Consider the following 72,089-nt stretch of genomic DNA (forward strand, 5'->3'; position numbering starts at 1 on the left):
ATCCCTTTGGAAATCTTGGTGAATATTAGTGGAGTAACTTTGCTCCACACTTCTAAACCTTTTTGGATAGCCTCATCCACATCAGCTCGTGCCATATCTGGAGTGTAGTTTATGATTCTTAGAAATTAACAAAAATATATCAATTCGTGGTTATACATGCATGTAAACACATACTATGGAAAGAAAATAATTTCTATGTCATCAATTATATGCGGCAGTAACTTTTGGTACGGTGCTATTGCTACATTTGTACACTACTTTACTATTTAAGTAAGGTACTTTTACGTATGCTATATAATTCAATCTTTCATTTGCCCTATTCATCAGGTCGTATTATCACACTTTAACAAATGAGGCTCAAAGAGGTTAAATGATTTCCCTAAGATCACATCTTAAGTGGGAGATCATTAATCTCATGTATGGGTTTGCTGTGTATATGACTGTATTATAAATATCTTCTAAAAAGAATTGAGATTTATTTTCTCAAACGGCTTGTAGAAATCAGTCTTATGCATGTGTCATATATTAAGAGTCTCACTTGAAAGCCACAAAGAGTTTGTTACTCAAGAAAATATCTCCCTTAATTTATATTCCCTATCTTGATAAACGTATTTTTATCTCAATCCCTAAGGCTCAGTAAGATGAAGGAAGAACTATCAGAAAGACTCTTTAGGGCCAGCCAGGAAGGCTCTAGAGCAGTGGTCAAAGTCACTGACTCTATCTCAGGTCACAGGTGCACTTCATCTTCTTTCTGCCAATAAGCCAGCTCCCTGTCCTTGAGATGTCTGGGGTCCACCTTAGATTTGACAATCTGACTCACACACCTTTGACATGAACTGGTTGTGCTCCAGGGTCTTCCCATTTTCCCTTGAGCATACTTCATTTGTACCTTTAAGCATCTGCAATCAGAAGGCAGATCCTGGTCCTGAGCTTTTATAGAGGTGGCAGAGGCTAGAGATTAGAGCATATCTGCCAGAGCCAGTCTGATGAGAAGAGCTGTGTAAAATGGCCTATGGTAAATAAGCTTTTGTTTCTCTGTGTTTAAGGTGGTAATAGCAGTGATGCCTATGTCACAAATTTCTTAGGAGGATGGAATAAATAAAATCTATCAAGTGCTGTGCACACAGGAAGTGCTCGGTAAAATAAACTATTATTATTTTTGTTCCTTGGAGATTATTTTCATGTTCCTTTAGATTAGGGGCAGTAGCATTACCTGTATGTGAGATTGTATTTCTTCCACCCAGGGAGAGTGTAGCCATACTGACCCACATCAGGCACCCCACACCTGGGTGTCTTCATGATCTCAAGAGTATTTGAGTCCAGTTTTCCAGTCACTGTCAATCCGAAAAATGCTTGCATTTCACGAATTTTGCTGTCTATGACACTTCTGTTCTTGCTTTGAACAAGATGACTCCCTTCTATTTCAAGAGAGTAGAACTGGTTGAGATATGCCTGACCAAAAAGACAAAAAAAGGCACAGACTACAGAAGAGCAGATCTCCATCTCAGGAGAAAACAAAATTTTCTGCAATCCTTTTTGGCAGTAGGAGGGAAAAAGGAAATAAGTAACAAGGGAAAGGAAGGAGTGAGAGAAGAAAGAAGAGAGGAAGAAAACAAAGAAGAAAGCAAAGAGTCACCCTGTGTTTTCAGTTTTCAAGAACTCATTGAGCTATGTGTGACCAGAACTGGCTAAACCCATACAGCCCACGAGACTCCAAACTTCCACAGAAGAGAAGCAAGCTTCTTCTGTGTGTTAAATTATCTTGCGTCTTACATATTGTTGCTGTTACTTTCATTTTGGTGTTTCCTTGAATCAAATTCTAGAGGAGATGTGATTATCCATTTTTCAAATGTAAATAATTTCACCAAATATGGCAAATTGGACTGATTTTTACAGGGAATCTCCAAAACAATGTGTTTTTCATACATACAGGGATAAGTGGCTCCAAAATATAGTTGGGTTCTCCTGGTTGGTCTTCAAATGCTTTTATGGAGACCTCCATTCTTTCAGGGCTGACCCTTTCTACTCTTACTGTCTCTTCACTTGTAACTATTGCTTAAAGTTGTAGCAAATCCTTCCTGTCCTCCACCCCACCCCTACTCTCCACCCCTCAAATTTCCTTGATGTCCTTAGAGCCAAGGAAAGGAAAAGCAGCTCCTCACAAGAAAGTTCAGGACTCTTTGGTAGGAACTAGCTGTCTTTTTAAGTCCCAATACAATCAATAAAGTAAAAGTTTTATTGATAGTCATTAATAACATTTATTGAGACAGTACCTGAGCCAGTTGCATATTTTCTTCATATTCCATCTTTCGGTCTGTGGGAAATGCAGAATAAAATGTTACAAGGACCAAAAATAAAAGAAACCTCTTCATTCTTGTCTCTCTTCAGTTGAAGCCTTGTCCTGTTTGCATAGAATTTAGAAAATAATAGTGAGACGTGGCGTGAGTTGACTTGTATCATCCTTTGATTAAAAACAGAAAAGGACATTTGCCATGGGGTGTGTCATGATATGCTTTTTTTTCCTTAGGGTAACTTGATTTTGCAATCATGATCTACAATTGTTTGGTAAACACAGTCATTGTTCATTATTGAATTCAAAATAATATAAAGTCAGCCTCCAAGTTACTTTTGTCCTTGCAAAGTTGAAGGTTTTCTTATCCATAAATTCTTGAGAGTTTATGAAATAATCTTCCTTTGAATGAAAGCCCAAAATATTTGTATAAAAAGATAATTTTCTTTGTAAAAAAATTTTATCTTTTTTGAAATCACCTGTTATGTTTGCAAAATTGTAATTTGTTGCTTTTTCTGAGAAATACAATTTCATCTGTTGTCTTGCTCTTGATACAGATACTTTCTGCATTCTAATAAACAAGCCATGTCTGTTTCTCAAAAAAAAAAAAAGTATGGTGTCATGAAAAGACAATTGATTCAGGAATCAGAGTATCCTAATTAACTGGGTAAACATCAGATGTTTACCAAGCACTTTCTATTTTCCTGTCACACTAAGATACTGTTCCAATCTTGTTGGAGAATTCAGACATATACAGAGACTAATGCCGGATAAAATGACAAAAGTAGCAAAATGCATGTGAAGATTCTAGAGACTGAGAAGGGTCAAAAGGTAAAGAGATCACTGCAGATGTGTGTGGCCTAAAGGCTTCAAGCAAGTGGAGCTTGCACTGGCTCTTGAAGAATGTGTAGGAGATTTGGTTTTCACAGCCGAAAGGAGAAGGCATATGAGTGGAGGGAGGCCACAGGAAACAGGTACCATGGCGGAAATGAGCTGTAGGAAATCTGTCCTGACTGGAGCAAATATATGTGTAGATAGCCATGGGAAATAGGGATGGAAGGTCTAAGAAAGTGTGCAAGGAAAATGCATGTTTCTAATCTTTTCGTATCTAGAATGCCATTCATTCCATCCTCACACTTGACTGAGAGTGTTTCTGGTTATGGAATATCAGGCTGAAATAAATCTCCCTTAGAATTTTGAAGTTACTGTTCCATTGTTTTCTAGAATCTAGTATTGTTGTTGAAAAGACTTTGATTCTTGATATTTTTCTTTTTTCTTCTGAAAACTTTTGAAAGTCTCTTTAACCAGATATTCTGAAGTTTTATAATGATGTCTCTTAATGTGAGTCTTTTTGCATTAACATTGTTTGTCAGTAAGAGAGCTCTTTCATTATGAAAATTTTAATTCAAGGAAGCTTTCCTCTATTATTTCTTTGATAATTTCTTTCCACCCAGTTTCCTCTTTCTCTTTCTGGAATACATATCTACTGGAACTCTTGGATTAAATCTCTGTGTTTTCAATATATCCTTTACTATTTTCCATCAACTTTATTTCCAGCTCACCTACTGAGTTTCTTATTTCAGTTATATTTTTAATTTCCAAGAGCTCTTTCTAGTTCTCTGAGTATACTTTTTTGTATTTTGTTAATGTTTTTTGGATGTAAAATATGTCTTATTTTTAAAGAATGTTAAGGTTTTTTTTTGTTGTTTATTTTGACATTCTCTTTTGCTCCCAGGACTGTCTCTATTTCTTCAAAGTTTCTTTTTTGGCGTCTGTTTTTGACATTAGAAGCTTTTAAAAAAATGTTTGGATATGTTGTACTCTGCAATCTGTTTAAGATTGAGAGACAGGAAAGCTGACTGGAAACTATGTGTGCACTGACAGGGCTTGCCAGTTAATGGCCTTTACTGCAGGGAGGTGGGGCGGGTTCCAGACACTTCATGTGATGTATTAGCTGGAATGAGATTTGGTCAAAATGTAAGAGAAAAAACCCAAATAATAGATGATTAATAAACATTGATTTCTTCCTCACGTAAGAGAAGGCCAGATGTGGCAGTCCATGGCTTGTATGACAACACCACATCATCAGGGATGTAGGCAACAGACACCTAGCTACACCACTCTCTCAGTGCCAGTGCCTTATGGTCCAGGTGGCTTCTGCAATTGTATCTGCATTACAGGCAGCAGGAAGGAGGAACGTAGAGAAAGTAAGTACCCAGTCTCTTTCCAGAAGCCCACAGAGTATTCTGCTTACACTTTTTGGCAAGAAATTAAACACATGGCCACATCTAGCTGTAAGCAAGGCTACAAAATGTAGTCTCTTAGCTGGATGCATTGCTACCTCAAATGAAATTGGGTTCTTACTGCAGCAAAGGAAGGGGGGAATCATGTTAACATAGGTAACTAGCAGTCTCTGTCCCATTGAGATTTCTATAGTGTTGGTATCTGTAAGTCTTTTTTCTTGGGTGAGTAAGTTTCTCCAAAGATGTCACCTCCAATTTCCCATAATTTTAATATCCCAACAACAAAGTTATAGGAGGTGCCTCTGGTGCCCCGTGTCAGAATCCCCTCAGTGTACCTCTGATTTAAGTTGTATGGTGGTGGACAGGCTTGTGTAACTCACCTTACTCTGACAAAGTCCAACCTTAACCACAGATTGGATGTCTTTCTGCTTTCTACCCAGGGCGTTGAGCTGCCATGGAGCCTACAGGCCAATTCCTTAGAGCTACCCAGTGGGGGAGGGAATTGAAGGATTAATGTTGAAGGAGGGAATTGAAGGAGGGATTGGAGGCTGGATCGGATCCAGCCTCCAATCCACTGGAGATTTGAACAATTGAAAGGTGTTCTGTAAGCTTCTCAGGTGGTCCTGATGGAATTGAGCCCCAGCTGCCCATAGTAGAAACCTCAGTAACACATACTTGTATTGACTTTCCCTCTTTCTGCTTCACTCTGCTTGCTACCTCACTCTTGCTTCCCGGGACCATGTCCTGAATAAAGTAACTGCACCGAAGTTTTGTCTTAGTCTTTGCTTTTTAGGAAACTCAACCTAAGATAAAAGTAATATCATTCTTAAAGTTTTAAGCTTAGAGTCTTAAATCTCTTGTCCTCACATAAAACTTCAATGTAACATCCAAAAAATACCACATGTTGTCAAGAAGAAAACCAAAAAAAGGGCTAATTTTAAAAATTCTTTACTATACTTTGTATTGCTGTTCACTTCCTATGACTGTGAAATATGGTTAAAGAAATAACATGAACTCAGTTCTTATCTTGAAAATGTACGGATGAAGCTTGGGCCAAGAATCTATCATAACTAACTGGCACAACTAGCAGCTGTTCTGAGATGAATCTCCCATCTTCGTGCTTCTAAAAACTGATTTCATAAGAAGTTTTAGAAAATGCCATAGTCTGGAATTGACTCTTAAGGAAATATCCAGTTCTTACAGGTCCTTTTGCCCTTTGACATTGATACAATGAATTGCTTATATGTCTCTCTCACTTTCCCTAGCACAGCATCTGGAACAGGTAGGTGATTAATTGTTGAATAAATGAATAAATGAAATTATAGTATATACTAGTTTCTATTTTCTTATCTTGTAAAATAAGTTGAGAATAATGTATTGACATAATTGAGGGAATCTTTGAGGACATAGAATATTGATAAAATATTTCATAAACCTGTGAAGTAATATCTAAAAGTTTAATATCAATGTTGTAATATTTCTGATAAAGGAAAATGGTTGCAAATATATTGAAATTTCCTTTTTATACTTTAGATGAACTATGTGGTAGTATCTTAAGAAATTATAGTAGATCACAAGTTGGTCATTTAAAATATTTATTTTGAAATCATTTAATAGATAAATTTTGAACCAGAAAAAAGTATCAAAGTATACTAAATCAATCATCTGTGGGGTTTAAAAACTTTAACAGGAAAAGAAAAAAGGATGTGCTAGTGATAAATATATTTTACAATTCACATATTTTATTGTGTAATAAGCTGCACTGCATTACATTCTAACAACTGCAGATACGACATTATAATGATTTTAATGTCTAGACTAGTCATTTTGATACCACAAATCTTAAAGTTCTTAACGGAAAAGAGCCATTAGCAAATTTATGCATCTAAGCTCAGTTTAACTCAATTAAATGAGATTTATTGAATTTTGTGCCCAACACTATTTTGTTTGTTCAGCAAACCCTGGTTATCTGTAGAGGGTGTCCTCCTGAGGATCCCAGGAATAAGGAACAACAGATTTAACTGGCCCATTTTCTTGAACTCTAGAAGCCAGGAGGCGGGAGAGGAAGTGGTACCCCTCCTTTTTGTTGCTCCCCTGGGAAGATGCCAGTAATCTTTACTGGGGTTGCAAGTCTGTATTTCTGTACCGATTCATTTCCATAAGTTCAGGTGTACTGTATCAGCTTCCTAGAGCTGCCTTAACAAAGTATCGCAAACTTCATAGCTTAAAACAACAGAAATTTTTAAAATCACAATTTGGAAGTTACAAATTCAAAATCAAGGTGTCAGGAGGGCCATGTTCTTCTCTCTGAAGGCTCTAGGGAGGATCCTTCCTTGCCTCTTCCAGTTTCTGGTGGTTGCCAGCAATCCTTGGCATGTAGATGCGTCATTCCAATCCTGTCTCTATCTTTACATGGCCTTCTCCACTGTGTGTCTATGTCTCTCCTCTTATAAGAACATCAGTTTTTAGGCATACTCTGACCCAGTATAACCTCATGTTAACTAATTACATCCTCAAAGATGCTAGTTCCAAATTAGGTACATCTGTAGGTACCTGGAGTCAGGGCTTCAACATACTTTTCTGGGGGGACACAATTCAATCCACAACAAGTATCAACAACATTTCTTTCCAAGAGTGGAAAATAGCATCACATTTTTGGCAAAAGGCAATGTGTACTATTTATGTTGTTCATAATCCTTACCTATAACCAAAACCAGTGCTAAATTACAGGTAGCAGTTACACTTAAGACATATTTAAAAGACTTAAGAATAAATGGGCATTTTAGAAGTCAAACAAGTCAAATAGCAAGTGATGAAATAATGAATATTGAGGTGGCAAAGAAGGCTTAATTTCCTTCTCCTTGTGATGGATTCACTAACCTGAGATGGAACATAGGACAAAATCAGCCTCTGCAAACAGTGGAATACTCCAAACGTATTTTCAGTGAGGATCAGTCCAATGAATACAGTGAGACCAAACAATATTACTTATTGTTGAGAAAAGTATAAATAGGACACAATGTAATAGATATGCAGATTAGATCTCCCTTCCATATTCAGAAAATGGACACAAACACACTTGATTTTGCTTCGGCTTTATCTACAGTTAAGCCATCTATTGCTTCTTTCAACTCTAGTAATCCTACGAGCACTAAGATCAAATGCATAATATCTTGGTCCACTGAAGAAAAGGAAGAAGGCTATAAGAAAAAGAAAAAAGATATAATGTATTGAATTAGCTTGTAGCAGATCTTGGATGTTTTCAATTAAAAAGACCCCACTCCTGTCCTAATATAACTTTGCAATGCAAATGAGCTACTTAAATTTTTTTTTAATTTATTAGGTTATTTTTTTTTCTACTTACAATTCTTCTGGAAAACGGCATCAACTCTACTTTCTATTCCTTGAAAGCTACTTGCTATGCTTTTGGGATAACCTGGTTCCATGGATTGACTTTGGTCATCATATCTGATGAGAAAAAAATAATTGTCCCACATTTAAGACCAATACAGTGTACAGTGATTAATAGTTTTATTTAAATTGTATGTACTTTACATAATGCCTTCACACATATTTTCTCATTTGTTCTTCACAATGTCCTATTTACTGGGAAACTAACAGTGGTTAACTTCTCTACCTAAGGGTACATACATATTTATAAAATATATGGGTATCACTAATATGAAAACAGGCTTCTGATTGTTGGGGCAGTGTTATTTTAAAAAAGGAGAGCTTATATGTTCTAAGGCTTTTACTTAATTAGTTCATAGTCTCTCTATCTGAATAAATATAAATAATAATTTCAAGTTGGGAATCAAGTTCTGTATAACATTTGCTTGAGTGTAGTAGAATTTAACTCTTAGAATTTAATGAATAAATGAGAATTAGCCTAACTCTTTCTTTGCATCCCATTTTAGTGTTTTATTAAAGTTTGCTCTGTTTCAGGATATAGAATCCTCAATACCATTGTGCAGGAATCTTAACTTTGTAAAATTTTCAAAAGCCAGAGCGACATCAATCATCTTGTGAAAAAGAATGCCTATCAGAGACCACCTAGATATTTTTAACCTTCAGTTGCCTAATCAATGATGGTTTGTAAAGAGGGTAAAGAAACACAAATTTCAATTTCTAATGGAAAAAATAGTTTATCTTACCTCCAGAATTGGTTGTTTACAAAGAAGTATGTCTTTCCCCTGTAGGAAACAGCTGCATCTATTGCTTGGACACTGCTTGGGAAGCCATAGTTTGCTATATTCTTGGGATAACCTTGCTGAATATCATAGCCACTTACAGCCCAGTACTGATTGCCTGCCAATGATTCAGGTTATATATTAGATAAAGTTTTTCCATTCCTACAAAATGTATACCAATTCTTAATCTTTGCATAAATTCATCATAGAAATGAAAATGGAAAAAATAGTCTTGAAAAGATAGAGGTGGTAAAGTCAAGACCATTGGGCTATGATAACTCTAGTGATTTCCTGGAACCTGTAAAGCATTTCCAACTTCTTAGCCTGATACTCAGGGCCCCACACTTGAACGTCTTATCTCATGTGACTTCTATACAGAGAACTAGAGCCTTGGGGAATCTTAGAAATTTATATCTGGGATGAGGGTGGAGGAAGGCTAAAGGTGGTCTAATAAAGTGTTCTCATTTTGTAGATGAGAAAACTGATGCCTGAAGAAGGTACAACATGCTCAAGTTCATACAGCATTTAGTGGTGGAGATGCGACCCAACCCAGGTCTCGTGACAAAAGCCCAGCTAGCCTAACACTCTCTCCTTGACTCACCTCCTGGAAACTGGAAGGGACCACAAAGAAGTCCTGCCCTTCCCTTCAGGAGGAACTAAAATAAGATGAAAACCTTAGGCAGTTACCTTTGAATATGAAAATTAGGTCCTTGTCAAAATCCTCATAAGCAGCCTGTATACCATTTACCAGGGATGGCCAGAAGAGAGAAATGAAATTGAGTTCGACTCTTCGTAGGTGAGGATGCTTTCTCCAGAAGTACCTAATGGAACACAAGGGAGAAAACCACATACAATAGTCTAAGCAGGCAGCTTCTGTGAGTCTTGGGCTGGTATTGATCCTATAAGATTGCTGGGAGGATATAATATACAGTGAAGGCAATGCTTCCAGCACAGTGACCAGCATATGGCCAGCACTTTATGGTGATACTGTCCATCTGGTGAGTATTTTACAGTTTTCAGATGAGCTGATAGGAGTGACCTTATTTGATTACATTTTACATTGCCCGCCTCCTCACACATTGACAAGTTTTATTTTGTTAGTCTCTTTCATTATTGTTGCTACAATATGAAGAGAATATTTAGAATATTCTAGCAAAAGCAATACAAGTACACTCAGCCTGTGAGTGCACAATCACAGAATTCCAATGGAAAATTGAAAAATTCAGTCAGATGATTTTCCCTGCAGCTTATTAAGTGACAGTTTCCATTCACTTGAATGAATTTGGGTGGAATTGAATGCTATTTTGGTGTTGGGTAAACCCAGCTATAGAGTTCCCATCAGCTAGAGTCCATGTCTGTTTACATCATCACAAACATCTAAATGCTTACAGATGTTTTAGCTTTTATTTTTCTTTTCCTGGATGTTTTGATTTACCCAGAAAGCACTATCAATTCCAACGAGATTCATATGCATAGAATTCAAAGGAAAAGCTGGGTAATGTGTAATATGTGACTTAATTAGAATCCAGTTTTAAGTTATGCCAGTAAAAGAAGTCAAAGGAAGGAATAGTTCATTCTTATACTTGTCTTTAAAGAAAAGTATTTCTCCGCGGAGTGTAGTGATAGCATCAAATGTCAGTCTGGGGTCACAGGCTGTGGGTGTGGTTGGTCCAGTAGGTTGCACAGGGTTGCTCGAAGGTCCTGAAAGTAAAAAGACTTTTTATAAGCATGAGTCCAGGGTGAATTTTGGTGTATTTCAGTTACTTCTCAGGTTGGTGAAGGGTCTTCATATGAAAAGAAATGCTAGCTGACTATCCTATAAGACATTAATCACACATTAGGCCCTCTTAAAAGTTTTATTTTTTAAAATTAAAAAATAAAAGAGGGGGGTAAGATGAATTGGGAGATTGGGATTGACATATATACACTAATATGTATAAAATAGATAACTCATAAGAACCTGAGGTATAGCACAGGTAACTCCACTTCGCTGTACAGTAGAAACTAACACAACATTGCAAAACAACTATTCCCCAATTAAAAAAAAATGAAACAAAAATAAAAGAGTAATGGTAGCATTAGGGAGAGTTCCAAGCTAAGTTGTGAAATAAAGAAATTTGAATTCTTCCCCCTCCCCTCTGGCAGTTTAAAATTAGAATCCCATGCTTCTTTCCCTTCTTGCCTCCTCTTTCTGCATTTTTAGTCACTCAGTATCTACTTTCTCCTTTCTCACTAAAATCCACCTTCTGGAAAGAGGCCCTCACAGCATAAATCTAAATCAAAATGTAGCAATATTTTTTTCTATAAGTATTTAAATTTTAATGTATTTTCCCATTGTAGAATGAAAGGCTGCTAACAGTTCAAATATGGGCGAGTGAGAAAGGGAGGTGTTTTCAGGGGAAAAGGAATTGGGGAGTAGAGGCAGTTAGACTAGGTCTCATCATCCCTGAAAATTCTACTGTCATGAATAAAATTTGTAGTTGTGGGACCCTGTGGGACCCATGCTTCGTTTTGTACTGCTGTCCAACCAGAGAGGGAGAATGTTTTACACAATTCGACTCCACGACACTCCCTTCCAATCAACAAAACATTTTTTAAATTTTTTTATTTTTAGAGAGCTACAAACTTCTTCTCTGGTTTCTTGTTATTACAGCCACTAGGGGGCAGGAGGGCAAGAGGAAAGAGAGAAGCAATGGTCTTATCAGACAATACTTAGACAGAGGCAAAGGCCTCTATATCCCTCCCTGAAAAGTATCAGTACTGTCTTTAAAAGATGTTTCTTTCTCTCCATACTCCATCCCCACTCCCCTCTTTCCCCCACAGAAAACAATCTTGATATGTTCAATATATATGTATACATGTTTGTTAGCATGTTTCTTGAAAATGCCTTGCTTTGTCTATATACATATTTAATTTGTGTAGATTCATGTATTATGTAATTTATACACTGAGTAACATGTATCATTCTCTTTCTTTTCCAGGAAGCACAATGTTTTAAAGACTCATCTATGTACATCTGATTCAGTGCTTCTCAGTGCTGTACATTACTCTATGGCAGGCATTCACCACATTTTACCCATATATTCTCCTCCTGATGGACTCCCAGGTGCCCTCTAACTTCGATCACCATAGCCAAGACTGCAATGAACGTCCCTGACATGGCCAGGTCTCACCAGGTACTGCTGCTCTTCAGATGACCTTACCATAGATGGCCTGAATGCCACTGATGTCATCTTGAGGGAGCGAGTAGGTGCTGGGCTCACTGAAAGCGTAGTTGGGATACATCAAGGCACCAGGGTCAGAGGAATGAGCCAGCCCCAAGGAATGGCCAAATTCATGGGCAGCAACAAGAAACAAGTTGTAATCTGAAATGCAAGCATGTGTGGTGAATGGCTCCAAGTAGACTGAAGGGTGGTGGAAATAGGATCTCAAGGAATGCAGCTTCTGAGCCAAAACTCCCTGGAGAAACAGCCTTTCCCATGCCTGCCTTTTTCCTTTTCTCTTCAGGTACCTGAAGAAATGGAGATTGGAAGGAATCAAGGTAGGGGCTATAGGTTAAGATTAGGTGAGTATGAGGTCCTCACCAAATCTTAGAACCAAGAAAGACTGCTGCTTTTATTCCAGTTCCCACATCTCATGGGCCTGGGGTTCAGGCAAGTGATGGCAGGGCCATCACAGGTCTCATGACTCTCAAAAGCCCTCTCCTCCCATGCACCCACCCCTACCCCTCTCCAGTCTCCCAGGCCCACAGCCCCATGAGGAGAGTCTCAGTCTGCCAGGCAGCAAGAGTGGCCTCAGATGCAGAGCTGACTCACTTTGGCTCCCTGACCACTCAGCACCAGCTCTTCCTTGATTCTGAGCTCTCCAGGAAGCTTCAGGAATTTTCCACCAGAAAGAGACAAACGCTGCTTCTTATTGCTTCCTACCCTTATCTTTTAACTTCCATGAGCATAGTGCCTTTCATAACTGGGAGCTTAAAAACTTTCAAGGCTTGCACTTCCTGTCAAATAAAGCCTGAGCTCCTTTGCCAAGTTCAAGACTACTCCATTTGGCTCCAGCAGACATTTGAGGACTAGATTTCTGATGTGAATCCTTCACTCCAGCTAGTCTATGTGCCATTTCACAAACACACTGTGCATTTTCTTACATGTCTACTTAAAAAACAATCATAGTTGTACAGCACTTTATTATATGCTAGGAATTGTAATAATATTTAATCTTAACAATATTTTTATGAAGAATTGTTAGATTACTTTTACGATAAAGGAACTGAAGCCCAGAGATTTTTGAATACCTTGTTATATTGGCCTTGCAACTAATAAGTGGTAGAGCTGGGGTTGAACCCAGGTATGATGGCAAGACCTGTGTTCTTATCACCATGTTCAACTTCCTGATGATAATTACCCTTGTAATATTCTACTCATGCTCCAAGACTTTCTTTCTTGATCATCACATCCTTCCATTTTGCATTCATAAATGCTATAAAAAACATCTTTGAGTGTCTGGAGTACTGGGCAAGGGGCTCTGGGAGATTTGTGATGATGCATAGACTAAAAGAGGAGATGTGTGCAAACAAACAGAATGCACAGAATAATAAGGAGGGCAGTTAGAGAAGAAAAAATCAAGGCTGTTGTTATTCTGAGAGGAAGGCTTCATTTCCAGCTGAAAGACAGGATGGGGCTGGCATTTGACGTAGCATGGAAAAGAGGGATTTTGAAAGGTGGGGCTTAGGGTGTGGGGAAAGGTGTTTCAGGAAGAGGAAGCAATGTGAGCAAATGTAGGGCAGTTGGAAAGCACATGGTGTGATCTAGAAACAGTGAATGTGCCATGTGACTGCTGTGTGTGAAATATGAAGACAAGCCATGAAAGATGAGTTTGGAAGATCTCCAAGAGCTTTCAGTGTCAAGTGAAGGTATGTGGACATATTTGGCCTGGAAAATGTAAACACTGGGCTTTCCAAATGTAAAGATGGGCTTTCCAAGGACAAAACTTCTTACAGTGCTGGGGAAAATTAGAGGGAGCTGAGATCGGAGGTGAACAGTCCAGGTGGGAATCTGGACCAGTTAATTCAGGTAAGAGGTAATGACCGTCTGAACTAGTGGGGAGGGCAATAAGAATGCAAAGTCGTGGGGAGTGTTTATTATCTTTGGGTACTCACAGCTCCTAGCACAGGGACTTAGGTAGAATAGACACTCAGAACATTTATGTTGAGAAAATGGTGGGAGGAACAGGTCCCAAGCAATGGTAAAATGCTCCTTTCCTATTATTTTCTAAAAAGTGTTCTTTGGCTTCTTGTTACCCTGTAGCCTTGTAAAGTACCATATGGTCTGAATATACCTCTCATTATTCTCAGTTCTTCCCTTCAGGTGGTCTTCTTCTTACTCTGAGTTTTCTCCTGAAAGGGGTAGTTTGCTATATGGAAACGTATCATTGAAAAAGAGCTCCACGAAGATGAAATCACTAGATGAACGAGAATAACTAGATGGCTGCTCTTTCCTAAATAGGTCAGTTTTCTAAATAAACCAATTATTTCTGAATTTCCAAAAATAGGAATCTTTTTCAAACATCATTAAATTTCACAATATTAAAATACATACCCTAAAGCAGTGGTAAGCGAACTTTTTCTATAAGAGTTCAGATAGTAAATATTTTAGATTTTTATGAGCCGTATGGTCTCTGTGTCAACCACTCAGCTTTGTTATTATGGTATGAAAGCGGCCATAGATGATACATAAACAAAAGAGTATGTGGCCCTGTTCCAATAAAACTTTATTTATACAAATAGGACCAGGAAGGACTTAGCCATGATCTGTTGTTTTCTGATTCCTGCCTTAGGAAACAAGGTCAGAATTTAGCTTCAGGATTTTTTCTAAACCTAAATTAACTTAGTATCTTGAGGTAGCAAGAATTTTAAATGATCAGTTTGTGTGAGTGTGAAATGTTACAATAACTTGGCTGTGTGTGTATGTAGGAGGGCAAATTCTAATGTGGAAAAGTTCATTTAGAAGCTGCATGTGGACATAACCTTGGTTAACTTACTTCTGGAGGTTTTGGTCCATGTTTCTTCTGCATCAAAATGAACATCTCCTCCAATACCTGGGCCTGGCTGAAAGGCATGAGCAAGGATCCCATTGGGTCCATCAAATGGAGAATTGTCCCCATGATCTGAAATAAAACGATTTGTATTGGGTATTTGCCAAGTCTCAGTTTAGCCAGGGAAAGCAAAATCGAGCATGACTGCTTTGAGCCTACCTCCTTGGAGAAAGGCAATCTTGATATCTGCTTCTTCCTGTGAGGTCTTGGTGAAGTTCAGGGGTGACACGCGACTCCAGAGTTTAAAGGCTTTCTCAAGAGCTGTTTCCACTTCAGCCTCTGACAAGTCTGGGGTATAGTTAATAATCCTTCAAAATGAGAAGGTGTGTGAAGCATTCATTATTGTTTAGAACAGCAGTCCATCAGTAGATTGAATTGCTCTAGTTTGGAGTTTGTGCATATGTGATGTGCTACCACTGAAGAGGGTGCAAGGAGGGGTGCGGGACTTAGGGTTGAAGACAGACGTAGGTTCTGGACCAGTTACTACATGTCTTTAAACTCAGTTTCCTTATTCATAAAATGAGGATAATAAAATAGTACCCCTCTCATAAGGTTGTTGTGGGATTAAATGTATGTAAAGCATTTAGTTCACTACTTGGCAAATAGTAGTATTCAACAAACATTGGGTATCATTATTATTGTTATTATCATCAAGATGCATGAATGGTGGGGATAGATTCTCTCCAGCAATGATTAAGCCTTTTTTGGGTCCTAAAGTGAATTCTTAGAGAGACAGCCTAACATTGCCATAGTCCTCTTTAGATTGATAGAGAAAGAAGACAAAAATGGCAGGCTTTGGATTGAAAAGAACCCATGGGATCTTTACCCTTTCATTCTCATACTCAGTCACTAGAATCTAAACTCTATAAGAGCAGGGATATTTATTCATTTGTTTGTCTCTAGTGTATTCCGAATCCTAGAACAGTGCCTGACACATCATAAGTGTTCAGTGAACATGGGCTGAATGAGTGAATTCTCAAACTCTAGAAATATTACCTGTAGGTCAGATTAGTTTGTTTCCACTTGGGGTTTCCTGGAGTTATCATAAAATTGCCAGTATCGGGCACTCCACAGCGAGGCTTTCCCATGATCTCCAAGGTTTCCTCATTTGGCTTCCCTGTTATGTTCAGCCCAAAGAATTGCTGCATTTCTTTAAGCTTCTCAACAATCACACTAGCGCTGTTCTTCCTTTCAGACTGATATTTGTACCTTGGTAATTGGTAGAACTTTTCTAGGTAATTCTGGAGAAAGTCAAACATGTAACAGATTTGCTGTGAAATTTCCTTCAGTTCTCTGTGCATTTTGCATTCCTTTTTAAGTTATTGCAGAGGTCAAACCAAAACTAATAACCTGATATTCACAAAGATAAAAGCACAAATTTTCTGGTTGACTTGGAGAGAACATTGCCTACTGGAAAGAACAGTCCATCCATTCAGTGCTACAGTTAATATTTATGCATAAAAATAGGTATTTCATAAGGGATGAGTTCCACATTCTCAAGCAAAATGCTAGTACACAGTCAGGAGACTGCCTTCTTATTTTTAATAAAAAAACGAAAAACAAAACAGCATCAGCATTTATTGACTCCTTGAAGCATTAGTTGCAGCAATGCAGATTCTCTTTTCTAATCCTCTTTTCACTACTGTAGAGACGGTTTAATCATACATATTAAGACATGAAGATGCAGAGAAATAAGGAACTTGCCAAGAAGATAATCAGGTCCCAATTCACCATGTTGCTTCTCAAATGAGAATTAACGTCTTCAAAAGAAGAATTCCAAACATGTTTTGGGGCAACAGCAGCATCACTGTCATTAGCATTTTATCCACCACAGTAACTCTTTGGGAGGGGCCAAAGCTCATTAAGAAGGTTCTGAGGGGTGTTAACAAGCTAATCATGAAACTTCTTTCTCTCACCTTAAGCATCCTTAAGTGGCACTTTGCAAGTGACACAGGACAGAGCAATTTTGTGCTCACACAGGCTTTGAGATCAGATAGATTTGGGTTCAAATCTTAGCTCTGCCACAGATTAATTTTGTGTCCTTGGACACATCACTTAGATGAATTCAGATTCACATTTGTCTCTAAAGTGGAAATAATAATCCGCTGCCCTCATAGGATTGTTGTAGGATGATATGAGACAATGTTTGTGAAATGCTGAGCAGGGGCGCTTTGTACAGAGTAAGCACTTAATCACTTCTATTAGCCCATGGGTTACTGTTATCATTGTAAGAAATATATTTTTTTAAGTGAAAGAAAAATAACAAGAAGAAATGCTTTTCTAAAACTGTAATGCTAAGAAAATTGTGCATGACAAATTTCTGACAGCATTCCCTTGTGTTCCTTTAAAAATTTGGCCTTTCATACTGTGAAACAATGGAGAAAAGTTATCAGTTTTGCTTTTACAGTGCTTTCAAGAGTTTATAAACAGCCCCATAATCTGGTTTTAGGAAATATGATTACACTATGAACTGATTTCTAGTTCCTTAGAGTTTCCCATCCTCGCGCTCTATGTACACCTGAGATTTTTGGCTGCAAAACAAGTCCATGTAGAAAGCACCAGTCATGTAGTAACTGTGTTGCAGATACACCAGAAGGGAAAATCTTAGGTAAGTGAGAAAGAAAATCATTTTATAATTAAAACCATTCCTTCTAAAAGTTTTCTCCAGCTGCAGCAGCTCGGCAGCAGTATTTTCTGAGGGTTTGAAGAGCCCAGCTTGTTTGCATGCCTGGCTTTCAGAGGGCCCAGCTTGGAACTCTCCAAATCATTGAAACCAGACGTTTAACCTCAAACAAATCATTCACATAATTCTTTCAGGCTGCTTTAACTAAAAAGAGAAGAGAACCCAAACAATTTCCTCATCACCAGCAAATCAACTGCCCACCTAATTGATAGTTGAGTTACCTGAACAATTTTTGTAGTTTTCTCTTCTAGGAATTCAGAATGTACTAGAAAGACCTTGGAAAGCTGCACGTGGAGTAACAGCAGAAGTGGAAGCATCTTCAGACTGAACATGGTCTCGTCTTCAAAAACTACCTCTCCTGGCCTTCCTTCTGCCCCTTCTCCTGATGGGTACCCTGAAGTTCAGAGCATCCCATGTCACTCACTGCTTTCATTTGGTCCTTTATAAAGCCCTGTCTTAAACAATTGCCACATCAGGAATGTGAAGCAACACGGGTTAATTACACTCTGACAGTTTTGCAATGTTATAATGTGATCTAGTACCCCCAAATAGGGGAGTCTTTCAATGGAAAAAAAAGTACAATTTGCTGCTCTGTTTTGGGGGTTTTTAGATATTTACTTTTGCAAAATTGTCTGGTCAAGGAAAAGGAATAAGAGACTAATTCTGAAGTTAATGAACAGCAGTTACATTTTCTGGGCATGTCAGATGCTGAGGCTGTATTAATTTATGCAGTAGAATATTGTTTGATTAGTGGTAGGTATCTTGGGGCTAAGGAGCCTAACTAGAGAAGCTCTGCACTTACCCACCCTTGTTGTAGGTGAGGAACATGTGTGCTTGTGTGCGTCGTGACAAAGCTGGATGTATATGGGGGTCCTAAAGCAGTTTCTGGAGGATGTGGTTTTAGCGTCAATGCGTTTTCTGCAAGCTGGATTTTGCATGGGAAAGACAAAGAAACCGATACTGATGGTAATGATAATAATGATCATTTGCTAAATATTTATTATGTCCCAGACTTACATGCTGTATGTATATGACCTCAGTCCATCCTCACAAGACCTTGGGAGGTAGATGCTATTATTATCTGCATTTTGCAGATATAAAGAAAATCCAGAGAAGTGAGATGGCTTATATAAATCACATGCTAACCTTATGGAGGAGCCAGGATTCAATGGTAGGGGGTATGTTTAGAGGCTGAGCTGGCAGCTACCACATCAGGCCCTGTTTTCTAGTCTTCCACTCCAGCACCCGGCTGGCCCACGGTGGAGCAGTAGCTCCAGGGCTGTAACAACTGGGAGGCCTTGGCTTGTGTTCATGGAGAAGACAGGGAGAGTGAGCATGAGATGCCTTGTACACTCCCAAAGGAAAAGACCCTGAGAGGACTTTCAGGCAACATGGCTATGTAGCGGCTGTATTGATCAGAGGCCCTTGGGCTTGCTTTCAAATTGTGTCACCTGGTCTCACTTATTCTGACTCTATGTGCATGTAGATTGTTACCATACACAGTCTTTGTATACATTCATTTACATATATTTATATATACAGTTGACCCTTAACAAGGGGGAGGGTTAGGGGTGCTGACCCTCTGTGCAACTGAAAATTTGCATATAGTTTATAGTCAGCCCTGTGTATACTCAGTTCCTCTGTATCCATGATTCCACATCAGCAGATTCAACAGTGCTGATCATGTAGTATTGTAGTATTTATTATTGAAAAAAAATCCAGGTATAAGTAGACCCATGAAGTTCAAACCTATGTTGTTCAAGGGCCAACTGTATTCTGTAAGGGCAGGTATTCCTGTGCATAAATGTATATGTCAACATGTATGATGTATAACATGTGTTAATATATTATTTGAGATGCTATGGTAGATGGTTCAGTTCCCTCCTGGAGTCTCCTAAGAGCCTTTTAGACAATCCAAAGAAATATGTCTTGGGTTAGAACCTATCCGGATAGCAGACGAATGTTTATGATGTAGATTCTTACATTCACTCAAGAAATATTTCCTGACACCTATTGTATGCCAGGTGCTGTGATGGGTACTAGATTATTGGAGATAAGTTAATAGTGGTTCAGATTAAATACTGTGGGAGTCTGGAGGAAAGTGCAATGATTGAGTTAGGTAGAATCAGGGAATTCTTCATGAAGGATGTAGCATGTGAACTTGTCCTCAAAGAAAAAGTAGAATGTGGATGTGCAGAGATTTGGGGATCTATTCCTTGTCCTCATGTGCTAGTTTTTTCCAATTTGTTCAAGCAGTTCCAAGGTCATGATCATGTTAACCTCCCCTGTGTACACAACTTAGTCATGATGTGGCTTCCTCTGCATTAGATCTTTAGTGAAAAAACCTTTTCTTCCTAAATGAGAATGCCTTAACATTGGTCTACCCTATGTTATTTTGATTCACTACCTTGTTTATAAGGTTTATAAATGTACTTTCTCCTGAACATAATGGGACACAATTTAGACAAGAATCCCAAACTTTGGTAAACTCAGTTTTCTAGTGTTTGTGTAAATGTTGTGTTAAAAACCAGAACACACCTGGTGGAGAAAGCCACACCTGTTTTCAGGGCCTCCGCCTTCTGCTTTCTGAATTCTTTCTCTACACCTGACCTCCCCTCACCTCCACAGTGTCTGCACCTCCCTTCTTCTGGTGCCTGGAACCCAGAGTTCTCTCAGGCTCTCTCTCCTCTGAAAATCTGCTTCTGGGAAAAGACCAGCTATCAGTCATTTCCATTTTAGTGTGCACTTAGGGGCCATTTAAGCCAATTTCTTACTAGAAAAAAAAAAGACAAACGAGCTAACTTTTTTTTTTTAATGAAGTCTTTGTTCACCATAATATGAATTTCAGAGCAAGTAAAAAAGACAGTGGAAATTTAGTTTTGGACAGAGACAATGAATGACAATGGAGGACCATTCTGTCTCCATAATGCCACCCCCTGTAGATAGCAACCTTGTCTGATCACCCGATGTGCTGTTCCATAGCAGAGGTAGCAACTTGTAATTTTACAGCTTAGTTTTGCTTTTTCAGCCCAACAAGAAGGAACTGATTGCATAGATATAGTTTGTTTTCTCTTTAGTTTAAAAGAGAGAAAAAAGGAGAAGAATGTGTCTAGCTAGCTGGAGTGGGCATAGGCAGCAGGGAAAGCTACCTGGAGGTGCTCCTGTGTGCTGAATCTTGAAAGCTGAGTGGGAGTTTGCCAACGGGGAATGTGAGTGGTAGAGGAAACAGCACACACTAAGTACAGAAGTTTACCCAGTGACGCAGGTGGACCTTTGATTCATTCACAGGCAAAATGTCTTCTGCATCAAGCAGTTTTGAACTTGTGATGATCAGGATGGACGTCTCTACCCCCTGATCAAATGAACAGATAATTGTTGGGGTCAGTTGTGGTGAAGGTAAAGAGCATCAGATGTGAAATTACACTAACTGGGTTCGAATTGTAGTTCTGCCACTTCCTACTTATGTAACTTTTAGCAAATCATCTAAGTTCTTCTGAGCCTCGACTTCCACATCTATAAAACTGGGACATTAACATCTCCCTCGTATGGCCTCAGGAGGATTGGATGAGAGAGTGTATGTGGGAGCTCCGTGTAAACCCTCCTGTGCCCTTTTCCCTGTATTGTGAGTGTGATGAAGTTATGGCCATGATCGTTCTTATGTCCATGCTATAAGTAGAGTTAGCAATGTTGAAAAGCTCCTCTTTTCCAGAAAGAGAAGTACTTCAAGGTTAAGCCACTGAGTGATGAAGTAACTTCCATATAGCTTCCTTCAGCATCCAGAGCTCAGGGCAGCCAGGGAACATATGTGTGTAAGTTACACACCCTTCACACAGAGTATAAATGGTTAAGTTAAAAATCACACAAGCCATCATGTACTAAACACTGCACTAAGCTGGCAGTCTTTACTGTCAAGTGAGGGAATGTGTGTGGTGTCTTCACTCTTAGGACTCAGCCTTAGATGTTGGCTATATATTATCTCCCTTTAGGTTCATAATAATGCAAGGAAGAAGGGGTTATTATCCCTATTTTAAAGATAAGGAAAGTGAGGTCTAGAGATCTGATTCCAACATACCTTTTCATTTATCTTTCCTGGTAATCTCTCCTTTGTTCTCTCAGTGAGGAAAAATTCAAAATAAGGCAGTAGTTCTCAGTCAGTACATCAGAGTCTGTATTAAAAATACAGATAAGTGTGGGACTTCCCTGGTAGTCCAGTGGCTAAGACTCTGAGCTCCCAATGCAGGGGTCCTTGGTTCAATCCCTGGTTTGGACACTTGATCCCACATGCATGCTTGCAACTAAATATCCTGCATGTGGTAAGGAATAACCTGTGTGCTGCAACTAAGACTGGGCTTAGCCAAATAAATAAATAAATATAAAAAAAATACAGATAAGTGGGCTCCACTCCAGCCCCCAAGTCCGAATCTCTGGGGTAGGGCACAGGCATACATAATTTTAGGGAGCATCCCAAGTGATTCTGAGAATGAGTTAAGAACCCCTTTGTAAGAGAGTATAGAGAATATACACAAGAACGTGAACATCCACACCTTAAGGGTTCAAGAGAAGGAACAATCACACTCATTGAAGAGATCAGCAGAGACTTCATGGAGGGAGTGGCCTTGAGATAAATTTCAAACAATGGACTGAATTTTGGCATTGATATTCAGGTAATGAGGGTGGAATTAGAAGAAACAAAGAGCAAAGGCAGAGATATGAGAGACTTGGTATTCTGAGATGCAATTTCAATGTGTGTGTGTGTGTGTGTGTGTGTGTGTGTGTGTGTGTGTGTGTGTGTGTTGGAGTGGGGGTGGGGTCACCACAAATCCGACAAGGTATTCTTGGATACCAGCAGGGTTTCTGAGAATTCAACTCAGTCCTGACACTACCTGGAGAGAATATCTGATTCCACAGGTTATGGGTTCAGTTCTACAACACTCTCCCCGACCCCACCACTTAAGACGCCAGTCAGAAGCCCAAGTTATCACCTGTACTTCTGACCAACTGGCGATAAATCAGGAGTTCCCACGGCCTTCTCCTTGGGTTTGATTAATTTTCTAGAACAGCTCACTGAACTCAGCAAAACATTTTAGTTAGTAAACCACTCATTTATTATAAAAGGATATAACTCACAATTAGCCCAATGGAAGAGATGCATAGGGCAAGGTGTGTGGGGAGGGGCACTCATTTCCACATGGCCACCAACCTGGAAGCTCACCAAACTCTGTCCATTTGGGTTTTTATGGAGGCTTCATTGCATAGGCACGATTGATTAAATCATTGGCCATTGGCAGCTTACTCAAGCTCCTCCCCTGCCCAACTCTTACTCAACCTTCTCCCCTGCCCCTCTCCCCAGAGATCAGTGGGTCATGCTGAGAGTTCCAACATTTAATCATATGGTTGTATCTTTCAGTGACCAGCCTCCATTCTTAGGCATTTTCCAAAAGTCACCTCATTAACAAAAGACACCTTTATCATTCTCAACACTTAGGAAATCCCATGGGTTTTGTGAGCTGTGACTCAGAAACTGTGGTTCTGAATGACCAAATATATATTTCTTATAAATCACAATATCACAGAAACCTTGGTTTATATGTGGAGACTAACAAGGTACTGGGGTTGTAAGGATAGAATTTATAAAGGGAAACACGTTGGAAAGGTAGGTTGGAACCAGATGGTGGAATGGCAGGGACTGAACATCAAAAAGGTCAATAAAAAGCAGTCATTTTTGGTTTCTGGGCCTAGTGGTGATCTGAGATGAGTTAATAAAGCTAACATGGTCACAGTGCCTAGGACAGACTAGGATGGGGAGGAGAACAATTGAAGGATGGTATAAAAGTTGTAGTGAAAGGACCTGGCCCTGGGGATGGCCATGGGTCTTCCTACAAGAAGAGGAGAGATATCTCTCTTTGTTCAAAGATGGGTGGTGAATAAATGAGGTTGAGGAAGACAGGCGGGAACCTGGGTCACCACACAACTCATCTCCGGGGCAACCATTCACAACACAGACATACACTGGGGAATCTACACTGGATAATATCTATTGTCTGGATAACATAAGAGCTGTTGTCTTGAGGTTGGCAGGTGGGATCCAGGTCAGGGCTTGAGCCTGAAGGAATTGGAGGTGACTTACAAAAGCTGTGGTAATAAATTCAACTGGCAGCTGAGGCCAGTAAAGCCTGGCTGAGCAGCAGTGATGGCCCAGGCCTATGAGAAGGCTACCGTTGGCAACAAGGATCCAATCCCTACCTTGTTTATTAGCTTCAAACATTTCCATTTACCACCCCCTTCCTTTTCAACTCCCCTCCCAACTGGAAGGTGTTGAGGATAAGACAAAAAGGAGAAAAAAAATGACCCAGCGATAGTCAGTAACTGTACACATACCCGTTTGACAGAGACCCATGAGAACAGACCACGACATGATAGGTATTTCCATTCCAAGCTGCTCTGTTTCTGGTGGGAGGCAACTGCTGACTGAATTTGCCCAAATTCTCTTCCCTCCTCAAGCAGTCCAGCTCTATGGCTGGGATGTCTTGTTTTTCGTTTCTCCTGAGGTGTGTGTTTTCTGAATCTTCTCCACTCCTGGTTATTCAGTCTCATGCCCACCTTGCTATACCAAGAGATACTACCTCCTACCATAGGCAAATTACCTCAGTTTCTGTCACAAAAATCTGATTTCCCTCATCCCAGACTCCTGATAACTGCCCTTCCTGGTGTCCACGGATCTCTCTTTGTATTTCTACACCAGAGCCTGTTCTCTTTAAACCTTCTCCCCACTCTTTTTCTTTTCCCTCATTGACGCCTTCCCCCTCTGTCTGCAAATGCCGTCAGAGCAAAACAAAACAAAACACACCAATGGCCTTCTCATCACCACCGTCCTCGCACCCTCCCCTCACACTCAGATTCTTGGAGGCCTCATCCAGTGCTTCCTCACATTGCACCTCTGCCCTTGTCCCCTCCTGGCCCAGCCTCCCCCTTGCCTGGCACCACTGGAGTCGAGAGCTCATCTGAATAAACTCTGTCTCACATCTTTAGGGACCCCACTTGATACTGTTCTCCCTTGTCTTGATCAATGGTTCTCAACTCTTTAAACCTGGAATATCAGAAAGACACCACATAGGCCTTTTGGTGACTGGCTATCTACATACTGCTGTGTATTAGTTTCCTATGGGTGCTGTAACAAATTACCATAAGTTTAGTGGCTTAAAACAAGGCAGATGTATTCTCTTACAGTTGTATAGTCTGAAGTCTGATATGGGTCTCACTGGGCTAAAATCTAGGTGTCAGCATGGTTTTTTTTCCTTCTGGAGGCTCCAGGGGAGAACTGGATTCCTTGCTGCTTTCAGTCCCTAAAGGCTGCCTGTGTGCCTCAGCTGTGGCCTCCTTCCTCCGTCTTCAAAGCCAGAATGAGTGCTTCTCTTTAACCCTTCTTCTGACATCACATCTTTCCCTGACCACAGCTGGGAAAGGTTCTCTGGTAATTAGATTGGGCCCACATGGATACTCTCCCCAGTTCAAGGTCTTTAACCTTAGTAACACTTGTAAAGTCTCATTTGCCATGTAAATTAGCATATTCACAGATGTCCAGGGATTTGAGTGTGGACATCTTTGGGGCAATAATTTTCAATGGGAAGAGATGGGGGTGGCCAGTAAATGTGTGGCAATAATTTTCAATGGGAAGAGATGGGGGTGGCCAGTAAATGTGTGGAGTGACTGCACAGAGAAGGGCACCTGAGAATCTGTGGGTCTGCATGTGGTTCGAAAGTCCTTTAGGAGATCATGCCCTATAATCCCAGGATGACCTACACCCAACCTGGTACCCATTTGAGTACTTACTAAACACCCATTATAAATCAGGGGCTGTAGTAAGTGCCTTTGCAAGATCACTTTCATGTAAATCTCTTAAGTATGGGTTTTTAAAGCAATACAGAAATCGAGGATCAGAGAGGTTAAGTGAATTACCCAAGGTCACATGGCTAGCAGGTGTGTAATGTAAGTGGATTTGGGAATTCAGTTTTTGTTTCATAACTTCGATCCAAACTCGTTCCATTAAAGCTCAACAAAGTCATACCCTGGAGGTCACCTTTTACCTTAGTAGCTTCTTTAGTTCAAATGTTACACTAAGGTCCCCATAGGAATATTCCGACCCTTCCTTCCTCCAAATTCTTCAAGTGTGGTTGCCTTGCACATGAGGACAGAACTTCAGAGGAGCCTGAGCCGAAGTCCCAGGGCCCTCACAGGCAGCTAGTTTATCTTTTGTATGTGGAGTGGAAGTCTGGAGACCTGGGTTTGACCCCTTTCTACCGTTTACTTGACCATGGACAAGTTCCTTTATCTCTGTGCCTCAATTTCACATCTCTGATTGGCCACTTACAGCTGTGGAACCTTGAACAATTCACTTCACATCCATAAGCCTCAGTTTCCTCCTGTAAAATGGTGGCAATATCAGCTACACAGTATGATTGTCGTGATGATTAAATATAGATTTGCATGGAAAGTGTCTGCACATAGTGCAAAATAATAGATAAGAGTTCTCTGACAACTGATTAGGAAAGTATCTCACAGGATAGCCATGGGTTCTAAAGAGGTAATAGATGAAAAGCAGACTATAAACTACAAAGAGCTATTCAAAAGATTTATTTTATTTTAAAAGTATTCTAGTAATACAGGAATATGCTGTTAAAAAAAAGAAAACAATTTCAAACACGCAGAAGTATGAAAAGTAAATGTGAAGTTCCCCAAACCCCCCACCTCACTCCACTCCCATCCTCTGGAGATGACCACTGTTAGCGTTTTGATATGTCTCCGTCCAGACATTTTTCTATGTCTTAATGCTAAAGATTAAAGATTGTTATTAGATATAGAAGAAGTTTCCAGGACTACAGTGTGTCCCGAGTGTAAAATGTCAGATTCTCCAAGGCTAGGCTGCTGTAGAGTAGTAAACAAGGCCTAAATCAAGTCATGGAAGAGACCTGTCATCCTTAGCCAAGCTAGTGGTGGTCATGCCCATGTAAAACTACTAGAGGGTGCCCAGAGTCCATCTGGGCAGTGAGCTGTTTGATCAGGTCAGTAGTCTGAAACAGAAACGTGAACACAGATGGCCGTTATCTCACTTAGCAAGGGTTTGAACGAGGCAGGTTACTTGGAGAACTGAGCATTGGAGACTCAGCCAAGGCCCATTAAAATGCATAGTTGGCTGCAGGTGAGAAAACAGAATGAGAACTCCACAGAGTGGCCACACACTCCCTAAGCACACAATTTTGTACTCCATTAACAGAAGAAAATCTTAATGTCATGTTGTAGGTAGCAGTTTTAGAAGGTCACTGCTAGGGCCATCTATGGTCACACAGTGGCTGTCATACATGTCACAATTTGCTTTGGACAATTTGCACAATTTGCTGGTAGAAGAAAATATTTTAAGTCTGTCAAATAACGGTTGAAGACTTGATGACTACCTACCATCAACAGAAATGAGGTACAGAAGAACCTGCAAGAAAATTGATATCCGTGCAGAGAAGAGAAGGAAGCATGGAAATGATTTCTTTCATGTTTCTGCTCCACTGCTACCTTGGTCTGAACCACCATCATTTCTTGCCAGGACAATAGGCCTTCTTGTTTCTGTTCTGGCTACTCTACAATGTATGCTCAACACAGCAGTCAGCATACATTACTTTGCTCAAAATGCTGCAAGAGGTCCCAATTTTGATTTTACCCAGAGTGAAAATGAAAGTCCTTCAATGGATTACAAGGGCCTTTCTGATCTGGCCCATCTCTTACCTCAATTCCTATTCTTGGCTTCCCTTGCTCTGCCGGAGCCTCATAAGCTACTTGCTTTTCCTTGACTCCATCATGCATGTTCTATCTTAGGGTCCTTGCCTTGACTATTCCCTCTACTTGAACACTCTTCCTCGGGCTTTCACATGCCTAGGTCCTGCTCTTCTTTAAGTCTGCTCTTAAAGGACAACTTGCCAATAAATCCTAACCTGACTATTCTAATTAATCAGTGACTCAGTTGACACGCCCTCCCCAGCACTCTTCATTCTCCTCTTTCTGTGAACTTTTTCTTATTCCCCCATGACATGTGTCATCTTCCTATATACTTAAATAAATTATATTGACTACTTAGTATCTGTTTTCCTTGAACCCCACGAAAACAGCTCTCATTGTTTTGTTTACTGAGGTATCCAAAATGCCTAAAATAGAGCATCCACATAGTATGTGATCAGTAAGTACTTTTTCAGTTAATACATACATAGGGACTACTTAATATCATGATATTTACTATGTGAAGAATTCAGGCTGTAAAAAAGTAGGCACAATATATTTTCATATTTATAAAGAAAAGCATAAGCATTAAAAATACCAGAAGTTAATAGCCCAAAGTATTAACAGTGCTTATCATTGGGTGGTAAGATTACAGATGATTCATGTTCTATTTTTGGAATATTTAGTATTTTTCAAGTTTTCTTTCCTTTTCCTTTCTCCCATTTCCTTTCCTTCCCTTTCTTTCTCTTCCCTTCTCCTTCCTTTTCCATTTCCCTTCTTTTTTCTTTCTTTTTTTTAACTCAAATTTTGTTACACACAGCCCTCAGTTCATGACACATTATCCTTATTAGTCTATATAGACACCTTTAATATTTTTCTCACCGTTCTTCTCTTTACCATCCACAGCACAAATACCCTCTGCAGCCTCAAAATATTTAATATATTTCCTTCTAGTTTTCCTTCCAAATGTTCATTTAACTCTGCATATATTGCTGAAAAATATATAGTGTTGTTTTGTATGTGGATCTTATTATTTTTTTAAATGGCACTGTTCTTTATATTTCATTCTGTTTCTTACATTTTCAATAAACACTTCATCTTTGAGGTCAGTCCTTGCTGCTCTAAAGTTACTTTAGTGTACTGCTTCTCACTGCTGCATAGTATTCTGATAATACAGATAGATAGATAGATAGATAGATAGATAGATAGATAGATGATAGGTAGATAGATATAGATAGCTCACATCCTATTTGTCAGTCACTAAACAAAGGCCACTCAGGCTGCTACTACCTCCCTGCTGTCAAATAGTTCTTTAATAGTCATCCACCTATAAGTCTCCTATGGACCATGGTCAGAATTTATACCCAGGAGTGGAATTGCTGGGGTTAGGGCTTAGGCATTCTTACAATACTAGCAGATATTGCTTCACAATGGTTGTACCAATGAACACTCATACCAGCTGTAAATGAATGTTTATATTCTCCATCTTTTTCCCAGCAATTAATTTTATCAGAATTTCTAATTTCTGCCATTTTAATGGATATACCTTTGTATCTTGTTTACATCCGTATTTCCATGATTAAAAAGTAGGACTGAGAGATATCTTGGGTCACAAATCAAGCCTTGGTAAATTTAAGAAAATTGAAATTGTATCAAGTATCTTTTCTGACCACAATGCTATGAGACTAGATATCAATTACAGGAAAAAATTTGTAAAAAATACAAACACATGGAGGCTAATCAATACACTACTTAATAACAAAGAGTTCACTGAAGAAATCAAAGAAGAAATAAAAAAATACCTAGACACAAATGACAATGAAAACACAATGACCCAAAACCTATGGGATGCAGCAAAAGCAGTTCTTAGAGGGAAGGTTATAGCAGTACAATCCTCCCTCAAGAAACAGGAAACATCTCAAATAAACAACCTAACCTTACACCTAAAGCAATTAGAGAAAGAAGAACAAAAATACCAGAAAGTCAGCAGAAAGAAAGCAATACATCATAAAGATCAGATCAGAAAAAAAATGAAAAAGAAGTGAAGGAAACAATAGCAAAGACCAATAAAACTAAAAGCTGGTTCTTTGAAAGATAAACAAATTTGATAACCAATAGCCAGACTCATCAAGAAAAAAAGGGAGAAGACTCAAATCAATAGAATTAGAAATGAAAACAGAGAAGTAACAACTGACACTGCAGAAATACAAAGGGTCATGAGAGATTACTACAAACAACTATATGCCAATAAAATGGACAACCTGGAAGAAATGGACAAATTCTTAGAAGAGCACAACCTTCTGAGACTGAACCAGGAAGAAATAGAAAATATAAACAGACCAATCACAAGCACTTAAATTGAGACAGTGATTAAAAATCTTCCAACAAACAAAAGCCCAGGACCAGATGGCTTCATAGGTGAATCCAATCAAACATTTAGAGAAGAGCTAACACCTATCCTTCTCAAACTTTTCCAAAATATAGCAGAGGGAGGAACACTACCAAACTCATTCTATGAGGCCACCATCACCCTGATACCAAAACCAGACTAAGATGTCACAAAGAAAGAAAACTGCAGACCAATATCACTGATGAACATAGATGCAAAAATCGCCAGCAAAATACTAGCAAACAGAATCCAGCAGCCCATTAAAAAGACCATACACCATGATCAAGTGGGGTTTATCCCAGGAATGCAAGGATTCTTCAATACACACATATCAATTAATGTGATACACTATATTAGCAAACTGAAGAATAAAAACCATATGATCATCTCAATAGATGCAAAAAAGCTTTCAACAAAGTACAACACTCATTTATGATAAAAACCCTCCAGAAAGTAGGTATAGAGGGAACTTAACAAAATAAAGGCCACATATGACAAACCCATAGCCAACATCATTTTCAATAGTGAAAAACTGAAACTATTTCCACTAAGATCAGGAACAAGAGAAGGTTATCCACTCTCACCACTACTATTCAGCATAGTTTTGGAAGTTTTAGCCACAGCAATCAGAGAAGAAAAAGAAATAAAAAGAATCCATATCAGAAAAAAAGTAAAATTGTCACTGTTTGCAGATGACATGGTACTATACATAGAGAATCCTAAAGCTGCTACCAGAAAACTACTAGAGCTAATCAATGAATCTGGTAAAGTAGCAGGATACAAAATCAATGCACAGAAATCTGTTGCATCCCTATACACTAAGGAAGAAAAATCTGAAAGAGAAATTAAGGAAATACTCCCATTTACCATTGCAACAAAAACAAAAAAATACCTAGGAATAAATGTACCTAAGGAGACAAAAGACCTGTATGCAGAAAACTATAAGAAACTGATGAAAGAAATTAAAAATGATACAGGAGAGAACGAATTCTGCTCGAGTTTTCTAACAGGCGCCTGACCCCTTACCTCTACGCTTCCAGGTGCGGCTTATTATGTCACAGTGATTGCTGTACTAGGGTCGGAATCACTACCTGAGGCCCGAATATGAGCGCAAGATAGTGCCTAAAAGAATCGAAGGAAGAGGGCCCATTCCCTCACCCTTTCCGTCGCAATGGAAGTCTCCAGTTTTGGTAAATAAAAGGGCTGTGGGAGGAAAACTACGATTTCCAGCATGCATTGCGGATCGAAAGGCCTTGGCCACAGTGTCCCTTGGAAACTGTAGTCTTATGGAGAGGAACTTCCGACACTGGAAGCGGGCACGAGTCTCGCGACAGCCCAGTTGACAAATTGAAGAGCTCCGCCCGCTTATGCACGTCAACAGATATGGATTGGAGTGTTATGTTTTAGTATCTTGAGAGCGGATAATAGGCTAAAGAACCTACAAATCCTAGGAAGACTACAATTCCCATCCATCCCCGCGAGTCTCCGGCAAGTCGTCCTCTAAGCCCCACAGCATGGAACCACAGGTTACTCTAAATGTGACTTTTAAAAATGAAACTCAAAGCTTTCTAGTTTCTGATCCAGAAAATACAACTTGGGCTGATGTGGAAGCTATGGTAAAAGTTTCATTTGATTTGAACACTATTCAAATAAAATACCTGGATGAGGAAAATGAAGAGGTATCCATCAACAGTCAAGGAGAATATGAAGAAGCACTTAAGATGGCAGTTAAGCAGGGAAACCAACTGCAGATGCAAGTCCATGAAGGCTATCGTGTTGTCTACGAAGCCCCACCCCCAGTTGGAGCAGAAAAACGACCAGTTGCAAGGACAGGGAAGAAGCCACTTGCACATTATTCTTCTCTGGTGAGAGTCTTGGGATCAGACATGAAGACCCCGGAGGAGCCTGCAGCACAGCAGTTTCCACCTGCTCCACGTGACGCAGACCAGCCTCAAGACAAGCCCCCAGACTGGTTCACAAGCTACCTAGAGACATTCAGAGAGCAAGTGGTTAAAGAAACGGTTGAGAAGCTTGAACAGAAATTACGTGAGAAGCTTATCCTCCAGAATCCATCCTTGGGTTCCTGTCCTTCAGAAGTCTCAATGCCTATTTCAGAGGAAGCACTGTTTTTGCCAGAAAACCAGTTCAACTGGCATATTGCTTGCAGCAGCTGCCAAAGGAGGATCGTCGGTGTGCGCTACCAGTGCAGCCTCTGCCCATCCTACAATATCTGTGAAGATTGTGAATCGGGGCCATATGCCCATGACTCCAACCATGTCCTGCTGAAGTTGCGGAGACCTGTTGTGGGTTCCTCTGAACCCTTCTCTCACTCGAGGTTCTCTACTCCTCGTCTTCCTGCTGCTCTGGAACAGGCCAGGCTCCAGAAACAGGTTGACAAGAACTTTCTTAAAGCAGAAAAGCAAAGGTTGCGAGCTGAGAAGAAACAGCGTAAAGCAGAGGTCAAGGAACTTAAAAAGCAGCTTAAACTCCACAGGAAGATTCATCTGTGGAATTCGATCCATGGGCTCCAGAGCCCCAAGTCTCCTTTGGGCCGACCCGAGAGCCTGCTGCAGTCTAACACCCCAATGCTCCCTTTGCAGCCCTGTGCCTCAGTTATGCCAACCCTCAGTGCAGCATTTGTGGATGAGAATTTGCCTGATGGGACTCACCTCCAGCCAGGAACCAAGTTTATCAAACACTGGAGGATGAAAAATACAGGAAATGTAAAGTGGAGTACAGACACAAAGCTCAAGTTCATGTGGGGAAATCTGACTTTGGCTTCTACAGAAAAGAAGGATGTTTTGGTTCCCTGCCTAAAGGCCGGCCATGTGGGAGTTGTGTCTGTGGAGTTCATTGCCCCAACCCTGGAGGGAACATACACTTCCCACTGGCGTCTTTCTCACAAAGGCCAGCAGTTTGGGCCTCGGGTCTGGTGCAGTATCATAGTGGATCCTTTCCCCTACACAGAGAGCTCTGATAACATTGAAAAGAGCATGATCAGCTCAAGCAAAGGTGCTGATCTCACCTGCCAGCAAGAGGAAGCTCTTCTTCCGGCTAAAGAAGAAACTCCACCTGGTGAAACAACTGAGCAGGCAGAAGGGACAGGAACCTGCATCCCACAGAAGGCCAAAAATGCTGCCAGCGAGAGGGAGCTCTACATCCCATCTGTGGACCTTCTGACTGCCCAGGACCTGCTGTCCTTTGAGCTGTTGGATATAAATATTGTCCAAGAGTTGGAGAGAGTGCCCCACAACACCCCTGTGGATATGACTCCCTGCATGTCTCCTCTGCCACATGACAGTCCTTTAATAGAGAAGCCAGGCTTGGGGCAGATACAGGAAGAGAGTGAAGGGGCGGGATTTAAAGAACTTCCTGATTCCACAGTGTCAGTAAAGAAGAGGGCTGAGAACATTTCTTCAGTGGAGGAAGCAGAAGATGACCTGAGTGGGACCCAGTTCGTGTGTGAGACTGTAATCCGATCCCTTACCTTGGATGCTGCCCCGGATCACAAACCACCTTGCAGACAGAAGTCCACGCACAGGGCAGAATTTCAGTTGCACACCACAGAGGAGCAGCAGCCGGTTGTGCTGCCTGGATTCTGCAGCAAGGAGTCTTCTTTGAAATTTGCCCCACCCGAAGAGGGACCACTTGGAGACGAGAGGGAAGAGATTGTCCGTATTGTTGAAGAAGAAGCTGTCATGGAGGAGGAGGAGGAGGATGAGCTCAGAGATGAAGTTCAGAGTCAGTCCTCTGCTTCTTCGGAGGATTACATCATCATCCTGCCTGAGTGCTTTGACACCAGCCGCCCCCTGGGGGACTCCATGTACAGCTCTGCCCTCTCACAGCCAGGCCTGGAGCGAGGGGCTGAAGGCGAGCCTGGGGTTGAGGCTGGGCAGGAACCAGTCGAGGCTGGGGAGAGACCCCCTGGAGGGGAGAACCAGCCACAGGGGCACAGCATCAATGATATCCTTATGACCTCACAGACTCTGGACACAGTGCCCCTGACCCCAGAGGTGGTAGGGCCTTCGCCACGGCTGCCCAGGAGTCCTCCGTATGCACAGCATCATGGTTCCCCAGGAGTGGATTTACCAGTTACCGTACCAGAAGTTTTTTCAGTCCCTGATCAGAGCAGAGGAGAGCTCAGAGGCTCATCAGGACTTGTAAACAGCAGACAGAAGAGCTCTGACCACTCAAGGCACCACCACGGGAGCAGCATTGCTGGAGGGCTGGTGAAGGGGGCTTTGTCTGTTGCCGCCTCTGCATACAAGGCCTTGTTTGCTGGACCACCAGTCACTGCACAGCCAATAGTTTCCGAAGATCAGACAGCAGCCCTGATGTCCCATCTCTTTGAAATGGGATTCTGTGACAGGCAGCTAAACCTAAGGCTGCTGAAGAAACACAATTACAACATCCTGCAGGTTGTGACAGAACTCCTTCAGATCAACAACGACGACTGGTACAGCCACCGCTACTGAGGAGTGACCTCGTATTCAATAACTTTGCCTGCTGCTCAGAGACGATCTTTATTCTGTCTTGGGGGTGTGGGGTGGAGGCCCTTGCTTATTTTTTAATCTGATGAATCTACATAGAGCCCATCATTGAACTGTCAAGACAATACCTGCCTTGCGGTATTTTCTGGAGCACATGAAAGGCCGGAACTTAAACCTTCCCTTTAGACGTTAGATGAATTGTAGGAAGAGCATTTTTCACTTGATCTGGATAAAACGCTTCTCCGTTTTAGTGCACTGAAAAGTGCAACTTAAACTCCCTATAGAACCCTTTTTCTTCCTGCTTGTACTGAAGTTGAGTATTTTTCTTTGCTTAATTGTGGATGTTTTCAATGAGGATATCTGTTCATTGTCAGCTTATAAAAGAAATTAACCTTGGACGTTGTTTTCAAGAATTACTCTCATAATTTTTCTAACCTATCCCAAGCTTCATAGCTGTGTGGTGTTAAAATAACACCCAGGGCGCGCACGATAGGAGTTTTGTTCCTCTTCCCTTCTCAAGGAGAAAGTCGTTCCCCTGCAAGTCTTAGTACCGGGCACTGTTGTTTTTCAAAAGACCCCCAGTGATGCGTGTAGAGTACATCCACCTTCCGGTCTCTGCACTTCTGAGAGGAGCGGGGAGTGTGCGCATTAACCCAGCAGCACCTGTTGAGCAGTGTCTGTTGTAGCAATTTTGCATACATTTTATTTTATTTAAGGGAAAGAATTTAGGTAGTGTGAAATATTTTGCTAATGCTACAAAGAAGGAAAGAAACTCTTCTATTAAAGGGAAAAGTAAATTTAACAGTTACCCTTTTTCTTTATGTCGGGGGGCAGGCCTTTACAGTAGAGTGGGCGGGGGTGTATAGGAACATGAGAAAAGTGAAAGGCAGGCTCCTGTGTGAATCATGTCAGTGAAGTTCAGGGGTGGGCAAATGAGTGGGTGTGAGGCTTAGGCCATCCTGATGGCCTCCTGAATGTTTGCAATCTGTTCAGGAGAACCTAGAACAAGAAAAAGAGGCTGGTGTTTTGCAAGACTTGGATGGGAGCAAAGTCACTGAAAAAGTTTTGGTTTAACCCCAGGGTACGCGAGCGGGAAGGAGCTCGCTTACAGGCTCCTGGTCCTCGCTCTGCTTTACAGAAGGGAGTCTTGGGTACAGCTGGTAAAGAGGTGTGACAAAGAACACTACAGATTTTAGTCATAAACATTACTTGCAGAAAAAGAAGACTCTGACCCCCAGCCTGAAGGGGGAAGGATAGTAAAATAGTATTACTTAACCTGGTTTGGTATTATAATGAATGGTGATTTAAATTAGTCATTGGCCATAATGATGTTTATTTACGGTATAACTCTTGAATGCTGTGAAATAAGCCAGGATTCAGACTGCAAGCCAACCAGCCTGTTTATTATTTAAAACGTTTTTGTGGGGGGTGGGGGTGGGGGTGGGCTTCTGGGTAGAGGCTGAGCGGCAGGGTGTGTGTAATTAATTCGGTTGATTTGGGACGGGATCTTGTCTTGACCATGTGAGTTGTATTGTAGGGGTCCAGGAGGGCCCTGGGGTCCAGTCGTCTGTCCCATTGTACTTGTACCTAACCGCTTCAAGAATGGTGAAATAAACTTTGAAACCCCTAAAAAAAAAAAAAAATGATACAAACAGATGGAGAGATATACCATGTTCACAGATTGGAAGAATCAACATTGTGAAAATGATTATACTACCCAAAGCAATCTACAGATTCACTGCAATCCCTATCAAACTACCAATGGCATTTTTCAGAACAAGAACAAAAAATTTCACAATTTGTATGGAAACAAAAAAGACCCTGAATAGCCAAAGCTATCTTGAGAAAGAAAAACGGAGCTAGAGGAATCAGGCTCCCTGATTTCAGACTACACTACAAAGCTACAGTAATCAAGACAGTATGGTACTGGCACAAAAACAGAAATATAGATTAATGGAGCAGGATAGAAAGCCCAGAGATAAACCCACGCACCTATGGTCAACTTATCTTTGATATAGGAGGCAAGAATATACAATGGAGAAAAGACAGCCTCTTCAATAAGTGGTGCTGGGAAAACTGGACAGCTACATGTAAAAGAATGAAATTAGAACACTCCTTCACACCATACACAAAAGTAAACTCGAAATGGATTAAAGACCTAAATTTAAGGCCAGACACTATAAAACTCTTAGAGGAAAACATAGGCAGAACACTCTATGATGTACATCACAGCAAGAGCCTTTGTGACCCACCTCCTAGAGAAATGGAAATAAAAACAAAAATAAACAATGGGACCTAATGAAACTTCAAAGCTTTTGCATAACAAAGGAAACCATAAACAAGATGAAAACACCACCTTCAGAATGGGAGAAAATATTTGCAAATGAAGCAACTGACAAAGGATTACTCTCCAAAATTTATAAGCAACTCATGCAGCTCAATATCAAAAAACAAGCAACCCAGTCCAAAAATGGGCAGAAGATATAAACAGACATTTCTCCAAAGAAGATATACAGATTGCCAACAAACACATAAAGGATGCTCAACATCACTAATCATCAGAGAAATGAAAATCAAAACTACAATGACTTATCACTTCACACCAGTCAGAATGGCCATCATCAAAATATCTACAAACAATAAATGCTGGAGAGGGTGTGGAGAAAAGGGAACCCTCGTGCACTGTTGATGGGAATGTAAATTGATACAGCCACTATGGAGAACAGCATAGAGGTTCCTTAAAAAACTAAAAATAGAACTACCATATGACCCAGCAATCCCACTACTGGTCATATACCCTGGGAAAACAATAATTCAAAAAGAGTCATGTACCAAAATGTTCATTGCAGTTCTATTTACAATAGCCAGGACATGGAAGCAACCTAAGATGAATGGATAAAGAAGATGTGGCACATATACACAATGGAATATTACTCAGCCATAAAAAGAAATGAAATTGAGTTATTTATTGTGAGGAGTATGGGCCTAGAGTCTATCATACAGAGTGAAGTAAGTCAGAAAGGGTAAAATAAATACCATATGCTACCACATATATAGGGAATCCAAAAAAAAAAATGGTTCTGAAAAACCTAGGGCCTGGACAGGAATAAAGATGCAGATGTAGAGAATGGACTTGAGGACATGGGGAGGGGGAAGGGTAAGCTGGGTTGAAGTGAGAGAATGGCATGGACATATATACACTACCAAATGTAAAATAGATAGCTAGTAGGAAGCAGCCACATAGCACAGGACGATCAGCTTGGTGCTTAGTGGCCACCTAGAGGGGTGGGATAGGGAGGGTGGTAAGGAGATGCAAGAGGGAGGAGTAATGGGAATGTATGTATATGTATAACTGATTTACTTTGTTATAAAGCAGAAACTAAAACACCAATGTAAAGCAATTATACTCCAATAAAAATGTTAATATAAAAGAAAAAGAAAAGTTGCATTGAATATCTCTTCAGATGCTCTTGGTTCCCTAAGTTTCTTCTCCTGTTAATTGCTAGCTTATTTTCTTCACTTGTATTTCTATTGAATTACTTATCTTTTTCATGTTGAATTGGAGGAATTTCCTGTATGGACCACATATTAATCCTTCTTTAGTTTCATATGTTGCAAATATCTTCTCTATCTTTCAATTTTTCCTTGCCTTTGTTTTTGATGTCCCTCATTTAATATAATTTTTGAATTTTGATGTAGTCAAACTTATCAATTTACCTCTTATAGTTTATGCTTTTTTTGGTGTTGTTTGAGATATTCTTCTCCATCTTAAGGTAACAAAAATATTCTATTGATTTTTTCACTTATTTTTTATAGTTTTTAACTTTGACATCTTAAATCCATTCAAAGTTTAATTTTGTATGTGGTTTATACCAAAGAGGATAGGTTAAATTATTCTGTGGTTATAAGCTTTGAATTCTTCAATGTTTCTTAAAGCAATAAAAGTTTACTTCTTGCTCATGCTATGCATCCATCCTGGTTGGACAGAGGGGCTCTTCTCATGGTAGTAACCTTGTTTCCCAGATTTCCGGAGGAGCCATAGTTTTGAATTCTATCAGTTGTTACGTTGGATGGAAAAAGACGTCTGAAGGGTTCTGTGCAGGCAATTAAATGTTCCAGCCCAGAGGAGCCGCATGCCACCACCACTCACAATTCACTCTCGAGCTAGTCATATGGCCCCACCCACTGCCAGTAAGCCAGGCAGTGTAATACTTCCATGTGTCCAGTAGGTGGAGAGCTGGAAATATTGTGTTGACCAAAACATTTGGGAAACCTGAATGAACATTTTGGTCAACCCAATACATGGTGAAGAGTATTAATCATGAACACCGAACGGGAGAAAGAATCCACCTTTATTTTTTCCATATAGTATACCAATTTTCTCCAAACATTATTTACTATTTATTCTTTACCTTCTAACTTGTGATGCCTCCTCTATCATGCCAAGGATATGTTTCTTGACTCATATTTGGTTCCATTAGCTTCTATCTGTGCTCCTGTATTAGTTTTATAATGGTTTTGTGAGAACGTCAGTGTCTGGTGAGACTCTTTCTTTCTTTATGCTTTGTCAAAATTCTTAGCTCTTTGTGTGTATTTATTCCTTCATAAAAACTTCACAATCAGTGTTTTTGTTTTCCAAATAATACTGTTTGGATAGAATTGAAGTTTCATTACATTTATAAATTAATTTTGGGAAAAGATCATCTTTAAATTATTTCATCTCTTTAGGTCATTTATTCATGAATATGGTATTCAGTTTTTCTTATATATCTCTAATAGCTCTTAAAATTTTAGTTATTAAGGTTAAGGTCTATTTTTGCTAGATTATTTCCTAGGTAGATTGTAGATTTTACTGTAGCCATTAGTGTTTTATTTTCTATATTTTACCGACTTTTTATTGTGAGTATATAGGAATATAAATGATTATGATATGTTAATGTTATATTTGGAAATATTAAAATTTCTCTTCTGTCTAAAGGGTTTTGATTCTTTTGGGTTTCTCTACGTAAATGACCTAATTATCTGAAAATAATGGTAATTTGGACTCTTCCCTTTTAATCTCTATATCCATTATTATTTTTCTTGTCAATTTTTGACCAGAGTTCCAGGACTATGTTGAACAAATATCAGTGATAGTAGGCATCCTTCCCTTATTCCCAGTATTAATAGGAAAGTGACTAAAGTTTCGCCACATGTGCCATATGGTGATAGTAGAATAAAGAAGTTTTGCTTTCTTATCATTTTTGTGTTCACTGGAGTAGCACTTTTACTCTCCTTCAAGAGCTTTTCTTTTGCATTCACAACTTGGCTAAACTTTTGGCACAAAAGGTCTAGCTTTTGGCCTAACTCAGCTTTTGATATACCTTCGTCACTAAGCTGAATCATTTCTAGCTTTTTATTTGAAGTGAGAGATGTGCAACTTGAACACTTAGAGGCCATTGTAGGGTTATTAACTGGACTAATTTCAATATTGCTGTGTCTAAGGGAATAGAGAGGCCAAAGAAGATGGGGAGATGGGGAACATCTGGTCATTGGAGCAGTCAGAACACACACAACATTTATCAATTAAGCTTGCCATCTTATATGGGTGTGGTTTGTGGTGCTCCAAAACAACTACAATAGTAACACCAGAGATCACGATCACATAACGCATATAATAATACTTTAAAAGTTTGAAATATTATGAGAATTATGTTACACAGTGACACAAAGTTAGCAAATGCTGTTGGGAAAATGGTGGCAATAGACTTGCTTGATGCAGGGTTATAAGAAAACTTCAATTTGTAAAAAACACAATATCTGCAAAGTGCAATAAAATGAGGTATGCCAGTAGTAGAAGGTCATTCACTCTCCTTTCTATGTAATATTCATTTTTATGTAATATTCTATTGTATGAATATATCTCTGTTTCCAGACTTGGGCTATCATGAATAAAGCTGCTATGAACATTCTTGAACAAGGTTTTTGTGTATTATGTGCTCATTGAGCTTGGGAAAATATGTAGAAAAGGTCATAAGTTTAGTACATAATTAACTTTGTGAGCAATTTCCATATTGTATGAGGGCTGTAGATGTTTTGGCTTCTCATCGACATTTGGTGTTGTCAGTCTTACTAATATTAATTATTTTAGTGGTTTATAGTAGTACCTTATGAGAATTTTATTTTCTTGATAACTAATGATGGTAAGTATATTTTTCATGTGTTTATTCATCATTTATATGTCTTTCTTTGTGAAGAATCCAATTTAATACCTCTGTGCATTTTTAACTGGCCTATTTGTCATTTTATTAACAGTTGGTAGGACCTTTTTACATATTCTGGATGAAATGGCATATATATGTATTCCAAGTTCATATTTCTCCTGTGATTTCAAATTTCCATGGGACTGTAGTTTCCCTGGCCTCTTTAGATGAGTTAAAACCTGGATCCTGGCTTGTTCTCTTTGACAGTTTGGGGACTAGGATGGAATTGAAGCATCTCAGGACACGGTGTTTGGTGATAAAGTCTGCACCAAGTTACTCTCACCTCTCACTCTCATCAATGGATCCTCCCATGAGGGACCACACAGAAATTCTCTTTCAGCTTCTAAGCATTCTGGGGGCTGCTGCCATGTTTGTAATTCTCTACTGTCTTGGCTGGGAAGGACAGAAAGAAGAGTCCTTCAGGAGTTGGTCAAGCTGACTATATACTTTGTTTTTGACTTCCCAGCTTTGCTGGCGTCCAGCATCAATTCAGCACACATTTATTAAAATGTTTTATTGAGCACCTACTTAGTTCTTGAGTTATATCAGTGAAACAAACAAACATGCCAAAGCCAAATCAAACAAAACATTTTTTTGTTAACATAACAATGGCCCTTCCTCTTATGGAACTTCCATTATAGCAGGAAAAACAGGCAATAAACAGTAGATATAATAAGTGATTAAGTTATATAGTATGCTAGAAGGTGATAAGAGATATGGAAAATAAAATTGTAGGGCTGTATAGAACTATTGGGAATATGTGTATGTTTGTGTGGAGGGGTGGTGTAGGTTGTAATATTAAAAAGAGTAAACCAGCAAAGGCCTCACTGAGAAGGTTACATTTCAACAGAGTTGAGAAATAAGTGAGGGAGTCATCCATGAAGGTACCTGAGGGAAGAGAATTCCAGTGAAAAGGCACCGAGGTATGGATATACCTCACATGTTAAAAAATAGCAAGGAAGTCCATGCAGCTGGAATGGAGTAAACAAGGGTGAGAATATTAGAGAATGAGGTGAAGGTGTGCATGTAATGGGGAAAGGGCATATAGGACCTTGTAGATCATAGTGGGGACTTGAGCTTTGTCTGTGAATGAAATTGGGTCACTGCCCTGACGTTATCCCCTTGTTACTTGCTTGTCCTGCTGCCTTCCAGGCCTGCCATACAGACACGGGACCTAGAGCAACATGTGAGAAGAAAGGAAACAAGTAGAGTGTGCTTCCCAAAGCCTGTCCCCAGTTGGAGGCATTTCGGCCTCTCCCCTGTAGGATATTTCCTCCCCCATGCTGGTTGGGTCTATCTGCTCACTCACAGTTTTCTCACTGTTTGTGTCTGGCTCTAGTATTTCCTGTACTAGAAGTCCCCTGTACTTCTTGGCTTTGGTTCAGAGGAAGGAGCCACAGTGGGATTGGCAACTTGCTCAAAATTTCTGAGCATGTATTTATTATGTTGGTAAACAAAAAAAAATATTTGAAAATAAACATTGTACAAATAATTTGCTATAAAATTGAGGCACTGTTAATCACAGAGCACCACAGGAAACCTATGGTAAATAATCTGACTGAATGAGAAAAAAGACAATCTGTGTAGTACTGATATTTTTTCAGCAGCAGTAGTTAACTTCTGCAAATTTGCACCTGCAAAATGTAACGTGAAGTGCACTCAGAGTGTCCTGTAAGGAAAACTACCAGGGGAACAAGACCCAACAATAATATTTAGGGATAAGAGCTAACTTTATGAAGATAGCTAGGAGAATAGCTGAGAAATCTAAGCAGTTTACTCATAGTTATGCAGTAAAAGTGAGGGTGCAGAGTTGTGCTGGCATCAATCTCTGACTTTTCTCACTGAGAAATTGGAGATAACTCCCCAAAATGGAACTGAGGGAACACATAAAACTACCTAATCCAGTGCTCCCTCCAGAACCCCTAACCAAAGCTCAATAAATTCCTTCCTTTATTTGACTTAAGGCTTAATTTGAAGTTAAAATAAGTGAGGAGGATCAATAACTAGTCTTCCTTCCCTTATGTTCTGCATATTCCATGAGAAGGGTGAGTGCTTGAATTCTATACATCCTAAATATTTTCCCACACACTTGCATTGTGAGTATGCCTATCCTAGAGACAAAATATTTGAGAATGTGGTTACTAGGAGAAATGTAATTACTGAAAATATCATAGAATATTGGTAAAAAGCTTTTCTCTATGAAAACCTAAAGGTGAACTATGACCTTGACATCCTCAGCACTCACTTAACACTAAATTGTGTAAGTTCATGAAGCAGTACAACATAGTTAACATACAATATGTCCAGACTGAGGTTAAATAAGGTTGTACTTATATGTCTGTGCCTTGTTATTACCTAGAGATTCAAATAAAATACTGAAATACCTGGTTTCTCAGAAAAACATCTTCTTTGGGCTGAGTAGAAATGTTTTCTCCAACTCCTTTGTGAGAGTCAACCATCAGTTATTTCTGCACTTGAACCTGCTGTTAGTATTCGGGAGGCCAAAATTTGCTTAGTTTTAGGATCAGATTTGTAGTGCCCTTTTCCATGAAAGAAATGGAAAAATCCTGGAAATAAAATGAAAGATAATGATCATGTTAGACAAATAGTGGTTTTTCCACATGAACACTTGAAAAAACATACAAGTTTCCATGAATGCAATTTACTTTCATATCTAAGTAACAGCACATATGCTATGTCAATGGTAACAAAATGGAGAAACCTTTACCTTTACCTCTTAGCCTTTACCTCTATCTTGGAAAGCAGCATCAACTTTTTTGCCAATTCCAGGGAAGTCATGAATTATCTCTTTGGGATAACCTGCATCTGTGGACTGCGTGTTTTCATCATACCTGGTTAAAAAAAATTATTGGAATGTGTGATAAATACAATAACAAAAAATAACACTTAGCATTCACAAAGAACTTTTCATGTGCCAGTCACTGTTCTAAGTGCTTTGAGTGTACTGATTCATTTAATCTTCACAACAAATCTGGGAGGTAGGTGCTATCTTTATCTCCACTTTGCTGAAATCCAAAGGCTGCTTAAAACAATTGTGGGTGGATGCATCATTGGTATAAATTAATAGGAACTTTTAACTGGAAAGGGTCCCGTTTCAATAGGGTTATGGGAGACTCAGACAGACTAGACCATCCCTAAAGAGGCATCAGCTCTAAAAGTCTGATTCAAATTTTATCTCAGCCTCCATCCTTTTAAAAAATCTCCTTTTTGAACTCAATCCTACAAGTCCCTTGCCTTCCAAGGACAGGCACTGTGTGATGAAAACAGGCAGGGGACTAAGTGACACTCAGACTGGCTGCATCCATTCACAGAAGGAGGATGGAGTTTCAGCACAATTTGAGAATAATTTTAAAAGGCAACTCTCCTTCCACTAAGGAGGGATCTGATGCCCTAAGAGCTCCAAGTGTCTGTCTTTACCTCCAATACTCACTGGGGACAAAGAAATACGTCTTTGCAGTTTCCTCCTCATGAATGGCAGCGTCGATGTTCTTTACCCTTCCAGGGAAGCCAAAGGAGCTGTAGATGTCCCTGGGGTATCTGGACAGTATCACACCCACATCAGCAACCCAGTATTTATTGCCTGTCAAACAAAAAAATGGCTATGAAACGATTCGCCTGGGACTCTGGAAGACACCAGGTAGGGTTTTCTCCAGATGTTCACTTCTTGAGAAGTGGCTGGGGGCACTTCTCTGGTGGCGCAGTGATTAAGAATCCGCCTGCCAATGCAGGGGACACGGGTTCGAGCCCTGATCTGGGAAGGTCCCACATGCCACGGAGCAACTAAGCCCATGTGCCACAACTACTGAGCCTGCGCTCTAGAGCCCGTGAGCCACAACTACTGAAGGCTGCATGCCTAGAGCCTGTACTCCGCAACCAGAAAGTCCACCGGAATGAGAAGCCCACGCACCGCAATGTAGAGTAACCCCAGCTGGCTGCAACTAAAGAAAGCCCGCGCACAACAACGAAGACCCAATGCAGCCACAAATAAATAAATAAATTTATTTTAAAATAATAAGAAGGGGATGGAGTGTTTTGTTCCAAAGTGAGGTGCACCTGAGTCAGACATTTCTCTCTAGTGTGACTGGCTCACTTCTCCAGCTGCACAGGGAGTGTGGGTGGTCACGAATGGTCCTGCAGGAGTGGGAGGACAATGCACACTTCTACATCTGACTGGAAGACACCTCCGAGCTCTTGCCTAGGCTGGGTCCTGGCAAAGGATTCTGCATTTGTTCATTTAGTTACCCCCAGAATATTAATTTATCTTACATCATGAAGGCAGAGTATCTCTGCACAAATACACATTACAACGTCACAAAAAGGCAGTTTGAAACTTCATATATATAAATCCTTATTTTCATGATACACACTTTAAACCGATCTTTTTCAAGATTCTTTACTTATTTAAACTATTTTAAATTATTCATGTTACTTTGGGTCAAATGTCTCATATTTTGTGTCTATAAAAGCCAAACTCCTGAATATTTTTCAAGAGCTGAATGTTTAGCATAAGGAACACAAAGCCAGTGTTGATTATTGGAATACGATTGGATATGGCAGAATCCAAGCATTTTGTCCATCAATTAACTGTAGCTCATCTATCCATGTGGATAGTGGGTGGGGGAGTCACTCTATACCTCCATTAAAGTGGTGATGTATATTTATGGACTCTCTCAGAATACCAAAAAACAAGTATTTGTGTTCTATTTCTTGTAAATGTGGCATCATATCTATATCTATATAGAGAAATCTGTATATAGATCTATAGATATATATGTGTGTATTGATCCAGGCCAAATTTCCATATATATATGTTCCACTTGTAAATGTGGCCTGAGTTGATACAGATATAGGTATATATAGACATTCATATAGATATGGAAACTTGGCCTGGGTTGGTAGATAGATACAGAAATAGAGGTATTGATACATACATATAGATATACTGACCCACTGACCCAGGCCAAGCATCCATCTAGATATATGTTCTACTTCTTGTAAATGTGTCCTGAGTTGGTATCACTCTCTCACACTCTCTTTTCCTCTTTCTCTCTCACTATATATATAGGCCGTTTACCTACATTATATCCTGTCTCACAGAAGTCCTACATGGAAGTGGATGAGAAATTGAGGTCAGGTTGATTTCAGGAGGCTAGAGGTGGTGTTCAAGGCTAGTAAGAGGCAAAGGCTGCTCAGAATAAGCTCTTTTTTTTTATGATCTTTCAGCTGGGAGTTTTGTTGTGTTCTTTTCACAATCATAGATACTGGAATAAGAGCACAGCAGAGACTTCCACGTGGGCTGATGGAAGTGTTTCCAAAACTACAGAAACCAAATGCAAGCATCATAGCAAGCCAGCCTCAGGCAATAATAAAGGATTCTACAAAGAAGACTGATGCACGGAAAGAGCCATCCTTGTCAGTCTCTGTAGCAGACACCATTGATGTTCAAATCCCTGGACCCACCACCAAAGTTACAGGCAGCTTCAGCAATGGTCCCCATAAATCCCTCTCAGCCTTGAGCTTTCCCCCGCCCCAGGAGCAGGCTGGACCAGTGCAGCACCAGCCAAGGTGCTGACTAGTTGACACTTTCAGGAACATTCTCAAACAGAGAGGGAAAATGTTGGTGAAAACACCTCAGGTCCCTTGCCCTTTGGTGGGACAGTTCTGAAGTATGCCCTGTGAGGACTTCAAAGGTTCTGAAGTGGGACTGGGTCCCTGCTGGCCACAGTGGTAACCCACTCATGGGCACACCCCTGTTGTCTCTGCTCCCTTATCTGTCTCAATTCCTTACGCTTTGACTATGCCTCAGGGATCACCTCCAGACCAACGACGTGCTCCCAAATCTTTGTGTCAGTACCTGCTTCAATCTTCCCCCAAATGGCTAAGGACCTTGTGCAAATCTGTGACCATGTCCAGGTTTCAGTTCCCTCAAGGGTAAATGTCAAGGTCACAGGGAATGTTCTGAGGGGTCCCTTTCATTGCCGTATTCCAACTGTACCTGAACTCTTCCTGCCAAATGGAACTTTTCCTTCACACAATTGTTTAGAGAGGATTTTCATGACAAACGAAGACCTTGCTATTAAAACAGAAGATGAAGGAAGAAAGGAAAGAAGAAAGGAAGGGAGATAGGGAGGAAGGGTGAAAAAAAGGAAGGAGGGAAGATTAACATCTTCCAGTATTGATCCATGCATATCTATATTTACCAATACAAACGAAAATGTATTATAGCAATATCTGTCATTATCCTGCATTTCTTTCTTGTGTAGGTACTGACACACAATAGTAAAAATCATCAAACATTTTATAGGATCAGGGAGACTTGCTGACTCCATTCAAATTCCTAGTAATTTTAATCTTTTGGAGGACCAAAATTATGAGAAAGCATAATTTGCTTCTCAATCCTTCAAGGTATCAGTTTGGTGGGAAGAGGAGGCCAGATCCACAGGTGTGAGGGGGAAGCTCAGCCTTTTTGAGTCCACACACTTCAGAAGGAGTCCCAGGATTTCTGTTCCTCTGGAGGAAAGCATGATATGTGACTGCCCATATCTGCCTGAGGGGGTGTCCTCATGAACTCAGGGGGATTCTCCTTGCAATGGCATCTTCTCTTCTCTGGGGACAGAAGCCTTTAGGATCACAGGCTTTGGGATAGTGATCTTTTCCAGGTTGGAAGGGGAGATACATAAATGGTGTCCTTCCTGTCTGGGCTCCAGGTTACATTGCCCTCAGCATATTGTAGAGAACTGATTTAAGTAGTGTTATTCAGAACAACCTATTTTCTTTTTTACATCGTTATTGGAGTATAATTGCTTTACAGTGGTGTGTTAGTTTCTGCTTTATAACAAAGTGATTCAGTTATACATATATATATGTTCCCATATCTCCTCCCTTTTGCATCTCCCTCCCTCCCACTCTCCCTATCCCACCCCTCTAGGTGGTCACAAAGCACTGAGCTGATTTCCCTGTGCTATGCGGCTGCTTCCCACTAGCTAGCTATTTTACGTTTGGTAGTGTATATATGTCTATGCCACTCTCTCGCTTTGTCACAGCTTACCCTTCCCCCTCGCTATATCCTCAAGTCCATTCTCTAGTAGGTCTGTGTCTTTATTCCTGTCTTACCCCTAGGTTCTTCATGACATTTTTTTTCCTTAAACTCCATATATATGTGTTAGCATACGGTATTTGTCTTTCTCTTAATGACTTACTTCACTCTGTATGACAGACTCTAGGTCCATCCACCTCATTACAAATAGATCAATTTCCTTTCTGTTTATGGCTAATATTCCATTGTATATATGTGCCACATCTTCTTTATCCATTCATCCGATGATGGACACTTAGGTTGTTTCCATCTCTGGGCTATTGTAAATAGAGCTGCAGTGAACATTTTGGTACATGACTCTTTCTGAATTATGGTTTTCTCAGGGTATATGCCCAGTAGTGGGATTGCATGGTCATATGGTAGTTCTGTTTGTAGATTTTTAAGGAACCTCCATACTGTTCTCCATAGTGGCTGTACCAATTCACATTCCCACCAGCAGTGCAAGAGTGTTCCCTTTCCTCCAAACCATCTCCAGCATTTATTTTTTCTAGATTTTTTGATGATGGCCATTCTGACTGGTGTGAGATGATATCTCATTGTAGTTTTGGTTTGCATTTCTCTAATGATTAATGATGTTGAGCAGTCTTTCATGTGTTTGTTGGCAGTCTGTATATCTTCTATGGAGAAATGTCTATTTAGGTCTTCCGCCCATTTTTGGATTGGGTTGTTTGTTTTTTTGTTATTGAGCTTCATGAGCTGCTTAAAATTTTGGAGATTAATCCTTTGTCAGTTGCTTCATTTGCAAGTATTTGCTCCCATTCTGAGGGTTGTCTTTTGGTCTTATTTATGGTTTCCTTTGTGTGCAAAAGCTTTGAAGTTTCATTAGGTCCAAGTTGTTTATTTTTGTTTTTATTTCCATTTCTCTAGGAGGTGGGTCAAAAAGGATCTTGCTGTGATTTATGTCATAGAGTGTTCTGCCTATGTTTTCCTCTAAGAGTTTGCTAGTTTCTGACCTTACATTTAGGTCTTTAATCAATTTTGAGCTTATTTTTGTGTATGGTGTTGGGGAGTGATCTAATCTCATACTTTTACATGTACCTCTCCAGTTTTCCCAGCACCACTTATTGAAGAGGCTGTCCTTTCTCCACTGTATATTCCTGCCTCCTTTATCAAAGATAAGGTAACCATATGTGGGAGGGTTTATCTCTGTGCTTTCTATTCTGTTCCATTGATCTATCTTTCTGTTTTTGTGCCAGTACCATACTGTCTTGATTACTGTCGCTCTGTAGTATAGTCTGAAGTCAGGGAGCCTGATTTGTCCAGCTCCATTTTTCATTCTCAAGATTGCTTTGGCTATTCGGGGTCTTTTGTGTTTCCATACATATTGTGAAATTTTTTGTTCTAGTTCTGTGAAAAATGCCAGTGGTAGTTTGATAGGGATTGCATTGAATCTGTAGATTGCTTTGGGTAGTAGAGTCATTTTAACAATGTTGATTCTTCCAATCCAAGAACATGGTATATCTCTCCATCTATTTGTGTCATCTTTAATTTCTTTCATCAGTGTCTTATAATTTTCTGCAAACAGGTCTGTTGTCTCCTTAAGGTAGGTTTATTCCTAGATATTTTATTCTTTTTGTTGCAATGGTAAATGGGAGTGTTTTCTTGATTTCACTTTCAGATTTTTCATCATTAGTATATAGGAATGCCAGAGATTTCTGTGCATTAATTTTGTATCCTGCTACTTTACGAGATTCATTGATTAGGTCTAGTAGTTTTCTGCTAGCAGCTTTAGGATTCTCTGTGTATAGTATCATGTCATCTGCAAACAGTGACAGTTTCACTTCTTCTTTTCCGATTTGGATTCTTTTATTTCCTTTTCTTCTCTGATTGCTGTGGCTAAAACTTCCAAACTATGTTGAATAAGAGTGATGAGAGTGGGCAATCTTGTCTTGTTCCTGATCTTAGTGGAAATGCTTTCAGTTTTTCACCATTGAGGATGATGTTGGCTGTGGGTTTGTCATATATGGCCTTTATTATGTTGAGGAAAGTTCCCTCTATGCCTACTTTCTGCAGGGTTTTTATCATAAATCAGTGTTGAATTTTGTCAAAAGCTTTTTCCGCATCTATTGAGATGATCATATGGTTTTTCTCCTTCAATTCGTTAATATGGTGTATCACATTGATTGATTTGCGTACATTGAAGAATCCTTGCATTCCTGGAATAAACCCCACTTGATCATGGTATATGATCCTTTTAATGTGTTGTTGGATTCTGTTTGCTAGTATTTTGTTGAGGATTTTTGCATCTATGTTCATCAGTGATATTGGCCTGTAGTTTTCTTTCTTTGTGACATCCTTGTCTGGTTTTGGTATCAAGGTGATGATGGCCTCATAGAATGAGTTTGGGAGTGTTCCTCCCTCTGCTATATTTTGGAAGAGTTTGAAAAGGATAGGTGTTAGCTCTTCTCTAAATGTTTGATAGAATTCGCCTGTGAAGCCATCTGGTCCTGGGGTTTTGTTTGTTGGAAGATTTTTAATCACAGTTTCAATTTCAGTGCTTGTGATTGGTCTGTTCATATTTTCTATTTCTTTCTGATTCAGTCTTGGCAGATTGTGCATTTCTAAGAATTTGTGCATTTTTCCAGGTTGTCCATTTTATTGGCATAGAGTTGCTTGTAGTAATCTCTCATGATCTTTTGTATTTCTGCAGTGTCAGTTGTTACTTCTCCTTTTTCATTTCTAATTATATTGATTTGAGTCTTCTCCCTTTTTTTCTTTTATGAGTCTGGCTAATGGTTTATCAATTTTTTGTATCTTCTCAAAGAATCAGCTTTTGGTTTTACTGATCTTTGCTAACGTTTCCTTCATTCTTTTTCATTTATTTCTGATCTGATTTTTATGATTTCTTTCCTTCTGCTAACTTTGGGGTTTATTTTTTCTTCTTTCTCTAATTGCTTTAGGTGCAAGGTTAGGTTGTTTATTCGAGATGTTTCCTGTCTTAAGGTAGGATTGTATCGCTATAAACTTCCCTCTTAGAACTGCTTTTGCTGCATCCCATAGGTTTTGGGTCGTCGTGTCTCCATTGTCATTTGTTTCTAGGTATTTTTTTATTTCCTCTTTGATTTCTTCAGTGATCACTTCATTATTAAGTAGTGTATTGTTTAGCCTCCATGTGTTTGTATTTTTTACAGATTTTTTCCTGTAATTGATATCTAGTCTCATAGCATTGTGGTCGGAAAAGATACTTGATACAATTTCAAGTTTTTTAAATTTACTGAGGCTTGATTTGTGACCCAAGATATGATATATCCTGGAGAGTGTTCCATGAGCACTTGAGAAAAATTTGTATTCTGTTGTTTTTGGATGGGATGTCTAATAAATATCAATTAAGTCTATCTTGTTTAGTGTATCCTTTAAGGCCTTTGTTTCCTTATTTATTTTCATTTTGGATGTTCTGTGCAATGGTGAAAGTACGATATTAAAGTCCCTTACTATGAATGTGTTACTGTCGATTTCCCCTTTTATGGCTGTTAGTATTTGCCTTATGTATTGAGGTGCTCCTATGTTGGGTACATAAATATTTACAATTGTTATATCTTCTTCTTGGATCGATCCCTTGATCATTATGTAGTGTCCTTCTTTGTTTCTTCTAATAGTCTTTATTTTAAAGTCTATTTTGTCTGATATGAGAATTGCTACTCCAGCTTCTTTTTGGTTTCCATTTGCATGGAATATCTTTTTCCATCCCCTTACTTTCAGTCTGTATGTGTCTCTAGGTCTGAAGTGGGTCTCTTGTAGACAGCATATATATGGGTCTTGTTTTTGTATCCATTCAGCCAATCTGTGTCTTTTGGTGGGAGCATTTAATCCATTTCCATTTAAGGTAATTATCGATATGTATGTTCCTATTCCCATTTTCTTAATTGTTTTGGGTTTGTTATTGTAGACCTTTTCCTTCTCTTGTGTTTTTTGCCTAGAGAAGTTCCTTTAGGATTTGTTGTAAAGCTGGTTTGGTGGTGCTGAACTCTCTCAGCTTTTGCTTGTCTGTAAAGATTTTAATTTCTCCATCAAATCTGAATGAGATCCTTTCTGGGTAGAGTAATCTTGGTTGCAGGTTTTTCTCCTTCATCACTTTAAATATGTCCTGCCAGTCCCTTCTAGCTTGAAGAGTTTGTGCTGAAAGATCAGCTGTTAACCTTATGGGGATTCCTTTGTGTGTTATTTGTTGTTTTTCCCTTGCTGCTTTTAATATGTTTTCTTTGTATTTAATTTTTGACTGTTTGATTAATATGTGTCTTGGCGTATTTCTCCTTGGATTTATCCTGTATGAGACTCTCTGTGCTTCCTGGACTTGATTAACTATTTTCTTTCCCATATTAGGGAAGTTTTCAACTATAATTTGTTCAAATATTTTCTCAGTCCCTTTCTTTTTCTCTTCTTATTCTGGAACCCCTATATTTCGAATGTTGGTGCATTTAATGTTGTCCCAGAGGTCTCTGAGAATCTCCTCAGTTCTTTTCATTCTTCTCTCTTTATTCTGCTCTGCAGTAGTTATTTCCACTATTTTATCTTCCAGGTCACTTATCCATTCTTCTGCCTCAGTTATTCTGCTATTGATCCCATCTAGAGTATTTTTAATTTCATTTATTGTGTTGTTCATGGTTGTTTGTTTCATCTTTACTTCTTTTAAGTCCTTGTTAAATGTTTCTTGCATTTTGTCTGTTCTATTTCCAAGATTTTGGATCATCTTTACTATCATTATTCTGAATTCTTTTTCAGGTAGACTGCCTATTTCCTCTTCATTTTTTAGGTCTGGTGCATTTTTATCTTGCTCCTTCATCTGCTGCGTGTTTTCCTGTCTTCTCGTTTTGCTTATCTTTCTGTGTTTGGGGTCTTCTTTTTGCAGGCTGCAGGTTCTTAGTTCCCGTTGTTTTTGGTGTCTGCCTCCAGTGGGTAAGGTTGGTTCAGTGGGTTGTGTAGGCTTCCTGGTGGAGAGGACTAGTGCCTGTGTTCTGGTGGATGAGGCTGGATCTTGTCTTTCTGGTGGGCAGGTCCACGCCTGGTGGTATGTTTTGGGGTGTCTGTGGACTTATTATGATTTTAGGCAGCCTCTCTGCTAATGGGTGGGATTGTGTTCTTGTCTTGCTAGTTGTTTGGCATAGGGTGTCCAGCACTGTAGCTTGCTGGTCGTTGAGTGAAGCTGGGTGCTGGTGTTGAGATGGAGATCTCTGGGAGACTTTCACCATTTGATATTATGTGGAGCTGGGAGGTCTCTTGTGGACCAGTGTCCTGAAGTTGGCTCTCCCACCTCAGAGGCACTGCACTGACTCCTGGCTGCAGCACCTAGAGCCTTTCATCCACACAGCTCAGAATAAAATGGAGAAAAAGTAGAAGTAAAGAAAGAAAGAAAGAAAGAAAGAAAGAAAGAAAGAAAGAAAGAAAGAAAAGAAAGATGATAAAATAAAATAAAGTAAGATAAAATAAAGTTATTAAAATAAGAAATAATTATTAAGAAAAAAAATTTTTTTAAAGAAAAAACAAACAAACACACACAAAAAAAAACGGACGGATAGAACCCTAGGACAAATGGTGGAAGCAAAGCTATACAGACAAAATCTCACACAGAAGCATACACATACACACTCACAATAGAGGAAAAGGGGAAAAAATCATAAATCTTACTCTCAAGGTCCACCTCCTCAATTTGGGATGATTCGTTGTCTATTCATGTATTCCACAGATGCAGGGTACATCAAGTTGATTGTGGAGCTTTAATCCACTGCTTCTGAGGCTGCTGGGAGGGATTTCCCTTTCTCTTTGTTCTCACAGCTCCGGGGGCTCAGCTTTGGATTTGGCCCTGCCTCTCCTTGTAGGTCGCCAGAGGGCGTTCGTTCTTGCTCAGACAGGACAGGGTTAAAGGAGCAGCTGCTTCGGGGACTCTGGCTCACTCAAGCTGGGGGAGGGAGGGGTACGGAGTGCTGGATGAACCTGTGGCAGCAGAGGCCGGAGTGACGTTGCACCAGCCTGAGGCGCGCCGTGCGTTCTCCCGGGGAAGTTGTCCCTGGATCCCGGGACCCTGGCAGTGGCGGGCTGCACAGGCTCCCCGGAAGCGGGTGTGGATAGTGACCTGTGCTCGCACACAGGCTTCTTGGTGGCGGCAGCAGCAGCCTTAGCGTCTCATGCCCGTCTCTGGGGTCCGCGCTTTTAGCCGCGGCTCGCGCGCGTCTCTGGAGCTCCTTTAAGCAGCGCTCTTTATCCCCTCTCCTCGCGCACCAGGAAACAAAGAGGGAAGAAGAAATCTCTTGCCTCTTCAGCAGGTCCAGATTTTTCCCCGGACTCCTTCCCAGCTAGCCGTGGTGCACTAACCCCCTGCAGGCTGTTTTCACGCCACCAACCAGAGCAACCTATTTTCTCTAACTCACTAACATGCTTATCATCCTAGAGAGGGAAGTAGTGAAAGGAATTGCACAAAATAATTGCAAAATCATTTGCAAAAATTAGTAACAGTAGAAAATCTGACAACCCTGCTGCACATGAACTGGGCCATTCCCTTGTACCTTGTATTCCTTCACACTGATGAGCTTGGTTCTTCTTTTTTTTTTTTTTTTTTTGTGGTACGCGGGCCTCTCACTGTTGTGCCCTCTCCCGTTGTGGAACACAGGCTCCGGACGCGCAGGCTCAGCGGCCATGGCTCACGGGCCTAGCCGCTCCGCGGCATGTGGGATCTTCCCAGACCGAGGCACGAACCCATGTCCGCTGCATCGGCAGGCGGACTCTCAACCACTGTGCCACCAGGGAAGCCCTGTTACTACTTTTAACAACATTTTCCCCATAGGCTTGAACATATTTGATCCACAGGGATAGATTGCATTTAATTATCCATTCACATATGCATTCATCTATTCAACAGATATTTACTTAATATCTTCAGTATTCCAGTCATCTAAGGTGGAGACAGGAGAAATGGGTCAGTACATTTTCCATGGTACCTTGAATTTGTGCTATAAGAGATTTGTACAAAGTGCTACAATTGCACAGAAGACAGACATTAGTTCCCCTGGAAGACTCGGGCAAGGGGAGACAGTAGAGTTGGCCTGGCTCTGTGGTTCCTGACCTGCATTAACCTTCATTCCTCCTCTTGGAGGTTTGTCAGATCTACATATCCATATCCTTTTTTAATCTTTTTTTTTAAATTCAATTGCTTCAAAAATAACCTCATTCTAAGCAATAATATCCATGGAAACATGATTAGTATTTTGATTTCACATTCAATATTATCCCTGTACTACATACAATCATCTGTGCCTACAGTGGTTTGCTTTCCACCCTTTGGGAAAAACCTGAGGGTTTCTCCTCCCTTCTCAGCAATCCAGCCTCCTTTTCTGAGAGCATGAACTCGACAGGCAAAGTAGAGGGAGTGTTCATGCTGTATTCTTCCTCTTCCTCCTCTTTCCTTCCGAGCCCATTTAATTTCACAGAATTCCACGGGCTTTACAAATCTCTGCCCTCAAACTGGTGACCCCAACATTACCTTGTACACAGTAAGTACAAGGTAATGGACTCGTGTGGACTTCCAATGTATGATGGGTAAGAATTTAGTTTGCTCCCTGTCAATTTAGTGTTTAACCACAACTTCCTCATCTCAATGGAGTATTACATGAGTACAAGCAGAAAAGGGGAAGTGAATGAATTTCTCAGGAGAAATTAAATCTTTTTTTTTACAGAGTACTTCTGATGCCTGCAAAGGCAAGGGATGTCAGGAAAGGAGGTATTTTCTAGGACAGGTGGCACACAAGCCATTTTTCCCAGCCAAGGTGAGGGAGTATGCGCACTGAGTGGAGGGGCTGTCACCTCAGTTCTTCTGGTGCTTCCAGCCAGGGATTTCCAGTCTCACTCAGTAGCCATGGTGATAGGAAAGGGGACCCCTGGTGAACTCAGGGAACCGTGACTGTGGTTTAATAAAGACTCATACAACAATAAATCTAGGGGTTATTCAATATAGTGCTTGGTAACTAGTTTTTTTAATTGCTATACACTTTGCCCAAGCAAAATCCTTTGTATATATCCTCCACATAGATGAAATTAAAGCAGTTTTACTCTGATTGAGGTGGAGTGGAGGTTGGTGTACTTAGTCCTCCACTTCTAACCTCTGGTCCCTCACTCCCCTGCTGCCACAATCTTTGGGATAATTGCTCATGCTAGAGAGCTCTAATGTGTAAGGGCATGTGCTGACTGCTGACTTTTCCCTTAAATAGTTAAATAATCTCCAGTCCATTCTTATTCTTGGTGTTCTTCACTGCTGACAGTGTGGAAGCCCTCATGCTACATTCCTTCCTATACCATACGTTCCATCTTAATATCAACTATAGAATGTTCTTTAATGCTCAGAAGTCCAACTTAATTTGGTTCTGTTTCAAATTTTCAACTCATTTTGAGGTTGAGTTTCTTTTCTAACTCTTTTAAGCAAATCTTGCCAATGGTCTTTGATCAGAAGCATTCATCATTTGATGTGTCATGTTGAGGAAGCTCCACCCCATACCATCTCATCATATTTTATTTACTCCTTAGTCAATCATTTTCACATGATAATTGACAGTTAGTGAATACCTACTGTGTGCTGGGTGCACTCTCTGAGACTTTGTATACTTTGTGCATTTAATCCTTACAAGACTCAGGTGGTAGAAAATGGGATTTGATCCCATTTAAAAAATAGTAGGAAGTTGATGCTCAAAAAGGTTAAGTAAGTAACCCAAGATCACAGCACAGGTGAGATGTGGAAAAGTCTGCTGAACCCTCATCAGTCTGACCCTAGAGTTCTGGTAGTCTTCATTCATTATGCTCCAGTGTCCCCAGGCCTGAACACATTCACACATTCTAGAAGTTCTCACTCCTAAGTGACAGAAAATATCACAAGGAATAAGAATTGGTACAATTATCTCCCACATTCCCATGAGACTAGGGAAGAAGACTTCCCATGGCACCGAAGGTCTGATGCCACATGTTCTTACCCTACAGTCCTCACCAGGTCTTTACTTCACATGGTATCCTTTTAGATTTTACCATGGAAATCTCCAGCTGGAAGGAGATTAATTAAGAAATGAAATCACACTTGATATGTTATGACATGGTCCAGTGGAGGCAGGAGGGAAAACTGAAACTACTACATGGAATAATTTGTAACCAGATTGACTTTCGTTCAACTTTTGTTTCCACAGTTCACCAGCTCTGTGACCTTGGGGAAGTTACTTACTGGTAAAGTACAGATCATAAAGGTTAGAATGTGGAAGGTGTTCTGTTAAGTGGTAGACCCCTTCTCCTTGCCTTTGCTTGTGTAATGTGTGGCATTCCAGGCTTCCTAAGACTGTAAAAACACATGGGCACAGTTTAGATTTATTCTCCTAGTCTCAGTGCTCTTATCATCCTTCTGCTTGCCTGGAAAATTCACCCCTTACCTTAATACTAGATGCAGTATCGTTTGGGTATCCCATGGGTACAATATTTGCTCTATCTTGCTTTTTCTGCCTGAATTCAAAGGCCCAAGTATTGTTGTATAGTTTTCATTAGTGGAGCACTTTGCAAATATTTCATTTAATTATCTAAGATTCCTCTTCACTTTTTTTTCTTAAAGGACAGAATTCTTATTTCCATTTTATGATTTTCCCCTAAAGGAACTCCTCTGCAGCGGTCATTAAGACATTCACAGATATTACTATCTCACTGGGAGGGGTTTCATGAAGATGAAGGAGCTGAGAGAACCATCTCCCTCCTCACCCAGCTGCTCCAAAAAGATGCTGTCTGAGGTCAGAATTTGTCTCTCACTGCTAGTCTGCTGCCACCACCACCATTGCTGGTAAAATTGATTGTCACTGTTGGCTAAAATTGGGCAGACTGGAACAATGCTGTTGCAGCCTGGTGCAAGGGAGCCATATTGCAATTCTTGAGAATCAAGGCAAATGTTCTGTCTACTGGCTGTGAAAGATGATAAAGGGCCCTCTTTGACCAACTCTAGTCAGACCCCACTAAGCCCTCTAGGCCTCAACCTTGGCGTCCATTCTTTTTGGGCCTGCCTTGTCCAGTTGTAACAAGAATCTTCTAAAAGTCAGGTTAGCAGAACACCCTACCCTCGATATCTCTAGGTATTTGATTGCCTTGGTCAGCCTTCAGCAAGAATCCTGTCAAGTCAATTTAACCAGAATCTCCCTCAACCTTAATGCTTCCTTTTAATAATTTTCTATCCACTGACGTCCACACTGCTCTTTGGCTATAAATCCCCCCTTGTCCATGCTGTATTCAGAATCAAGCCTAGTTCTATACCAATTCTCTCTCCCCCTATTGCAATAGCTCTTGAGCAAAATCTGATTTTACCATGTTGACTGCTGTCCAGATCTGTTTCTTTTTTTTAAGAAAGGAGAGATGCCATAAAATCACCCTTGGGCCCTCAAAGTGGGCTCTCACTCAAGCCTCACAGTCCCACAGGGAAGTGCGATGATTGAGCTACTTGCTTCTAGGATCCTGTAATCCCCAACGGTTGCTGTGGAAACGTCCCTGCTGGTTTAAAGTGCGTCACAGCCAAACTAGAGAGACCCAAAGGACTGCAACTCCTGTTGAGTCACCCTCACTTTCCCACCTTAATGTGAATCCTCTGGACCTCCTTCCTCCCTCTATTGTCTCCCACTGTCCAGGATTTCTCATTCAAATTCACCTGAGATCAGAAATGTTTGTGCTCCTCAGATTCACATTTGCTCCTCAGGGTGGTCACGTGATGATAAGAAGCAAGTTGCTTGTCTGTACCTGGAATCAGAAGTCTTTTAGAAGATTTTATTATTGCTATTTCATTTGCTCTGGTAGTTTACTCCATCTATTAGTAATTTTCTATTTTTGCTACATTAATCTTTTCAATGAAAATTTTTTCTCTTTCTTCCCCTTCTTATCCTTGTCCTCTTTAATCCTAAAAGAAACTTTCCAGGATCATACTTCCCCTTCATGCTACTTCTCTGTCTCTCTTTTTTCCTTCATAACAACATTTTTTTTGCAAGGAGAGTTTATACTCCCTCCCTCCACTTCCCCATGTGGTACTTAGGAGATGATCCATAACTATTGACTGAGTGAAGGAACAGAGGAAGCGATGGATTTTTCAGGTTCAATTACTTGCAAAAATACCTTACTCTATGATTAGATTAGTTTATTTTATCTTCTTTAGGATGCATAATTGCTTAAAATATCGTAGAGAGAATGAGTGTATGTTGAGTGAATGGTCTGAGTGAGACATTGTACATAAAGATTGATATCCTTTCCCAAGGTCATTTCATGTCAGCTTTGACTGCACACTTTGTTCATTTTCATGCCGACAATATTTTCTCTTTTGTGTAATTTATCAAACAATCAGTGCGATATGCAGATTTATGGCGTATCAGTACAGACAGAAACCACAGTCCTTGTACAAGCCAAATTGTCTCTTAAGTGTAGCTCTTCCTAAGAAGTTCAAACTAAAATGGCTTGTAGTATGGCTCAGCTGAGATTAGTCAGAACCAGCCTTTCCCAGCCCCCAACCCTGTGCACAAGGGTTTGAGATATATGAGGATGCTCAGGACAACTCTGAGATCTTTGTCATGCTGCAATGACCAGACTATGACTTGCTTGTTTGTGTCTTTGGTTGTATGTTTATCTCTTACCTTCAGATCTGTTTTCTGTGAATCACGTTTAGATGACGAATCAGATTATGTTCTATTTTGCTAAATTTGCTTCTGTTTTTTGACAAAGAGGAATATTACACAATACAAAAAACTACAAGATTTGTATGCATTCTATTTTTATTTTTTTAGGCTATTCATTTCTCAGTTCTAATTTATTATAATGCCAACTGGTTTGAGCTATTGTTTTCCTTCAATTACTCAACACTTGATCAAATGTGCACTAGATGAAAGCAAAAATATTTAATATCTTTAGGGCTTTACACCTTTTACAAACATGATCTTAAGTCTGTCTTTGCAACAATCCTATAAATCAATTAGGGCAGATACTATTAGTCACATTTTATAGATAAAGAACCCCTCACAGAAATTAAGGTACTTGCCTGAGATTGCACAGTCAGTAAGTAGTGGAGGAAGGAATGAAACTCGGGTCTTTGGAGCACAAAACAAGAAACCAAGCTCTCAGTGCATATCAAGAAACAATGCAGACATCTTGGCTTTTGAATGAATTGTTAAGGGAAGATAGATGATTATAGTAGCTTCACCTGTTTTCTCTTTGCTTGTCTGTATGTGTTTATTTGTATATGCTAACCATTTTTTCTTATCTCTCCTTTCCATTTTTATTTTAAGTACAAGTTGTCGAAAGTCAACTTTACCATTTAGTCTTTAGGTAAGAGATATTCTGTGACAGGAATAATACGTACAGACAGCAATGGATACAAGTACTGTTGGGACTGTGTAGTTCCTCATTTGGGGGAAGAGGTTACATACTTCTTCGCTTGCAAGAAGGATAACTTCATCTTATTAGGTGGAAATAAAAATGTTGCTTCATTGTCATGTGAAAGTTCAACTATGTGTAGAAGAGTACATATGGAACCTGAGTAGCCAATGAAACGGACTGAGCCATTTATCAAGTCACTGCTTGTTAGATACATTTTTACCCATCAGTGCTTGTTATACAATAATGGAGATGATCCCAGTAAATAATTCTCTTTTGTTGGCTAGCATCATATTCAGTTGTGCCAGTAGTGGGCTCAGCAGGGACATTGGAAGAGACCTCTTCAGTCTCTTTTCTTGTTTCTGGTGTGCTTCTCTCTCCAGGTTCTGCAGTGTGTGTGTCCTCCCCAGTGACCAGCTCCTGTGGTGTGTGCATTCTCCAAGTCTGACTCCTGCTGATATGACCCAGTGGCCAGTAGTTTTCCATGACATTCCTTCAGTTAGGTTTGCGGTAGAATGCCTCCCAAGACTCCTCCTTGTAAACAGTATCCCATGGCACCCCCTTGGGCAGCTTTCTAGAAAGTCCCTGGAAAGTTCCAGAAAGTTAGTGGTACACCATCTCAGCAACTTCTCTACCATCCAGAAAGCTGCAGCCACGTCCTCTACAGTGAGATTTGGATTGAAGTCTTCAAGTGAGAGAAATTATTTGGAGCTCTACTCAGCTGTTGACATAGATTGTATCTGTTATTCATGTATTCTTTAGAGTTCTCCTTACTTCTCACTGGCCAATCTTTCATGACTCAGTCCTCTTTTATAGTTAATAATTCTTTAAACTTTCCCTGCTCAAATTACTATACAGTTTCTGTCTCCTCTTTGGACCCTGACCGATAAAACAAGTGTATGTTTTCCAGGAAATTTTCTCAAGAGTACAGTAATGGTAATGCCACGTTCAGCATTTACAGTACTAATTTCCATAAATCCATTATCTCTATTCTCCTGAGCATGCCACATTCTGGGGGACTTTATCTTGGCTACCTAGCTTCTTATTAACAGTAACAGATCTTGGCAAAATGGACATGAGTTTTCCACCTGGCATTCTTTGGAGATTTAACTAAAGAAAACTTAAAGGAGTTACGTGTTTATATAGTTTGTTAAATTTTGGAAAATACCACTTGCTGTCTAATAGTTCCTGTGATCTGTCTGACATTCTTCTGTGGGATCCAGGAGAGATGATAAAATTGAATAATCTCCAAACTTTTTCAAACACTGAAACTTGACTAAATATAAATATGGTTTGGGGTTAGAGATAGAAGTTAAGGGACATGGAGAGGAAATTCTAGTTCTACAAGCCACATTGTGTAAATTTTTAGAGATTCATGCAATCTCAGGAAGTGGGTTAAATATGGTCTTTGTGTTTCCCATGGAGTGATATTTTATCTCTAAGTTCAACTGAAAGGGGAAGTAACTTCTAATGTTTACCAATTTCTCATTACTATTTTTATGGTATTACCATTATTTTCTATAGGTATTGTTTATATGCAAGGAATTCAAGATGGTGCCTGTCACAAATACATGCTAATATTTTAAAATAATTTTTTAATTTATCTGCATCTATTTTTATTTAATTTGTAATTATTATGATTTTTAATTTACCAAGTAATCACATTGTAAGCTAAAGGACAGAGAATTCCCATAGTCCTAAAACCCACAATTATATCTTAAAATATCAGGTGTTAACGGTGGGTAAAATTGGACCTCTAGAAAGGCCAGTGCTCTCCACCTCAGGAAAAGCATGGTACCTGAGGAAGAACAGATCCCAGACTACGCTCTCCTCAAAGGGAGAACAGTCTGTTCTGGAGCTGAAGATGTATAGAAAGAGTGAATAGGGCATAATCATTTTCAGAGAAAATACCTCCCAGGCCATGGCTAAGATCCCACAAGTGGCTCTCTCCATGAAACTGCACAAGCACATTAGTGGCTTATTATTCTCCCTGGCTTTGTAAGCCCCATCTGAGATCATAGTTACTTTCAGCTTCTGCATATATGTATATTAATGGCTACTTATTTGTGTATCTGCATATTTATTTCTATATTTCCACACACACATATATGAATATATAGGTGGGCACTCTGTGTGTGTGTATGTATACATATATACAGACATATATTTATGCACACATATTTTTATTTTCTGGGGATATATGAATTTAAAAGCATAGTAACAGGATAATTTATTGAGATACTAGTTTGTATTACTTTGCCTTCTAATTTTTCTGAAATTTGTCAAGAAGGAAGCTAGATGCTTTGTCATCTCTAGACTTAGATTGGTTTCCAGGATGGAAAGTAAAACTCCTTCAAGGCAACATGTCTCTGCCCTTTGGAAATCTCAAGACCACCTGAATATCTAATCCTCCATGTCCTGCAGTGGGAGGGTTGAGGTAAAGCTTTGGAAAAGCATCAGAGGAGAAGGAGCAGCCCTTCAGTCTGGAGAATCCTGCTCCACTTTCCAGCTCAGTGGCAACTATATGTGGGAAGCCAAGATCCAGAGGACATCTGTGGCATGATGAGAGAAGCCTGTTTCTCACTAGGCACCTAGAGGAAAGGTACCAGTTGATCTTTTTGACAGGTGAGGAAAAATCAAGACTTAGATTATCCTCCCCAGTTGGGATGGGAGCAACACAGCTGAACTGACTTCAAAGTCAATGTTCTTTCTGGTTTTTGTGCTTTGTTCCCTCAAATAATGACTTTGGGTCTGCGGAGAGCTGTGCATGTGTGAGGATGGAAGTGGTTCTTTTACACCTTCCAAGCAGCAGCCTTGAAAAAGCACAGGATTAGAGTCAAAGGGTCTAGGTTTAAGTTCCAGTTCCTCCATTTATAAACTTCACAAATGTGGAGAATTTCCTTAACCTATCTGATGCTCAATTGTAAAAAGGAAATTATAATGCTTCACCCACCAAATTTTTTAAAGCGTAACTGTACTGATGAATCCTTTGCGAGTTGTGCTAATAAAAACTATAATTATTATAATTTCCATAATAGATTTTCTCTGTGATCAGGTATATAAAGGGGAAATGTTGTACATAAAGTGTCTTTCTGGCATAAAAAGAGAGAATATAAACTAAAGTACTAAAAACATAGGACACATATCATAGAAACCCTGAGTGATTGATACTGTAAGTAGCTTCATTGCAAATGCTGAATAATTTCATAATCATAGGCTCATAATTGTTGGATGGAAGGCAACATTTTGAAGTAAGATTTTGGGAAGAGGAAGATAAAATTTTGAATCCTAAGTCTCTTCTCAACTAGGTATGAAGAACTTGGCTGGTTAATCTCTCTATGGAAATTGGTCTCCTTGACTGGAGAATAGGAAGAATGATAAAAATATCTTCCAAAAAAAAGGTTTTTGGGAGAGTTAAATGGAATAATGTGTGTGAGGTATCTGTAGTTCATGGTTTGTCACACTGAAACACATTTCTCAATGAGTGTTCATTCTTCTTAGAGTTTCAAGAGATCTTTTTAAAAATCATCTAATTAAACTCCACGTGAAAGATGGGAAAATTGAGAAATCCTAGGTTGTTTTATTTCTTAGAAACAAAACAATTGGAAAATGATTCAAGGAATAGAGTGAGATCATTCAAAGTGGATTTCAACTTCCTAAAGAAATGTAACTCTTGAGGAAACTGCAATAAGAGAAAAATATTTTCTGTTGAATTCACATTATAAACTATACATTGAATCATGTCCTTTATCAATCTAGGAGCCTTGCCCAGGAAACAGCCATGTGGTCAGGTGTTCCTGCACAATCATCATCACCACAAGTTAAATGTGATTCTAAGAATAGTTGTTAAAATGACATGTCTCCAAGAGAGATAAACTGTGCCCTAAAGTCAAGTATCTTGCATAACCAAATTTTGGTTTAGCTAATGACAATGTAATACCACCCCATTAATCTTGTTGGGAAAGCTTTACTGATATAATCACTTAGGATTCAAATTCTGGATATCAACAGATCTATCACTGCCATGTTCATGCTCCAGGGAAGACTCTTCCCAAAGAGCTGTGTTTACAACTGACCTTGCGGGGATCAAGTTTGTACAAATCTTTAAATATCTCTGTGGCAGATAAAAAAATATGGCCTCAAATTTTTGGCATTCTATTCCCCCCAGCTTTTGAAAGGTCTATGTCTCCTTTCCTCTTGAATCTGGGTGGATTCTATGACCGCTTTGATCATTAGAAAAAAGCAGAAATGACATAGTGCCTTAGGAGATTGGCAGCCTTCACTTTCTGCCTCAAAAATCTACCTTTGCTGAGGCTACATGCTATTAGGAAGACCAAGTCAGCCAGATGGAGAGGCTGCATTGTAGGGGGTCAGGCTGTTTCCGCCCTTCCAGCCAGGCGCCAGACATGTGAGTGAAGAAGCCTGCAATGACCAGCCCCAGTAAACATCTGACTACAGCCACATAAGAGCGTGAATGAGAACTGCACAGCTGTAAACAGTTAACCCACAGAATCATGAGGGATTGTCAGTTTAAGTCACTAAGTTTGGGAATTTTTTTTTGTTATGCAGCAATAAACAACCAGAAAATCTCCCTTGATTAAATCTTTGGGAGGCCAGGTCATTCCTTCCCCTGCTCACTTACTGAAATAATGTTTGTCTATTGAGTTGCTGAAGAAATGTATCATGTAGTAGAGGGTAGTTTGGTGTGCTTCTTAGCTGACTGAGTACATTATTTCAAAACGTATATCCTGCTTGCTTCAAAAATAGATTTGATGCCATGATTGAATTATTATTGAATTAATAAGTGTGTAAATGAATCATGAAATAAATAAGGTAAGGTTAGTCATGAACTCTGTGGAGGCATTTAACTCAACTGTCATATATATTAAATAGAATTTCATGGTCTTAATTATAAGTTGAATGCTTCATAATCTTCTCTCCAAAATATACATCAAAAGTGCCTACTCTTTTTTAAAATTTTTTAAAAAATTAATTAATTTTATTTTTGGTTGCGTTTGGTCTTTGTTGCTGTGCATGGGCTTCTCATTGCTGTGGCTTCTCTTGTTGCAGAGCATGGGCTCTAGGCCTGTGGGCTTTAGTAGTTGTGGCTCATGGGCTCTAGAGCACAGGCTCAGTAGTTGTCGCGCACGGGCTTAGTTGCTCCACGGCATGTGGGATCTTCCTGGACCGTGGCTCGAACCTGTGTCCCCTGCATTGACATGCAGATTCTTAACCACTGCACCACCAGGGAAGTCCCACTTATCTCTTTTCTTGACTCTAACCAAACATCTTGGGAGTCCCCAAACATGACACGTCATCTAATATCTCCATGCCATTGCTCATGTGGTTCCCTGCACTTAGAACACCCTTCCTCTCCAAACTGGTGGCTTGACAACTCCCACTCATTCTTTACTCTAAGATCAAACACTACTTCCTGCTTAGACTTAGAGACCCATTTATTCATTCATTCAACAATCATTTATTGAGCACCTACTTCATGCTAACTATTATGCTCTTGAGCAATTTAGAATGGTAAATAATTCAAGGAAGTTGCATCCTGATATGAGACAAATTTGAGGCACTAGTTATAATAGAGAGTGAAAGTGCTTTGTGAGCACCTGGGTATGATGTAACACATCTGGGAGAACAAAGGGAGCATCTCAGAGAGGTAGCTCCTGAGCTGAGTCCCAAGCTCAAGGAGGTAGCTGGAAAGCAATGGAGAAAATGTGTAGGGGATAGCTTTTGTGGTTTATTTGATTTTCTGTTTAACCAAGTCAATCAAATTGAACTACAGAAGGTTTATTTTAAGAAGTTTTCATGGCAACAAATAATAAAAGTACTTTGAAGAACAGGTAGAAAGGGAAGATTTCCCCATCTCCTCTCCCAACTTTTCCCAATTCTCCCTGTTCCAGTTGCTGGGATCTCACTGTCTCTATCAGAATATTAGCCTTGGTGTTAACAGGAGTGTTGAGGATTCATCTGTTACAATACAATTAGGTGCATAATTAATTTTTAGACTTGATTTTCAGTAGTCTGAATGCCAACTACACACAGAAAATGCTTCAGTCAGTAGAGTTCCCTGATTTTTTCCCCTCTGTGTAATGCATATCTTTACTTGTATATTATAGGCTAGTGCTATTCAAAGTGTCCTCTTTGCTGGTCCAGGAATGGCTTGTTATTATTCTATAATGAGATAAGTACAAAAATGGGGAATAAATGCTTCGAGGCTCTTCTAGCAGTTTGACAGAAATTTCTATCTATTGAGTCTAAAAATTGAGCACTCAAAACGTTGTCATTTTATTTTCTTAGTAATTACTTTTTATTGTATTTCACAAAAGTATTGGTCGATAATTTATTGGGAATTTAAGAAACTGGTCCTTCACAACCAGTGGTTTGAGAAGCACTGCTTTAGACCACAAGGTCTAAACACCTTCTAATACTCTAATTTCTCTCTACCTTGACCACCTCAGTCTCCCTTACTCTCTAAATTCTTGCTCTTTGATTTTCCACTTAAGTGTTTTTTCCTCTTGATGGCCTCCCATGACTCATCAGTATTGGCTATTGGGATGGAACTTCTTCTAGGTGATCCCACAGCTCTGTATGCTTCCGCCATATGTCCAAAGCACTTGTGATTGTATCACATAGACTGTTCACTTCTCTGTCTCCCTCTAGAGAATATAAGCTCTGCAAGAGGACAGGCATGTCTGTAAAGCTCTATGTCCATGTGTCTAATATAATGCCCACTGTACAGTAGACTTCACCGAATATCTAAGTGAGTGGGTTATTCAATGAATGAAAGAGTAGAGGAGGAACAACTGCCATCCAACCTCCAGGAACCTGTTTCATGCAAGCACCTCTTTCTCTATTTAGAGAACAGTCAGGGCTTGCTTCTTAGGTAGACTGGCTTGAACTCTCTCTGCTCATGGTCTGTGAGGCATACACACCCTTCTACTAGGTTTTCAGTCTCACTCTGGGGCTTAGGATAAAACTGCTTTCCAGGCTGCTCTCCCCTCCCTTATCTCCAGGTTACTTCCTAGGTGGCCTGGCCCAGTGTAACTTCCAAATGTAGTCCTAATTATGCCATCTTAGTCTTTTCCTTCTTCACTTTGCCCCTTCACCAATTCACAGACTTCTCCTCCTTAGGTTGTTCATACCTGGATCATCTTCAGGCATTTCAAATGTGGTTCACACTTTCTTGCCTAAACCTGTACTTACTGCTACCAGGTCACCTTTTACCTTCTCTCTGTCTCTCCTTCTGCCTCTGTCCATCTGTCTCTCTGTCTCTGTTTTCTCTATCTGTGTGTGTTTTGCTCTGACTCTACGATTTCTCTGTCTCTTACAAGTGTATTTAACATCTGAACCCCAATATTTGTCAATAACAAGAAAAGATTTTTATAACTCAAACACATCAGACATTTTATCATTCATAATTTCATTAATGGCTACAAAAAATGTGTATTACTTGGTGCCTGGATAAGAAGGTAAAATAGAAAAAGAAAAATACCCCAAATCAAGCAAAGGCATAAATGGCCAGTTTTCCCTACCATAAAATTTTGCCTTTGAGCTCACCCTTGATGCAGTCGTACATCTTTCTATGTCACAGGTATCACTGCCAGATTTGGAACTCCAAAAAGTAGTGAGACATTTGCCTTCACACCTTCTTGAGCAGGATTTTTTACCTGAATTATCAGATAATTATTATGTATGTGTGACTCCAAATAAGACCACACACTGTATTAGATATGTATTACTGGTTTAAAACTTACTTCAAACTTAGTGGATTAAAACAACACACACTATTTCCATTTCTGTGGGATAAAGTCAAACCATGGGTTTTCTGGGATTTCTGTATAGGATCTCAAGGAGTCACTGAGACTTGACTGGGGAAAACCCACTTCTGAGCTCACTCAGGTTGTATTTACTTACTTTCTTTTGTGCCTCATCACCACCATCCTATGGCTATTTATTGACAAGTCCCTGCCTATTCACAATCACAACACCCTTCCATCTCTCCAAAGCTAGAGCTTGATCCCTTCCTGAAGTTGCAGTCATATATTTTCCAATTTCTGGAACCAAAATTGACCAGAGGTAGGAATCACTAAAATATCCACTGCACATCTTTTTGAGAATTCTTCTCAATTCTCCATTAGTGCTGGTCTTGTCATAATGTGGGAGTTCAAGTCTGTTTAATAGTCTTTGACTTTAGTTTGGATAACTTATAGTCTGTCTTGTGTTTCTTCTAAGAAATTCTTGTTCTAAGACTAGGTTGTCTATGGCTGGTCTCCTCATATTTACGTTATACCACCTGCACCCTTGCCTCATAATTTGGGGCTTTATTCTTGAACTAGAGGTTGGGACCCAGGTACCTAGTCATATCCAAACTTCCAGGTGCCTGTGGCATGCCTCTCTGTCTGAATTTCCCAGTATTTATTAGCTCAGAGTGTTCTCCAATGACTAACATTTAATTAATTAATCAATCAATCAAAACATCTTTATTGGAGTATAATTGCTTTACAACGGTGTGTTACTTTCTGCTGTATAACAAAGTGAATCAGCCATACATATACATATATACCCATATCTCCTCCCTCTTGTGTCTCCCTCCCACACTCTCTATCCCACCCCAGTAAGTGGTCACAAAGCACTGAGCTGAACTCCCTGTGCTATGCGGCTGCTTCCCGTTAGCTATCTATTTTACATTTGGTAGTATATATTAGTCCATGCCACTCTCTCATTTTGTCCCATCTTACCCTTCACCCTCCCCGTGTTGTCAAGTCAATTCTCTACATCTGCATATTTATTCCTGTCCTGCCCCTAGGTTCTTCATAACCTTTTTTTTTTTTTTAGATTCCATATACATGTGTTAGCATATGGTATTTGTTTTTCTCTTCTGACTTACTACACTCTGTATGAAAGACTCTAGATCGATCCACCTCACTACAAAAAACTCAATTTTGTTTCTTTTTATGGCTGAGTAATATTCCATTGTATATATGTGCCATGTCTTCTTTATCCATTCAACTGTCAATGGACACTTAGGTTGCTTCCATGTCCTGGCTATTGTAAAAGGAGCTGCAATGAACATTGGGGTACATGACTCTTTTTGAATTATGGTTTTCTCAAGGTATATGCCCAGCAGTGGGATTACTGGGTCATATGGTAGTTCTATATTTAGTTTTTTAAGGAACCTCCATACTGTTCTCCATGGCGGCTGTATCAATTTACATTCCCACCAACAGTGCAAGAGGGTTCCCTTTTCTCCACACCCTCTCCAGCATTTATTGTTTGTAGATTTTTTGATGATGGCCATTCTGACCAGTGTGAGGTGATACCTCACTGTAGTTTTGCTTTGCATTTCTCTAATGATTAGTGATGTTGAGCATTCTTTCATGTGTTTCTCACCTATCTGTAAATCTTCTTTGGAGAAATGTCTGTTTAAGTCTTCTGCCCATTTTTGGGTTGGGTTGTTTGTTTTTTTGATATTGAGCTGTTAGTAAAATTTGGAGATAAATCCTTTGTCAGTTGCTTCATTTGCAAATATTTTCTCCCATTCTGAGGGTTGTATTTTTCTCTTCTTTATGGTTTCCTTTGTTGTGCAAAAGCTTTTGAGTTTCATTAGGTCCCATTTGTTTATTTTTGTTTTTATTTCCATTACTCTAGGAGGTGGGTCAAAAAGGATCTTGCTGTGATTTATGTCACAGAGTGTTCTGCCTGTGTTTTCCTCTAAGAGTTTTATAGTGTCAGCCTTATATTTAGGTCTTTAATCTATTTGGAGTTTATTTTTGTGTATGGTGTTAGGGAGTGTTCTAATTTAATTCTTTTACATGTGGCTGTCCAGTTTTCCCAGCACCACTTATTGAAGAGGCTGTCTTTTCTCCATTGCACATTCTTGCCTCCTTTATCAAAAATAAAGTGACCATATGTGTATGGGTTTATCTCTGGACTTTCTATCCTTTTCCATTGATCTATATTTCTGTTTTTGTGCCAATACCATACTGTCCTGATTACTGTAACTTTGTAGTATAGCCTGAAGTCAGGGAGCCTGATTCCTCCAGCTCTGTTTTTCTTTCTCAAGATTGCTTTGGCTATTCGGGGTCTTTTGTGTTTCCATACAAATTGTGAAAATTTTTTTCTAGTTCTGTGAAAAATGTCATTGGTAGTTTGATAGGGATTGCAGTGAATCTGTAGATTGCTGTGGGTAGTATAGTCATTTTAACAATGTTGATTCTTCCAATCCATGAACTTGGTATATCTCTCCACCTTTTTTTATCATCTTTAATTTCTTTCATCAGTGTCTTATAATTTTCTGCATACAGGTATCTTGTCTCCTTAGTTAGGTTTATTCCTAGGTATTTTATTCCTTTTGTTGAAATGGTAAATGGGAGTGTTTCCTTAATTTCTCTTTCAGATTTGTCATCCTTAGTGTATAAGAATACAAGATATTTCTGTGCATTAATTTTGTATCCTGCTACTTTACCGCATTCACTGATTAGCTGTCATATTTTTCTGGTAGCATCTTTAGGATTCTATATGTATAGTGTCATGTCATCTGCAAAGTGCCAATTTTAATTCTTCTTTTCTGATTTAGATTCCTTTTATTTCTTTTCCTTCTCTGATTGCTGGCTAAAACTTCCAAAACTATGTTGAATATTGGTGGTGAGATTGGGCAACCTTGTCTTCTTCCTGATCTTAAAGGAACTGGCTTCAGTTTTTCACCATTGAAAATGATGTTGGCTGTGATTTGTCATATATGGCCTTTATTATGTTAAGGTAAGTTCCCTCTATGCCTACTTTCTGGAGGGTTTTTATCATAAATGGGTGTTGAATTTTGTCAAAAGCTTTCTCTGCATCTATTGAGATGATCATATGGTTTTTATTCTTCAGTTTTTTAATATGGTGTATCACAGTGATTGATTTTCATATATTGAAGGATCCTTGCATTCCTGGGATAAACCCCATTTGATCATGGTGTATGTGCCTTTTAATGTGCTGCTGGATCCTGTTTGCTAGTATTTTGTTGAGGATTTTTGCATCTATGTTCATCAGTGATATTGGCCTGTAGTTTTCTTTTTTGTGACATCTCTCTCTGGTTTTGTTATCAGGGTGATGGTGGCCTCATAGAATGAATTTGGGAGTGTTCCTCCCTCTGCCATATTTTGGAAGGTTGAGAAGGATAGGTGTTATCTCGTCTCTAAATGTTTGATGGAATTCACCTGTGAAGCCATCTGGTCCAGGGCTTTTGTTTTTTGGAAGATTTTTAATCACAGTCTCAATTTCAGTGCTTCTGATTGGTCTGTTTATATTTTCTATTTCTTCCTGGTTCAGTCTGGGAAGGTTGTGCTTTTCTAAAAATTTTTCCATTTCTTCCAGGTTGTCCCTTTTATTGGCATATAGTTGCTTGTCGTAATCTGTCATGATCCTTTGTATTTAGGCAATGCCAGTTGTTACTTCTCCTTTTTCACTTATAATTCTATTGATTGGAGTTTTCTTCCTTTTTTTCTTCATGAGTCTGTCTTATGGTTTATCAATTTTGTTTATCTTCTAAAGGAACCAGCTTTTAATTTTGTTGATCTTTGCTATCATTTCCTTCATTTCTTTTTTATTTATTTCTGATCTGATATTTATGATTTCTTTCCCTCTGCTAACTTTGGTTTTCTTTGTTCTTCTTTTTCTAATTGCTTTAAGTGTAAGTTTAGGTTGTTTATTTGAGAAGTGTCTTGTTTCTTGAGGTAGGATTGTATTGCTATAAACTTCCCTCTTAAAACTGTTTTTGCTGCATGCCATAAGTTTTGGGTGGTTGTATGTTCATTGTGATTTGTTTCTAGGTATTTTTTGATTTCCTCAGTGATCTCTTGGTTATTAAGTAGTGTATTGTTTAGCCTCCATGTGTTTGTATATTTTACAGATTTTTTCCTCTAATTGATATCTAGTCTCAAAGCGTTGTGGTTGAAAAGATACTTGATATGATTTGTATAATCTTAAATTTACCAAGGCTTGATTTGTGACCCAAGATATGATCTATCTTGGAGAATGTTCCATGAGCACTGAGAAAAAAGTTTATTCTGTTGTTTTTGGATGGAATGTCCTATAAATAAAAATTAAGTCCATCTTGCTTAATGTATCATTTAAAGCTTGTGTTTCTTTTATATATTCATTTTGGATAATCTGTCCATTGTTGATAGTGGGGGGTTAAAGTCCCCTACTATGATTGTGTTACTGTCAATTTCCCCTTTTTTGGCTGTTAG

General features: G+C 39.6%; 3 protein-coding genes across 4 annotated transcripts in view; 1 reads left to right on the forward strand and 2 right to left on the reverse strand.

The window, feature by feature from the left end:
• Nucleotides 1-2,372, reverse strand: part of MMP27 (matrix metallopeptidase 27) — an 11,457-nt gene extending 9,085 nt beyond the window's left edge. The window contains exons 1-3 of the mRNA XM_060157918.1: nt 2,274-2,372; nt 1,214-1,452; nt 1-117 (exon numbers count right to left, since the gene is read on the reverse strand). The exon at nt 1-117 is cut by the window's left edge and continues 32 nt beyond it. Coding sequence (XP_060013901.1) covers nt 1-117; nt 1,214-1,452; nt 2,274-2,372 — 455 coding nt within the window. The remainder of the gene's footprint in view (nt 118-1,213; nt 1,453-2,273) is intronic.
• A 5,257-nt stretch (nt 2,373-7,629) lies between these two features.
• On the reverse strand, nt 7,630-42,838 carry MMP8 (matrix metallopeptidase 8). Of its 2 annotated transcripts, none has more exons than XM_060157920.1 (10): nt 42,764-42,838; nt 15,813-16,057; nt 14,976-15,124; nt 14,763-14,888; nt 11,927-12,088; nt 10,307-10,424; nt 9,411-9,544; nt 8,688-8,841; nt 7,898-8,001; nt 7,630-7,733 (listed from the first exon to the last, which is right to left on the reverse strand). In XM_060157920.1, the coding sequence occupies exons 1-10, from the start codon at nt 42,836-42,838 to the stop codon at nt 7,630-7,632; spliced, it is 1,371 nt and encodes a 456-aa protein (XP_060013903.1). The 2 variants fall into 2 exon arrangements, with proteins under 2 accessions (XP_060013903.1, XP_060013902.1); XM_060157919.1 differs by lacking the exon at nt 42,764-42,838 and adding an exon at nt 17,721-17,831.
• LOC132526263 (next to BRCA1 gene 1 protein) lies at nt 31,137-35,769 on the forward strand. Its single transcript, XM_060160295.1, has one exon. It carries the CDS (start codon nt 31,162-31,164, stop codon nt 34,120-34,122), a length of 2,961 nt encoding a protein of 986 aa, XP_060016278.1. The 5' UTR covers nt 31,137-31,161; the 3' UTR covers nt 34,123-35,769.
• Nucleotides 42,839-72,089: the final 29,251 nt, after the last annotated feature.

The sequence above is a fragment of the Lagenorhynchus albirostris genome, chromosome 9 (assembly GCF_949774975.1).
Source record: "Lagenorhynchus albirostris chromosome 9, mLagAlb1.1, whole genome shotgun sequence".
In the NCBI taxonomy this organism is placed as follows: domain Eukaryota; kingdom Metazoa; phylum Chordata; class Mammalia; order Artiodactyla; family Delphinidae; genus Lagenorhynchus; species Lagenorhynchus albirostris.

Coding starts and splice junctions, on each gene's coding strand:
- MMP8 (XM_060157919.1), bottom strand. CDS start 17,831: ATGTTCAGTCTGAAGATGCTTCCACTTCTGCTGTTACTCCACGTGCAG. Junction 16,058..17,720: donor AAACTACAAAAATTGTTCAG/GTAACTCAACTA, acceptor GACTTTCTCCAG/AATTACCTAGAAAAGTTCTA. Junction 8,842..9,410: donor CCTAATTTTCATATTCAAAG/GTAACTGCCTAA, acceptor AATCATTGGCAG/GCAATCAGTACTGGGCTGTA.
- LOC132526263 (XM_060160295.1), top strand. CDS start 31,162: ATGGAACCACAGGTTACTCTAAATGTGACTTTTAAAAATGAAACTCAA.